The 72,089-nt window shown below is 45.6% G+C and overlaps 1 protein-coding gene across 1 annotated transcript; it reads right to left on the bottom strand.

The window, feature by feature from the left end:
- Nucleotides 1–43,660: 43,660 nt before the first annotated feature.
- Nucleotides 43,661–69,735, bottom strand: LOC120843039. Its single transcript, XM_040214247.1, has 4 exons — nt 69,647–69,735; nt 62,002–62,120; nt 47,574–47,684; nt 43,661–43,768 (listed from the first exon to the last, which is right to left on the bottom strand). The coding sequence occupies exons 1-4, from the start codon at nt 69,699–69,701 to the stop codon at nt 43,661–43,663; spliced, it is 393 nt and encodes a 130-aa protein (XP_040070181.1). The 5' UTR covers nt 69,702–69,735.
- Between the last annotated feature and the right edge of the window lie 2,354 nt (nt 69,736–72,089).

Genomic DNA, 72,089 nt, shown 5'->3' with positions numbered 1-72,089 from the left:
GAGTGGACTGCCCGGGGTCTGTGTGTACCTCGACGATATTATCGTCAGTGGCACCACGGAACCGGAGCACAGAGAGCGACTGACAAGGGCGCTACAACGCCTTTTTCAAGCAAACTTGCGACTGAACAAGACAAAGTGTCGTTTCAGCGTACCCGAGGTACAGTTTCTGGGCCACCGGATTGATGCCAAGGGAGTACACAAAACAGAAGACAAGGTACGAGCCATCGTGGAAGCACCAGCGCCCACAAGCGAGAAAGTAACGACTCGAAGTCATCTGTTGAAGAACCTGTGCTGAGCAAATCGACAAGGACGAAACATCCGCCTGCCAGGTACAGGAACTCAACATAGGGGGAAGAGGTGTCGTGTCCGCTCGTGTGTACCAGCACCAGGGACGAAACGAGAAGAACGACGACGACACGGGCACGCGGATTCCTAGGACGATCGGGCGCCATCCACCTCGAACGTTTTTATGCGTGACGTATTTCTCGATGTAACCGATGTAAATGAGCATGTACAGTCCTTATTTCAACTAGTAAACAAATTTAATCGAACACGTTTTGGAGTAATTTCATGATCATTCTTCTACGAGGAAATATATATCGCAAGAATAATTTGATAAGTTTCAGAAATACGAAAATTACTCGAAACTGTTACCATTTTTCCATCTCCTTTTTAATGGCTGCTTTTGCTTGTACAAGTTTTCTATCGAGGAAAACTAACACCAAGTCTCCGACCGGAGGTTTTTTTTATCGAAACTCGTAGATGAAGATAAGTCGTTTACTATTCGGCCATTCTAACGCAATATTGAACGGTACAAAAAAATCTCACCGTTTTCAAATAGGCAAACAAAACTGTCTTTTTCTCTTTTTTTTTTTAAATCTCAAAGTAATCGGAAAGGGAGCACCTACTTTTCAAGTAATGGTTAACTACTCTTCTTCTCAATTAATCAATTAATCTAACATAGTACTTTTTCATCCCGGAGTAACTGTAATTGTAATCGGTAACTTTTGTCGAGTAACGCGTACAAGGCTGGTTGGATGGGGGTGCTGAGTCAGCGTTTGGCTCAAACTCGAGCTTAATCACCTTGTCAGTGGACGTTCGCGCCTCGGATTGGGTCTCAGCCGACAACAGCCAAGTAGAATGCCGTAGCGCATAATTTTCTGCGTCACCTAGTACTGAATTTGAGCATCAGTTGCAGATTGAACACGATCGCTGTGTCTGCATTCGGCTGAGATTCGTATCCCGAAGAGCTGAACCCGCGTTCAAACGAGCCGGATCGTCACTTGGCACTCCTGTCCGGGGGAGCCCGCGCGGGCCCTCGGTATGTGGACGAGTGAGATTCGGTACTATACGGATATCTTTCTCGGTGGCGTCGACTTAGTTCCAACGAAGGAGGGAGAAGGTCTTCTTTAACCGGCGGTCTTGACTCTACGCTAAATAACAACGGCGCCTCGAACGCGTCTCCGAGTATTTGCAGCGTCCAAAAGAGGGGTACCTATGCGGAGCGAAAGTTCGTCTGCATTTTCCGCAGGGGTTGCTATGACGTCAAAAGGTCGAGCTTCGATTGGCTCTGATTGAAAGGATAGTGGGTAGACCTCATGGCAGCTATCTTTGAGGATTACCTACTATTTCCAAACCAGAGTCAATCAGAACTCAGCGTCCTGACGTCTCCTCAATCCTCGCGCAAGAAGCAGACGAAACTTGCGCTCTGCATAGATTTCCGCCTGATGACGTCGTCAAAGTGTCATGGCGTCGCCGGCTATACGATCCTGGTTGTTTCACGGGAGAGGGGTTTTTGGGTCTGGCAGACGCCTGCTCTGCTACTGGTCGTTCACCAGCTTGACTGTTCAGCGGTGCTTCTGCGGCCGGGAGGCAGGAACGCCGCGACGACAGCGACACTCTCGTTCGCTCCTGTTTTTATTTCCAGAACATCTACAACCAACCGCCAGGATCGCTACATGACACTCTTTTGTGGCTTCATTTGTTGCCACTTCGATGTTCCCTTTGGAGTAGAGGCGGGATGGGACGCTAAACACACCAGTTGGAGACCAGTTCTCGGCACTCTACTCTGACCAAATATGACGGGCATCATACCCCTCAGCATTCACAGTTTCCAGAGCTCATAACCTGAATTTAAAAAATGCCGCCATCAAATGTTCGAGCAATTTTAGTATATGAAAAAGCTCTAGCCATCAGATTTCGAAAGATGTTCGACGAAAATATTTTTTTTCTCAAAGATTGTTTAAGATAAGACATACTAGTGATTTCATATGGGAAAATGATTGCGACAGCAGACTGTCATAGAAATTTTGCTAGGTTTCACCGGACACTATTTTATGCTTAAAATTAGAAAAAAATTAAAACATTCGTATTAAAATAAATGTATAAGGAAGAACCTAAATTAACCCAATAACTTTCAGTCCCATGTCCACAGTGCTCAATCACACGAATCTCGGTGAAGCGCCACGGACGAGCGTAACTTGAATGTCATGCTCGTTGCAGCATGACCACTAGAAACAAGAAAAACACGTTTCGTGCATTGCTCCTGCACAATGTGAAATCAAAACAGCTTTTACATTAATTTGTTGTCAAACAAAAAACATAACTCTGTATGTTTTGATAAAATCACCAAAAAATGATCTTAAAAGCACACACAACCATATTGCCTCCATCGGAAAGCCATCCACCGGCTGGCGTGCTATGGTTGTGCTCACTCCCAGGTGGACTGCTTTCGATAAACTACATTTGTATCTAAATTTTGTTTGTTGTTCTCGGTCTCTTCGGCTATGTTTCAGTCAAGCAGCACTTTTAGTGCTCGTGGTCCCCAGACATTTTCCACCAGATTTCACAAAATTTTTTCTGGTGTAGTGTCTTCCTTACCAAGACACAGAGGCCCAAGATTTCACCACGCTTGCAAACTCTGGTGGCAAATCTTATCATGTGACAACACTGAGCTGTATTTCATACAAAAAACGAGCCATCGTAATTCTCAATGTGTGTCTTTGTATCTCGCCGCTTCCCTTTGCGTAGGCTTTCAGGAAGATTCAAATGCTACACGAACAAATATTCAAGGAAGCAGCTGGAGAACCGGTGTTAGCCTTGGGCATAGCGTTCGTCGGCGAAAGGCAGTCGGAATTATTTCCGAGTATCGCAAGTGTGGTTCGGTGAGCGGTTAGAACAAATACAATTCACTGAGTGATCACATATCCTCAGGAATCGTACGCATTAAAAAGGAAAAATATTTATATTTTTTTAACAAATCGATTTTATAAAAATTACAAATTCAACAATCAGTGAAGAACGGCAAAAATTATTAACAAGGGCACTTTTGATCAACTTGTGGTCGGCTATAGTAACAAATATTCAACCCTAGGACACGGTTTAATGATTTCATGTGTTGCGCTTGCTCCGGCGTTATAATAAATCGAAAATATTTTCAAACCTTTATGTAAAAAAGTCAGCCATTAAAAAGAGCACTACACTATTTGTGGGACTAATTTTACTCGAAATATGCCTCCGATAGTGCACAAGGACAGATTTCACTCTGTTGATATGCGACGCAATCAAATTTGCTTTAATAACTTTATATAAAAACTTGATAAAAAAAAAAACTTCAAATACGTGAAGATAAACGTTTATGTAGTTCTTTTTCAATACAAATATTTAATATATAATGAGTTTCTGCGTCTGAGTTTATGACTATGATATTTCAAGATAATTGAGGATCCTGTAATCAGCTTAATTTATTATTTATTAATAATAATGAATGTCAGTATGACTTCAAAAGAATCGTAACAACATAAAAACACGAACATCTGTATACTTAACCAGCATTTCTTTATAAATTGGCATCTCGTTAAACACTGTAAGCATTTCAAAGACAGCTTTGAACCAGTCTCGCGTGATGTCTACCAGCGGACTCGACAAAAACGACTTTCCTATGGCAAATCAAGTACTTAAACACCGTGCTTCGTCACTTCCCTTTTGCCTCAGTGAGACAGCAACGAATATCGTGGTCCTCCGGACTCACCATTCTTACCTGGATCGGAAAAGGGGTGTCAAAGAGTGCGTCATTTCAGCCCCGACGGTCTGGACCGGAGCCCCCAAGTACCAACCGGCCATCGTGAGCATCTTTTTCCGGCACACTCACTTATATAAGTGCGAAAAACAAAATGTCTCGAATACTAATGAATAGCGCTAACATTCGAATCTAGCGCTGTAAAACAAGCCGGGAAAGCTGGCGCATGCACTTAAAAAACGTTCAGGTGTTGAATTTTATCTGCCGAAATTTCGAGGCGTTGTCCTTTTCTTGTGAAAAATAAGACAAGTAATATTTTCAGGGTCAACGGCGGTCGTGCTCGCAGACGGCAGAGATAACAATGATTGCAACATGTGGCGCCATCTATTGCAAGGCGCAGCAAGCAGACCACAGGGTCAGTCGTTTGCTTGCTGCGTCTATTCGTAAGACGCAGCGTCACATGTTACAACCATCGTTATCTCGATCGCCTGCGAGCACATCCGCCATTAGCTTTGGCAATGTCTCACTGTTCACATGAAGAGACCTACGCATTAAAATTTTGCCAAAAAGAAATGCACCACCTAAATCTTAAAAGTGAAGGGAAGTTTGAGTTTTCTATGGTTAAAGGGGAACTCCGCCGATTTTTCGGTAGACTTCGATTTGTCTGGAAATTTGCAGACCGCGTCAACAACCCTTTCTCAAATGATAACCAAAATATTTTAACAAAAGAAAAAATTTCCGTGAAGTTATAGAATTTTAAAGTTAGGCCGGCCGCGAGGGTTCCAGGAGGCGACTCTCTACTGGCAACAATGAGAAATCCCTACTTTTCCCTACCCGCGTACGTCACGCATGTGCAGGCAGACGAGCGACTCGGGCAGCCGCGGCCCGCGAAGTGGCTTTCCGGACGCCAGCGATCGAGATAATTTTTCCGCTGCTTCAAGGTTGAAAGTTCCTTTGCAATGGGTAGCAATATGTGCTCCGCGATAGATTGTAGAAACAGTTCCGGGAAAAAGCTTCTTTTTTTTTTTTTAGCTCTTGTTTTCGTAGGAGAAAACAAAATGCGTTCCCCGGCAGCAATGGCGGCCAGCCGCGTCAAGGTGCTATTGCGCGAGCTGTGTGCCGAGAAAACTAGTGTCACGTGAAACATTTTCACTTTTGCTCGGAATACTTTATAGCCGCGTGCCGCGAGTTGAGTTTCCTTCAGCAGCTGGAACAGCTTCAAGAACGGCAAGTGCAAACTCAAGCCGGTTGTGATCATTACGACACCCGTCTAAAAAAGGGCGCTATTAATATTGAGAAATATAGTACACGAGCTAGCACTATAGTCGACATTTTGCACAGTCACATTTGTTATTCACAATTGGTTCAGTGACTTTTTATTTTTTAATTTGTTTTTTATAAACACTATATTTGTTTCGGACGTCGAATCTAGCTCGGGCTACTCTCGGAGTTCCACCCACGCGGCCGATATGTTGAAGACGAGAAGTGAAACGTCTAAACAAAGTTCAAGACAGAATTTAAACATGACTTTCGACATATTGCTATTCCCGTCTGCTATTACAGAGGTTTATGGAGCAGGTGTTGAGCTCCATTAAAATAGGATTGAGCCTTGCCTGGTTTGTTAAATGGTTGGCGTGCAATATTCTTTGCAGAAAAAGTGGTGAAAACGTCTTTAACTTATTCTATTGCGAAGAAATTTTATATAGGGCTGAAAAGTTTTTTTTTTTAACCATGAAAATATTAATGTTGTTGAGGGGAGGCATTCAGATTTGCAGCTGATGAAAGCTGTGCTAAACCAAGTTAATTTAAAAAAAAAAATCTTATACAGAATTACCCTTTTCCCAAGGGCTCTCGTGGATGGGTGTTTACGCGTTGCATTCTACTCAAAAAGTAAAGAGAAAAAATACGGGTACATATTTTTTAGCAACTTTTGTTAACTTATTTTTAATTAAAAGATTTATGATGTCTTTCTGTACCTCACGCACTACTGTATCTTCAAGCAAATATTCTTTATTTTGAGATGAACAGTGTATTTGTGTATTTTATACGCATTCCAAACCAGTCCCATGACCCGTATTCAACACTTCTACAAGACCCTCAGGGGAGCAAATATTGATGTTTTTAACCCGAATTTCGTAGCTTTCCAGACTGTTGTAACCAATCTGTGAACATTTTGTTGTGCATCATTACCAATGCGTCAAGCTGTTCATGAGCACAGAAAATAAACAAATGAATGAATGAATGAATACCATTGCACCTAGATGTTTGGCTTGGTGGTTGCGAATTCTTTTAATCGTCATTTTAACACGATCTTCATGACCAGTAACCTGCCATCTGCTCTACACGAATAAAGTTCATTCTATTCTATACATTTCATTGTTTACTAGAATCACAGTCTACATGTCTTAGGCCCCAGCCCAGCATGAACATGTTAATCGCTTTGGAAGGTGAGCAATGTACGCGCCTCACGCACGAACGCTGAAAATGGCATCGACCAGAAGCGCTTTTGGGAAATGGTCTACAGATCCTTTGCTAAATTACTTAAGCACAAAGGAGCATATTCATGCCACATGAGTAGTTACACGTGCGGACGCCTCCAACAGCAACTTTTCAAAAGGAGATCTAAAACAAATGGCAGGTTCCCTCAGGTCATACGAGCACGTGGGGCATCTGCACCCACATTCCGAGCATTTTCCGCGGTGCTTTGGTAATTCGTCAAAAAATGTATTGCGTGATTTTTTCGCCAGCCATCTTCTAATAAAAGGAGAACGGGTTTACTGGCGATATTACGAAACTAGCGAGTCACGGCTTGAGCGAAGCGAGTTGCAAAAACGGTTTTATGAAAATTTCAATTGCTTTCGTTTTTCTTTTATTTATTTTTTTACTTTCCTCTAGTTAGGCACGTAGGCCAAGGCCATACTTTGTGCCAATATAGATAATTATCACTTTCAAACAGCAAGAACGGCCAGGTTCTTTGGCTGAGACGCGAGAAAGGCGGGCGCGAGCATACCCGATTGCCGGCCGCGCGCCTCGCTGCACGCAAGTGACGTCACGTTTGGGCGGCGGGAAAAACTGGGGAAAAACTAGGGAACGATGTTTCGGTTTCGGCAGCAAACAAAATATCACTTTTTTAATTAACTAGAGTGAATCTGAGAGAACGACATAGCATATCGGAATCAGGAAGCCGCATTCAGATTATGCCTTTGGGTTAGGTAGCTCAATATGTCGGCGGAGTTCCCCTTTAAGCTCCGGTTTTGTTTTAGGGATACTGAAGTTCGTTTAAATTCAGTCACACCGCTGTTGTTTTCGCGGCCTAGTCCCAGTACTGGAGACATTCGCGACAAAGAGCGTCACTGTGGTTGGCCTTCTAAAACTCACTAGAACGTCTTGAGTAGGATTACAATTTTGCTTTCAGCGACAGAAATAAGAGCCATGTCAGACTGCCAGCTGTGGTGGTGCTGGTAAAGAAGAGCGCGATGGCCCCAAACTTTCACTGCACGTTTTACACTTACCACTGAACTCGCCGTTCGCAAAGATACATCTAGTCATGACGTCATGAGTTCGAATCACAACATCCCTATTCAGTATCCCTAAATCCTCACCAGAGAGTCTCGTCGCCGAGGGCGTTACAAACTTGCCTGCTAAGTTCTAACAAAATCCGGAGGTATTTTCCAAGCAACTGACACAACCCACCATTATGGAGTTATTTTTGTTGTTATCCTGTTTTCAGGCGGATGTCTTACAGTTTATGCAAGAGCGGCAGTCCCACCTTTCGCCAAGTACCTTGATGATCTCGTTTGGACTGTTCGTCCAAGCGTACGGCGCTTTAGGGAACAGGGACGGCCCCAATGACGTTCGATTCGGAAGCCCGTGCAACGCCGAGAGATCCTGGCTGTATCCCTACATCACCGTAAGTGCGAGGTTGTCCGAAAAGTTTACGCGGGACGTATTAAAGTGTTGCGTCAGGGTCCGACCGTACCTCGTTTCATACAAAGTCAGAGCGCAGCCGGTGCTGCGCACTGGTCAATAAAGGAGCGTCGAAAGTGTAACGACGGGCATTGTCACCTTGCTAGGCGCGTGAGTTATTGGCTAAAACTGTCAAGCTCTGTTAATCTATCGTGAGCGAGTGGTTTTATTCTGTGTGTTTGTGTGCCTTCTAGCCCTTAACGGCGATCTTATTTCTGGTAAGTGGAGTGCATAGCTTCTAATTTCTTTGGTAATATGAACCCACCTAGACTCAACATAATCTTTTAGTCAAAATCGCAGCGCAGTCATGCCAATTACGAAGGAGGTTTTTTGACACTCGAGAAAGCATTACTCAACATCGTGATACTATCATTCCAGCGTTTGAACTTGAGTTTCTTCCGCAAGGAGCTATAAACCTTTGCGTAATATTCTCACGATATTTTCAGTCCTTTGTGAAGGTAATTTATTAACGAAACAATCTCAAAATATTAAATCAGCACTAAAGTCGTCTAATTTAAACTAGAATGTGCATGTCAAATACGTATCTAGTAAAGCGCTCGTTAAAATATTTTTTTAAAAGAACGTTAAAACAATAGTCATGAAACCAAGTTATTCGCATACACAACACACGTTCACCTGGTATTAAAATATCCACACCTTAACTGGTTCCCTCATATACCAACTAATATGAACATACTCGAAAGTGTTCAAAGGAAAACGAAAAGATTTGTTCACCACAAGTATGGTCGCTTTGATTTTCCTACAGCATTGCTGAAAATGTCCAGCCTACTGACCATTGCTGATCGCATAAAATTAGGAAGACTCACGTTTTTGTATCTCCTTTTAAACGACGCCTTTGAAATAGACAAGGGTACGTACGTGAATTTTTCCCAATCAAGAACAACAAGAAATAAACACTGCAATACATTGACCGAATACCCTTTCAATAATAATACTTTTAGGTTTTAACTACACGTGTGAATGCGTTCATTCAAGCTCTTGATAAATACCTTAGTAAATTCATGAGTTAGTTATTTCTGTTATGTCCGGTTTTGTCGTTTCAATAGTAAAGAAATTGTTGATTTCTAAAAAATGACTGTTTTTCGCGCGTCTTAAAGCTTTCGGGTGTTGTTTTTATTTGTACCATACCTGCTAAAAAAAACCTAATGGGGATTGGCAGAATTTTGAAAATAAATAAATAAATAAATCAAGCAGTTTCAGGAGTAGTCCATTTACGGTCATACCTCATTCATGGGCTCAAAGCATCTTTAAAAAAAAATTACGATGCAATCTTTAGGATGATTAGAGCCAGTAGATTGAGTTATTACCATAAAAAGACTATCGCGGAAAGGGGTAAAGTACTGTCCCTTCAAGAAGTAGGGACTTCGGGGAAGGATCACAGAAATTACATAATTTGCTCAATGCTTCCCGAGTAGTCAAAAAATAATGTCATGATCTAAAAGTGCTCTTCATGTTGCCCTTGCCATACAACATGCGAAGTTAGGGAAGCGAAGCAGCTGGAACGCAGCCAAATTCCGAAGAGTGATGGACTGTCAACGTGACGTTTAAGAAAGAACGTGGTCGTGTCATTCGCAGATATGCAACGACGACGCCATCCAAGCCAGTGCCAGCCTTGACTTCAAGAGACAGGCCTGGCGCGCCTACCATACAAGCTGGAAGGAGGTTGTCGCGTACGACAGCGAGGACACGATTCTGCAAAAGGTCTCTCAGATGGTCATTGTCACCGCCACGTTTTGTCTCTCGTTTGCGCGCTGCAAGCGGCACTCTGAGTGTATATGTGCTGAACCGTATTAAAAAAAATTGTGAAGTCAGTTCACAGGCCGATATCGGCACAGGGAAGACAACGTGCCGCGAGGCTTCGGTAAACAGGCTGGAGTGATTCGCGCGCTAGCTTTTAGCCGGCTCGCAGATTTGCTTACCCGATAAGCGTAACAAAATATGAGAGTCATCTAAAGGCCAGCACGCAAATCGCTGAGCCGTGATTACCTAACTGCTTACCCTATTTTCTTTTTACAGAAAGAGAGCTACGTTTTGTAATTTTACGAGATAAAACCTACCTATGAAATACACCTTTGACGAAAAGTTTAGATTGCTGCTTGCAGGCATACATTTTTACGGTCCATTTTAGTCGAGCCTCCTGACTTCGGACACCCATATATATGATGATGATTGGGGTTTAATGGCGCAAGAGCGACTGTGGCCATATTGCGCCAAGAAAGTTAATTTAAAAAGCCTATCATGCAGTTATGTCTAAACTTACTTGTCTACTTATATCAGATGCAAAAAGCCAATTGCATGTAGGAAACTTAAAACGCGAGCAAATGGTACCAAAGGTCTATCTCCAAGCAAAAAATAAGGATGAAATGGAAGCTGGTTTCTGAAAAGTTCAGGAAAATATCTTCGACGTTGATGATCAAGAAATCTACAATTCCAAAGGATGTGAAGGACGGTTAACACTTTCCCACACTTTTCACAGAGCTTTACATCTTCACCGCAGAGCAAGTGCAGGTGCGTCAATCGAAAATGACCGATTCTCAAGCTGCACAAAAGGACTTCCGAACGGCGGTCCTTATGGGAGGAACTCTCCCATACTTCTAAGTTGGGCTTAATAATGTAAAGTTTGTTATCGATCTGTGTGTCCCAGTCCAGCTGCCATAACTTAATAATTGACTTGTTTAAGGCTGGCTTGAGGTCTTGGTGTGGCAGGCCAAAAGACGTTTCCGTGTAGTTTTTTGCACTAAGTGCAAGGTGGTCTGCATTCTCGTTACCAGGAATGGTAACGAGAATGCAGAAAGAACTGCTTTGTTAATGTTATTTTTTAGAGTATATTCAACAGCTATCAGGATACCATACAATTCAGCAGTAAAAATAGTTGCTAGAGGGTTGAGTTGCCTGACTTCACTGAAAGCGACAGAACAAACAGCACAACCTACGCAAGTCAATGTTTTCGAGCCATCAGTGTAAAAGTGGAGATAGTCACTATATTTCTGCTCTAGCTCTGCGAACTCCCGCAAAAGAACGCAAGGAGGAACAACCTTTTTGCTGTACCTTGAAAGGGACCAATCACAAGAGATTGGCACCAAGTCCCAAGGAGCAACCCTATAGGCCTGTCTCAACAAAGGAGGCTCATCAAAAGAAAGGTGCAGCGACTTTGCCATGCTCTCAGCCCGAAAGCTCAAGGGCCGAACAATACTGGGCTTATTCTCAAAAAGGCGCAGTGATGCAGAGGTCTGCAGAGCGGAGAACGAAGGGTGGTGCGGATCACTATAAACTTTGTAGACACAACCGAGACTAAGATATTGTCTGCGTCGCTCAAGCGACATCTGATGCGTTTCAGCATACAGACTCAGCACGGGCGACGTGCGAAAAGCACCTGTGGCTAGACGCAGCCCCAAGTGATGGATTGGGTCTAACATCTTCAAAGCAGATGGTCGTGCCGACGCATACTGGTGCACCGTAATCCAACCGGGACCGCACTAGAGAGTTATAAATTCGCAGCAGACATCGTCTGTCAGACCCCCAAGTTGTGTGTGACAGCACTTTAAGAATATTGGAAGATTGTAGGCATTTCTGTTTTAGTTCTTCCAAGTGGGGTATGAATGTGAGCTTTTTGTCAAATACCACACCTAGGAACTTATGCGCCTCCTTTACAGTAATGGCATGATTATTCAGATGCAAGGTAGGATCTGGTGATAACCCTCGACGCAGTGAAAAAAGAACACATACGGTTTTGTCAGGGGAAAAACGAAACCCATTTTCGGCTGCCCACTTGCTCATCCTGTTGATTGTCACTTGCAGTTGACGTTCGCAACTACGCAGATTGCAAGAAGAAACCGAAATTTGCACATCATCCACATACAGAGAATAAGATACTGTCGGTGGTATCACCTTAGCCAGGCTATTGATTTTAACAGCAAAAATTGTGACACTCAGCACCCCTCCCTGAGGGACACCACATTCTTGAGAAAACACGTCCGATAAGGTGGAGCCCAGACGCACGTGGAAGGTACGTCCCATTAAGAAGTTTTGTATACATCGCAACATGCGCCGTAAGCATAGAGATCCCGTAGGATCCCATAGCGCCAGGTCGTGTCGTACGCCTTTTGCAGATCAAAGAACACAGAGAGACAGAACTGGCGGTGTACAAATGCCTCCCGAATAGAGGTTTCAAGGCGGACTAAGTGGTCAAGGGTGGAACGTCCAGCCCGAAAACCAGATTGATTATTGTCAAGCACATGCTCGGTCTCCAGGAAATGAACGAGACGTCAATTAATCATTCTTTCGTAGGTTTTTCCCAAGCAGCTTGTGAGTGCAATGGGGCGATAGCTAGTTGGTTGAGAAGAATCCTTACCAGGCTTCAGAAGAGCGATTACATGTGCTCTTTTCCAAATCTCGGGGAATGCAGAGCAGTGCCATAATGAGTTATAAAAGGTCAGCAAACTGCCTAGAGAATCAGGTGACAGGTGCCTTAGCATCTCATAATGAATATTGTCTGGTCCAGGAGCAGACTGTTTCTTTACACTGAGAGCCACTTCGAGCTCGGAGAGTGTAAAAGGCCTGTGGTACGGAGCGTCACGAGCACCAGACAGAATGATCGGCTGTTTCTCGGCTGTCGAACTCAACTTTTTAAATGCTTCACTGCAGTTGCGTAAACTAGAAACGTCTTGGAAATGTTCCCCAAGAACATTCGCTTGATATTGCAGGGACGTTGAAGATGATGCAGGGAAAAGGGGAATTCTGAAGGGTAAGTAGTCACCCCTAACCTTTCTAAGCCGATCCCACGCTTCTTTTGCAGGTACAAAACTACTCAAGGACGTCAAATACTTCCTCCAGGAGCTTCCCTTCGCCTGGCGTCTTGTCCAGCGAGCTTTAGCTCTTCTTTTCTTAAACTCAAGTAGGTTCCTAAAAGTTGGATATCTACGAAAGATGCACCAAGCTTTGTTCTGGGACTTTCGTGTTGTTTTACAGTCATCATTCCACCAAGGCTTCCATCTTTTAGGAAGACGACCAGACGTTTGAGGAATACTCCGTGTGGCAGCGCTTATTATAACTAGGGTGTGCATTTTCCGGTTTTAACCGAAAAACACCGATAAACATCCGTCGGTGACGAAAATATAAAATCGGTTAAAACCGAAAAACACCGGTGGTTGGATATTTTCGCCCTGGTTAAAACCGAAAAACACCGGTCGTTGCTAGTTTCCGACCTAGCGAAACCCTTTCCCCGTAGAGGTTCGTCAAACGTGTTATCTCGTGGATCCTGCATTCTTCCAGTGTTTATACATGGCTTGCAGGTGGCGTCAGTCCGCCCTCCTTTCTGGGGGTCAAAAGCGTCTGGTGAACGCAGTGGAAGCTAAGCTCTCATACGCCTTTCCCCTGTGTCTCCCATGGCGCCCTTTTGTGGAAAAATTAACACAGTGGAGGGTAGGCTCTCACGTGCCTTTTCCACATTGTGTCTGGCCAAGTGATGTCGGTGCAAACCATGTATTCAGAGGTTGCTGTGGTTCCTGGAAGACACTGCCAACGTCCGTGTCGTACAGGAGCGTGCGTTTTCTTAATTGCGGGTTGCGAACCGCAAGGAACGCGCTGCCATGACGGCAGCACGTTCCTTGCGTCTAGATGCAAGCATGAAAGTATGCTTGCATCTACTATAATAACCAAGTGTGAGAAATAGTTGCTTCCTAGAGAAGAAGTGTATGAACTATGTGAATAAATTTGGAACTCTCTGTCTGTGATCAATCGCTTTTTTTTTTCACCGATAATCACCGTTTTTAGCCTCGTCGTGAGACGTTCCACCGAAATACACCGGTGTTTTGAAAATAAATAAACACCGAAAAACATCCGCCGATTTTTCTCACAAATAAACACCGGAAAGTACACACCCTAATTATAACCTCTGTGACATACAGTGTTGCTTCCTCTGGGTTCATGTTCGAGATTATAGAAGAATCGATTAGTGCCTCCAATTGAAAGATGGACCAATTTGCCTTGTCTACCTTCCAACTGGGCATTCGCGTTAAAAGAGTCGGAAGAGAGACAGTACTCTCTAAAACAATAGGGAAGTGATCGCTCCCAAAAGGATTATTAAAAACCTTCCATGAAAAGCATGGAAGTAATGAAGGTGAAGTAATAGGAAGGTCAATAGATGTAAATGAATTGTGAGCAGAACTGAAAAAAGTAGGTTCTCTCCCGTTAAAAATACACAAGTTAGATGATAGTAAAAACCGCTCGATTACTCGGCCTCGAGAATCGAAGCCAGTACTGCCCCACATAGGGTGATGGGCATTAAAATCTCCTAAAATTAAGAAGGGTTGAGGGAGTTGCCCTACAAGCCCTTGGAGTTTGTGAAGTTGCAATGGAACGTTTGGTGGCAAATAAATGGACACAATTGTTATGAGGCGGTCTAAAAGAAGGCGTACCGCTACAGCTTCGAGCGGTGTGCAAAGAGGAACCTCCGAGCAGGCAACCCCACTCTGCACGACCACTGCTACACCGCCAGAACTGAGTTCGAACGGTCTTTGCGGAACACTTGATGATGTCACAAAATTTGTGTGTGATGTGTTTGAAGATGAGTTTCTTGTAAAGAGAGGGCAATAGGCCGAAGCTCATCCATAAAATAATTAACATCATCGATGTTGGGTAAGAGACCTCGACAGTTCCATTGCATAAAATGCAAGTTTCTCATTTAGGTAAAAAAGTATACGAATAAATTAATAAAAAGGGAGAGAGAAAAAGAAAATTAATACTCGCGATTAAAGAGGTAAATTGGTATAATCTATTTGGGAGCAGTCACAGGTTTCTCCCCTTTCGATTTACGGTTTGAGGTTTGCCACTCCATGTCTTCATGGTCGGACGCAGGAGTAGCCGGATCAGTAGCCTCGTCCATCGCCTCTACCTCCTCGGACGAGACTTTTCCTAGAGTTTTGGGTAGGTCCGCAGCACGGGGTGGAAAACCCCGTCCACGACCACCTCCCACTGAAGAGGCAGGGGAGATACTGGGCGTGATATTGCCCGAGTCTCTCTGTTCCTGCCCCTGAGATCCTGAAGGGGCAGCCCGATGCTGCCCTTTGGATGAGGAGGACCTCTCCAGTGAGTTTTGGCGAGAGTGCTGCTCCTCACCAGAGGAAGTCCTCCAACCACGGACAGGCATTGCCTACCCATTCTGACTCCGAGCTGGTGTGCTTCCCCCCGAAGCTGGAGTTTTCTTGGGTGAGGAAGTCCACTTCTGAGAGGAGGAGCGAGGGGATCGCTCGCTCTCTTTCGAGGACGACCTGCGAGGTGTAGGCAATGGAGTCACCTCCATTGCCTCAATGGCACCCGAGTCTTTGGAATGACCGGGTGCCTCGGCTGCCTTGGCAGCAGAGAGGGAATGCCCAGGAAGAGAAAGCTTCAACCTGGGCGTAGAGGACTGGAGTGGTTTCCCAGGGTTCCCAAGGGACACCTGGGTGGCCACCGATATCTCGGACGGTGCAGGTCCCCTGCTGGACACCGCCTCGGCAAAAGAGCCCCTCTGGAAAGCGGAAAGGCGACGCTTTGCATCCTGGTAGGTTATGTTCTCTTTAACCTTAAGTGCAAGGATTTCTTTTTCTTTTTTGAAGTGCTCACATGATCTGGAGTAGGCAGGATGGTTGCAACGGCAATTGGCACATTTGTTTTCAGCTTTGCAGCCATCAGCGGTATGGTCCCTGCCGCCACACCTGGCGCATGTCTCACGACCGCGGCAAGTGCGCGATCCGTGACCGTACCGCTGGCACCGAAAGCAGCGGAGTGGATTCGGGACGTAAGGTCGCACCTTGCAATTGATGTAGCCTGCCTTAATAGACGGAGGCAAAGTGTGCCTCTCGAAGGTCAAAACGACATTTTTAGTGGGTCGTTCCTCACCATTTCGACGGATTGTGATGCGCTTTGCAGCAACAACTCCTTGGGATTGCAGGCCTTCTACAATTTCTTCCTCGGTACTGTCTATCAAATCGTCTTCCGAGATCACACCGCGGATGGTGTTCAGTGTTCGATGTGCTGACACTGTCACTTTGAGATCGTGGATTGCTTGGAGATTCATTAAAGCCGTAGCTTGGTATTTCTCGTAAACCTCCACAAGAAGGTCACCTGAGAAGAGCTTTTTGGCGTTATACTTCGCTCCTAGCGTGCCTTGAAGAACTTTGGCAACAAAGAACAGAGATATTTTTGAAAGTGGTTTAGATGCATCGTCAGAGTGGAGAACAAAAAATCTTATAAAATGGTCATTTACATTGTCAGTGGAGAGAAATGTTGGCAGTGCCTCGGTGCGGGTCCGCCCACCACGGAGCCCAACAAGGGGGTAGGTAATGTGCCATAACAAGAAAGGCTTGGCTGACACAATTACTCTACCAGCGCTGCCCGGGCACTATAACCTAGTGTGGATGCAGGGACAGAACCTGTTTCCACTCAAGGTTAGCCCTTGCCGCCTAAGAAGGTGAAAAAGGAAGGAAGAGAGTGCAGAAGAAAAGAGAAAGAGGTGGGAGGAAAAGTGAAAGAAGGAAGAAGAGGGTAGAAGAGGCGACTGACTGAATCATCCTGGTCGGGCCAAGCCAGGACACCCGTCTACGAGAAGCAGGGGTCGAAGCAGTGTATTGCCTCGCCCGGGGGGCCCCGAAGGGTCCAAACATACCCCGGCCTCAGCTCAACCACCAGGGTCCCCTTTTCCCCGGACACGGGTACGCCACGCACAACCAGATGTGGGTGGGCGAAACCCACATGGCTCGGGGTTCGTAGTGACGCCACTCACCAAGCACCTACAAAAGTAGGTGCCTCCTGCGTGCGGGTATGGTGGCCTATGTGGCTGGGGTCCGTAGTGACGCTACTCACCAAACACCTAGCACCTAAGGTGCAGGTGCCCCCTGCGGGGCTCGGGGTCCGTGAAGACGCCACTCTCACCCATATATACGAGAACGTTCGTTGTCCAAATAAACTAGAAGCTGTGTTTAAAACTCGTCGTTGTTTTGCCATTCTTTTTTTCTCTTTTTTTTATCGTTGCATGTTTCCGGTTATTAAGGAAGTTCTTCACCAGCTCGCCTGTGTTGTTACCCTTTCTTCGTTAAGTGACGGGGCCAAGTCTTAGACACCTTAATCTCGCTCCGCGACCAACGGGATTGCGGCGTTAGCTGATATCTTTAATAAAGAAGTACGAGGCAAGAGGAGTGTACCCTGAGCGTAAGAAGCGGTGTCCTCCGTTTTTTAGGCTGTCGGGGAATCTAAGATTTGTGTTAAAGCGACGTCGCCTGGGTGCCATCCTGTTTTTGCAGATCTGCTGGAGCCTTCAGGTGCAGACGGTGCTCGGCGGCATAGCCTTGTTCATGCTAGAGGACGAGGTGTCCACCGTCGGCCATTGCCAGGCGTCGTGGACCAGGCAAGGGAACTTCAGCGGAGTGCGCGCGGTGCGCAGACTCATCGACGACGTCAAAGGAAGGAGCCCGGACTTTCCCTTCGTCAACTGCTGGTTCTGAACGGCGACTCGGACGACACGGGTTCCTTGTGGTCGGTGCAGTTCGCGACTGCTGGACAGATCCAGAGTCTTCGAGATAGACACAAAAATAACTCATCCTCCGCTGCAACGTGTATGATAGAATGGACGCCACTCTCAGGAATTTGTTTAGCAATATCATATTGAATTAGTTTAGTTTTTCCTCTATTATATCTTTACATAATTAATATTTATCAAAGTGTACATATATATATACACACTCTGGTATGCGGCCCGTAGCAGACGATTGCAGTGACGGACGCTATGATTCAGGAGGGACGTGGCGCTTGTTGTTTCGGGCATACCACTACACCAGGTTTACCTGCGGTGCACCTCCTCGGTCGTAGGACATCTCTTCTGTTTCACTTTTTTTTTTACATTTTACGTTACAAATTATGCAGCTTATATTTGTTTGGCAAAGTATGTTGCGTTTTTTGGCAAAGATTTTCGCGTTCAAAAGATGGCGTGTGTATCCCAGTCGCGTGGCGTGTTTCAGGTGAAAACCTGCGTTTTGTTGGCACAATTTTTGACTGGACTCTAAGAAATCGGGCAGTTTTTCAGCCAAACTAGTTTAAAAAAGTTGTCATATCCGGATTGTCGGAAAAAAAAAAAGAGCAAAACTTGCCGGGCAGTTCGATATTCTAGCCCCATATTCCAGGTAACGCTACGAACTCCGGCTAGCCAGAAAGAAATGGCCGCCTTCTTCGCCCACGATGTGCGAACGAGCGCACCTCGGGATCCTCGCGTTGCCGTCTGCACGCGACAGCAATCGACGCTGCCTTTAAGCGTTAACATTTCGAGAAGGGTTCAGGAGTTCAACGGGCGTGAAGATGCATACATCTGGCTTTGGAGCAGCGTTTTGCCTTACTTCGACAACTGTTTCTAACTTGTGTTCGAAAACCTACCTGTGAATTACCATGTGACATTCAAACATATTTCGAGTATAGCCATTGCTGGTAATGCATAAAAGCAGCCGCTGATTTATTTATTTTTTATTGGTAGTAATCATTGATTTTTGATAGCAGCTCCCCAGAACAGCTGGACGATCCAGAACTTCGCGACCGATATGCATGCAGCAAAGCCATTTACGTGCGAGACAGCTTCAATATTTTTCCGAAGGGTTAACACATCCACACAGAATCGATTCTTGGTCCGTATACAATCATGCAAACGCACAAAAATTCAGCACTTCGGCGTGCCAAAGTATGTCTTTTGGTCTCGCCGCCTGACCGCTAGACTTTTGTTCGACGAAGTTGTGCCTTGTTCCTGCGGTGATGGGCTTTCATAAAAATTTCTATGAATTCTCTAATGCACACAATGTGTTTTTTTTTTCTTTTTTCCAAAACTTATTTACCGAGTGACGACGAATGAGCAGAAAGCGTGTCTTTCAGCGCGTAGCCGCCTAGCCTCTGCAACGCTTCACCCGGCTGACTTTTACAAAGGCTCAAAATGGCCAATTTGGGACTTCCGGTGGCCGCACTGGCGCTGCAACGATCAAGCGGACACGCCCGGTCCAACGAATTATCAGAAAAATCAGTGAATCTAACAAAAATTAATGAATTCTTGGAAAGTAGCGTTAAGCTCCCACTAGGGTCGCCATTTCGATTCATGGAATGAGCTGTTTCTCTGTGGGACCTCTTCATTTTTGGTTAGCCTATTCAAATTCCCCGTAAAAGGTTGCTTTATAAAGGCATTTCTTGTATACCGAAATTTCTCTATCTATCCACCCACGAAACAAGCGAACACCTTCGTATCACAACAACATGCAGCGTCGGTGCTTGGATGCGTTGGAGAAAAACTTTCCCTCTTGGAATACGCAAGAAGAACAATATTATTATATGATATTTGTGGCTATAAGCATAATTGATAAGTTGATTGGATACACAGTGCTGAAGTCGCCTTTATTGGCGAGGAATGCTTTCAGTACGATGAAGCTCCGTAGCTATCTTGTCGCGACTTGTTCAGAACGACCCTTTCGAAGTTCCGAAGATGAGAAAGGACCGAAATGGCGATTGTTAATGCAACAGAAACCGATCAGCCAATCCCCTCGTGAGGTTCCGGTTGTCTGTATGTTAGTGTATGCTTGTGTCCACCTAGCAGGCAAGAAAGGAAATGGCGCTACTTTCCCATGATCCTTGGACAATACCCTCTCTGGGTGAGTGTAAAAAAACGTTTCGAAAGAAGAACAAGAACAATCACAACTAAATATTTATAGACGAAACTGACACGAAAATGCAAGCAAAGTTACTTGTAGAGCAATTAAATTATAAACACAAACAGACTTGCCAACCAAGCACGACGCCATCACCGAGGTGAAAGCCCGACGCAAAGGAGTTCGCAACCCTCACGGCGTATAGGGGGCGCACCAGTGCCTATCAAAGTGGCTGTCATCCGGATGAACTTCGGAGAACAGCAGGGGGGGAAGGAGGGAAAGGGAACGCGGCGCAAAGCGGAGGCTGCCATATTAAAACCGCTAACGTTGCCAGCATAGGTTTTGCAGCGGAGAAGTTGCTGCCATATACGGCGGACTGAGTTTTACTTTCTTTTTCGTTTTGGAAAAAGAATGTATTGTTGTGTTACATAAGTCCTCCTGCATACAGACAACGAAGTTTAATTATATTTGTCTTGTTTACTTAGTCTGAAACCCTAAAAACGGGTTTTTGACGAGTTATTGCTTCCATCATTTTGGAGTGCGCAAGGCAGTTATCTCGCTGTTCTGGTTTCAGTTACAAGAGCAAGGCAAAACGCTCATAGCTCCCGCCCTCAGTACACGTTGGACACCTTCCACACTTTGAAACCGGATAACTGGATGAACAACAAGGATTTAGATTTACTTCAGAGGTCACTTTCGCCGCTTCCTCACCGTCGAGCAGCCGGACCAGCTGGCGGCAAGCCGCGGATGAAAGGCTTGAGCAACAACAGCCTAGAGCAGGGGTCTCAAACACTCGGCCCGCGGGCCGCATGTTTGATACCCAGAAAAAACTTTCGGGGGGGGGGGGGGGGGGGTTTCGGGGACAACGGCGGCCATTTTGAGAATGTCTATTGTCTTATTTTCGCCTATGAATCATGTGCATGGGTGGCATATAATGGAGAGTTATAGCAAACCGGAGAACCGGTCCCGGCTTGGTAACCGGTAGCCGACCGGCGCCACTGCGCGTGCGCAGAGGTGGAGATTAAAATCGGCCGGCTGCAAGTGCACCGACCAGGGCCGCACCCATAAAAAAATTTTGGGGGGGGGGGGGGGGGGTCAGAACCCCCTAACCCCCCCCCCCCCCCCTGGTTACGGCCCTGCCTGCTAGTAGGTATGTCTACTGAAACTGCAACTTGAAACTAAGGGCAGTGCCAGAGAGAAAAGAGACAAAGTTGGGAAAGCTTGTTCGCTCTCTCCAACTTCTAAACTCTCAAGTGATTGTACCATAATAAATTCACCAACACTTCTCAAAATAAAGAATCACTGTTCACTACGTAAAAAATGGTCTCAGTTCATGCCTCCGTTCTGTATGCAGGTAGGAAATGTTGCCCTAATTTATTCACACCGCATGATGAGCGCGAGAAACTCACACGAGATTTACAGGAGAATATCGTTGGTGAATTAAGTTTCCTTGAAATTATGTATAACCGGTCCTTTGCAGGACCGAATCATCTACTCGAGCGGTGTGCGTCGCAGTGCAAACGCAGTAAAACACGAAGCATAAAAACGGCAGATTTAGAACAAGAATCCGTAGTCTATTGTTCAATTAAAACGACGTAATTTTGCTGAAAACGCCCGCAGCTCTTTACTCACGGTATGCGTCGAGAATCTTCCACATTTTGAAACGGAACGAAGGAAGATTTACTTTTAAAAACGTTCGCTGCGTCCTCCCGGACCAGCTGGACCGGATCAGCTGACGACGACGGGACTAACCCGTTGAACCTCAACCCCACAATAACCAATTTGCGCTTCGTCTCCAAGCACCGCAACCACGGACCACGAACGTTTCAACTCCTCGTCGCATCGCCGTGTTGCACCAAACAGAACGAGATCGCCGAAGTCAACGCAGGGCTGTCGTGAACCTTGGCTTGTGGTTGCGCACTCGAGGACTCTGTGGCTCTCTTCGCTTTCAAAGCAGACACGACGATTACGAATGATACTTTCCGTCGTCCGGGAACATCACAGGGGCACTTCTCCGGTCACGTCTTCGCTACATGTGCTCGCAAACCGCGGAGCTTCTCGCGTCCCGTCAAACCAAAGCAATACCGGCGCCATGTTGAACGTGCGTTGTTGCCAGATTTTCTCCGACCAAACAAAAACAACGAAAGCAAACCGGCTCTAGCTTCCAGCGTACATCGGCGTTGCGCCGTGGCCAGATTTTCTCCGTCAGCTCTAGCTTAAAGATGACCTACAGTTGCAGCAACACTGGTATCAAGTTTTAACATGGCGGCCCCCACGGAGCGCCGTAAATTCTGAGGAGGGTGCATTTAAAGCGGCGGCACCTTCCCCCCCCCCCCCCCCCCCCCCCCCGGAGAACAGCAGTAGGAGTTTGGGTCTCCGACGCGTGAGTAATTATGATGTTGTGAAATAGGATCACTATATCAGCTTATTCTTCCACGTCACGAAGGTGTAAGCAAGCACTTCCGGCACATTGATACTTTAAGATTAGATCAGTGTTGTAGCGAAAAATAATATATCTTCAAACTCCGGTCTAAAAACATGCTTTTCGTGGAAGGCTCGTCTAATTATGAGGCGCTGGAGAAAAACAGCCTTTTGTGTTAAGCCCTTATTTTTAACTCTCTTTGTTTCGCGTTCCGCCCATTGAAAAACATGCGGGAAGGGCCTGAGAACGCACCTGGTATCGCTGCGCCGCAGCGTTCTTCCGCAACATAAAGTCCGTCTGCTTCCACCGCCGTCAACATGGCAACGAACGCCGAATGAATGGAAGCACGTGCGGTACCGCAGCGTGAAGCCAGCAACAGCTGACGCCATTTTAGGAACGCCGTCTGCTATACTCCATTTCACCTTATGTTGTACCGCAGCGAAGGCTACACTGTTAGCAAGTCCCGTGTATTTGGCGAATATTTGGGGTGAAAAACACGCCATTTACACAAATTACCATAAATTGACACGATGAGTAACGGATAATTCGTTCAGAAATCATGCGAGGTTGTAAAAAACGTGTTTTGGTTCGGTCATACACCCATAACCGTGTAGCCGACCCAGTGGGGTGAAGCTCCCGGCTACTTCCGTCCCGCCGCGTATACTTATGACGTTTGTCCGGTCCGGCGAACTGCTTCCGATTGCCGCGCTCCCAGCGGCTGTTGGCACTTGTTATTTAATTTTAAATAAAATTGATTCATATATATAATGATGCGAACTAAATGTGAAGTTGTTTTGAAGGTGTGAATGGCTTTGAAGCTTGTTATTGTAACTTTGTCTTTCACTCTTTCAACGTGTCTGGGCGCGCTTTCTCTCTCTCCGAACCCGCGCCTCTCGCCTCGAGATGCGCTGGCCGCTGGCGCCGGGAAGTCGGTGGACCGTTAGAACGCGCGAGGGACGCGAGCCGGCGAGTTGTTTCGCTTCTGGGAGTGCGTCGCGGCGCGAGATTCGTCCCGCGTTCGTGCGGCTATCTTTTCTTTTTCGTGGGAACTTGTTGTTGGTGTAATGTCGTCAAGCATGGATTTTCGTCATCAACACACCACCTGATGTGCCAAGTGGGGAAACAATGACTGCCGAAAGCCGGGATATCAATGGTTTCGAGTTCGAATGGACGTGCGGTACGCTGTTTTGGTCTTCTCTTGCTTAAGTTTCTGATTAGATGTTTGCAACAAAACCTAACTGTCGCAGTGGTAGTGAGTATTAATTGTTTGATTTTAGCAATAGCTACAATGGTTTCCAATCACAAAACCAAATCCTATCATTGTTCAGGATTGCTCTTCACTCGCCGCGAGAAATATGTCATTGTCAAATTACTGGAGACTTCTGTGTAGACTTTTTCATACCAAGATCGAGCACATATGCTCACTTTAAAAGATGGCAAACTTTTTGCTGTGAGCTGTTTATTTGGCACTGTTGTCAGCGATTAACGCGTCTGTTCGCGAGGAGTGAAAATATGAGCCTAAATATTTTTCGATTAACTGAGAATGAGCGATAGAGCGATCCGCTCTGGTTTCCCGTTTCGTTTAGCAGTGACTCACTCCTAAATTTAAGTGATAATATTAAAAACGAATGGGCATGTTCTCGATGAAGACTCAATACCAAAGAGCTGAGCTGTTTTTCTTGATATTCATTGCTTAGTTTCCTTTAGTTGCAATTAAGACACCGTCGTCGGTTTTTACTTATATGCTTACTTATATAATCAAATTTGCAAGGACGCATATCATCACCTTCGTCGCACGTAACCTTAACGTTTTATCCTGTTTTGTTGTTCATTTCTTTGTTTCTCGTGTGCAAAACAGTGAGAAATTTCGTCTGTATTTTCTACTGTCTGTTGAATAAAAATGAACGCAAAAGGACAAGCATTGCATATTTTTTGTGTATGTGTCACTTTCGTTGCTTTGCTAGGTTTCTGCTGCTTTGCTGCTGGTCTCGCTTTTCAGTGCTGGCTTGTGTGCGTTTCAACGCACATTAACCAGCATTGAAATGCGAAAACCAGCCGCAAAGCAGCAGAAGCCTAGCAAAGCAACGCGCAAACCGAGCAAAAAAAAAAAAAAAACAAAAAAAAAGCTACAATATATATATTTTTAACTCTAGGTGGCGCAAGCTACCGCCCATCCATCCAAACACAATGGCGCTGCCGTGCAGTTTCGGTTTTGGTTTCGCTGTGCCGCCATCTTGATTTTGGTACAGCCACCAGATACCAGGGGATTCGAATGGCGCTGCGGCCTCCCAGGGTTTTCCAATTTGCGTTCCATGGGCGGTATAGGAAGTTGCACTCCTCTGGCCGACCTCGAAAACACGCATCGCCCCCGGCGACGACCGCGGCATTGCCGGCTATCGAAGCACCGGAATGCTTGGGGACACACTTAGAAAGGACCGTCGAGACAAATGCCGCGGAAAGAAATATGTCTCGGAGACAGATATGCACCAAAAGCAATTGCGCCATGTCGCAGGACGTTGGCGAAACCCACGCTTACCGGGCTCGCCGCCATCTTCTGGTCGATGGCAATGCGGCTCGCTTCATGTCGCCCATGTTTGTATTTAGTTTAGGGGTCCTGATAACAGTTTCTTAGACACCACAAATAAAGTTATGGGTCTAATTATTCATTCCAAACATTTAAAATGGATATAAAAAGCGTGTCCTCGATGTGAACACGTGACATTGCAGCTGGTTTCGTTTTTGCTTCAACCTTCAACTGCAAGCGATCTGGCGATCTGGCCACGGCGCAAGCGCAACGCCGATGTACGCTGGAAGCAAGCGCCGGTTGGTTTTCGTTGTTTTTGTTTGACCGGAGAAAATCTGGCAAGTACGCATGGCGTCGCTACTGTTTTGGTTTGACGGGACGCGAGAAGCTTCGCATAGAGCTTCGGAGTTTGCGAGCACATAGTGAAGACGTGACCGGAGAAGTGCCCCTGTGATGTTCCTGGAAGACGGAAAGTAGCATTCGTAATCGTCGTGTGTGCTTTGAAAGCGAAGGGAGTCACAGGGTCCACGAGTTCGCAACCACAAGCCAAGGTTCACGACAGCGCGGCGTTGACTTCGGCGATCTCGTTCTGTTTGGTGCAACCCGGCGATGCGAAAAAGAGCTGAAACATTCGTCGTGTGTGGTGCGGTGCTTTGTATTCCGGGTCTGTTTGAACCACGCTTTTAACACGGAGCGCAAATTGTTTGTTGCGTGGTGGAGGTTCAACGGGTACAGTCCCGTCGTCGTCAGCTGATCCGGTCCAGCTGGTCCGGGAGGACGCAGCGAGCGTTTTTAAAAGTAAATCTTCTCTCGTTCCGTTTCGAACTGTGGAAGTATCCCAACACATACCGTGAGTAAGAAGCAGCGGGCATTTTCAACAAAGTTACGTTGTTTTAATTGAATAATGGACTCCGAATTGTTGTCTTAAATCTGCCGTTTTTTATGCTTCGTGTTGGACTGCGTTTGCATAGCGACGCACACCGCTCGAGTATGATTCGGTCCTGCAACGAGTTTGTTGCGGCAATCATGCGGCGTGAATAAATAAGGGCAAGGTTTCCTACCTGCCCACAGATGCATGTACTGAGGCCATTTTTTATGTTGTGAACGTAGTGCTCTTTCATTATTTTGGAAGACGCGTTGGTGCATTTATTATGGTACAATCACTTGAGAGTTGAGAAATTAGAGAGCGAGCCAGCTTTCTCAACTTTGTCTCTTTCTCTCTGGCACTGCCCTGTTTCAGGTTCAGTAGGCATATCTACTAGCAGGTACAAACTGCTCTAAAGCAGGTAAAAAACGGGAAGCTTAGGACGGTGCGGACTCCGTGTTTCGCGCTTTTCGCAAGGTGACAGGGTAAATGCTTTTGTGAGATATGCGGAATATGCAAGCGATTTTGTTACGCCCGTCGTTTGCGTCTCTCCAACAAAACGAATAAGATGATCTACTACAAAGGCGCAATCACAAGCCAAGATTTAAGAGAGCAGTCGTTTGCTTCGGTGATCCGTGTAGCTGTATTTTACCCTGCTCTCTGCAACACCGTGTCATGACGAAGAGCTGGAATGGTCACGGTTTGTGCTGGCCTCCCGGTTGACAGAAACCCGCGTCGCCCGCATCGGCACCGAGTGCGCTTGGGCTGTTGATGCTCCAGCCTTTCATCAGCGGCTTGTCGCCAGCTCGTTCTGCTGCTCAACGGTGAGGAAGCGGCGAGAGTAACCTCGGAAGTGAATGTAAATCCTCGTTCATTCAGTTATCCGGTGTCAAAGTGTGGAAGATGTCCAACGTGTACTGAGGGCGGGAACTACGAGCGTTTTGCCTTGCTTTATAACCGAAACCAGAACAACGAGATAACTGCCTTGCGTCCTCTAAAATGACGGAAGCAATAAGTTTCAACAGGTCGAGTACGTCACCGGGGATGTAGGCGAGACGGTGCACACTGTTTAAACGCTTGCAGTATCCACGAGTGGTACCAGGAAAGCGACGTCAACAGAGAAGGAGCTCGCGATTCAGCATAATACACTGCTACGGGCCCACGTATCTTCAAAGTTCGGGGTGGTGGCAGTATAAAAAAAAGACGCATCAGCGCCCCACACCAGTGTTCACGAATAACACCGGTCACAAACTCCCAAGCCCCACCGCTATTCTCGACACCGACACGACATACGACAACAAACTGCATCAAAACGCCCCAAAAGTGAAGGCGTCTGCTCCCGTACTGCAACTGCTGCAACTAGCGGAAGTGAAGTGTTGGGCGGATGTCCGGATGTCCTTCACAAAAATATATAAAAAATGCTTTGCGCAAGGATCATTTTCATTTATTATTGTATACGTAATGACAAAATCCCAATAATTTGTTTTTCTATCTGATTCATGCTAGTCGGACTGCTCATAACACTGGTCAAGCAAGAAAATAACAAAAATTTGAACTTTTTCATGACCGGTTTAAGATTTATTGTTAACATATCATTATTTATTGCAACGGACTAGCATTATAGATTTTGCCTCCATACTTTTTAAATGCAAACAGTTCTAATACACGGCTGTCCATTGCGCCGTGTTTTGTGTATTCTTCTATAAATCTGTAATGGTCAGTGACCAAGGAGCTCACCCGCACATGTCAAGCTTATATGCGCTAGAGCACTATATAGCTCCTACGGAGCAGAGTAACGCAATCCTTTGAACCCCGTGTTTTGCCGACAACATGGCCGACAGAGCGGCTCGGCGCGAGTCACGTGGTACTCAGGGTTCCAGGAGGCGGCCCGCCCTATGGGAGAATACATGGAGATCGACACAACACGGCTGATTAAAAAATGAACGGCGAGTTAACACTTTTCAAAACTAGTCTGTCGTGAAGTTAGTAAAGCACTAAACACTTTATCAAAGTTTTAACAATATCGGATGCGTGTGCAAATTTTGAGAAGGCAATTTCCAAGGCAATGGCGTTTGAAGCAGACGATTTTTGCTCGCAGCGGAGATCGGCTTTTCGGGTTGGCCGGAGCGGGTCACGTGAATGGTGTGACGTCGCCGTGTCGTCTGCTGCATGATGCCGCTCAGGCAATTTTTAAAAAAAAGTCAGGTCCTTGCGGGGCACAAAACTTAGCGGAAATTATTCTAAAGTGTTCCATTATTATGTCAAAAATGATTGCGATTCCGTACATTCCCACAATACTGAAGAAACAACGATTTTCTCACGTTCTCCATGCATTTCTGACCGCAGTTGGAACCTCCGGGCGTTCGCCGCTAGTCGCCGAGAGGCGGCGTTCTAGATTGCGCTACTCTGCTCCGAAGGAGCTATATAGTGCTCTAATATGCGCCGCGGGGAGAAATGGATATCGAGTAGGAAGTGTCGGGCGTTGTGTCGGTTGTTGTGTTTGTGTATATGTCGGTGCCGTGTAGCTGTGTGCTGTGTTGCCTGCTTTGTATGTAGGGTTGCTGTGTGGCCGTGGTCGTTCCCAGTGTCAACAGACTCGTCTTTTTTTTAAGAACAGGCTGCTAGAAATCTCGATAGGTGGCGCAAGTTACCGCCCGATTCTAAATAGTTTGCTCAAGTTATTTATCCATGTGAGTTCGGCATTCGTTTTTTTCTTTTTTTGTCTAGCGGCTCGTTGAAGCTATTGACGCCGCCGACCGCCGACAACACACGTACGTACCTTTGCAAGTAGCTACGTCCGCCGCTTGGAGACCTTACTGTGTATAAAAGACATCGAACGAAAACTAACGCGCCCTGTGTGCTTTCAATTCGGCTGAAAGGCGCGCGGCTCGCTGGGCTCGTCTCTCGCCTGTTCTCGGCCGCTGGCCGCCATGCTTCATAAGGAACACGCTCGAAACGGTTGCGGAAGGCAGACACGGTGTAGCGTGTTAAGTTTACACAGCAACTCATGTGTAGACGAAAAACACAGATGGCCTCGTGTAAAACGAACACGTTTCGACGTGTCCGCTATGGGACAACGGTTTACACGTCTGGGCGTGTTATTTTTGCTAACAGTGTAGAACCGCGAGCTCACAGCGTTGGCAGCTGCCCTTAGTGCACGAGAGCTTGTGCCACCAAGACGTGCACAAGAGCAAGGAGCTCGCGCTTGTAGCCTTTCCTGCGGTACAACACAAGGTGAAACAGAGTATATACTTCGTTTCAGCTTCGGTCCAGACGCAGCCAAAGCTACAAGCGCGAGCTCCGGGCTTTCAGCATCCCTGCCAAACACGCGCGCTCGTGCAGTGCAAGGACTGTTCTAGGCCACATGCTCGCGCTTGTAGCATCGGCTGCGTCTGGAACGAAGCTGAAACGAAGTATAGTCAAAGCCGAAAGCGGTGTGTCAGATCGGCCGCGTTCGCCGGTGCGCCGCTGGCGAAGACGGCAAAGCTGAGAGCCTGAGACACGCCGACGGCGATTGTTCAAGCGAGAGCACAGCGGGACGACTGCAGCGGGGGCATTTATTGGGATCAAAGGCGCGAAATAAGCAAGAGAAAGTTTTATTTGAATTATAGCGTGCGATATCCTCATTCGGGACCACATACCTTTGCTGGGTCTTTTCTGTGAACTTTTTACGGAGACACGGGGGGCCGCATTCAGAAAGTAGCTCCGTTTGCAAAATATGGGGGTACCAAAAAGGGTCTTTTAGACCACTACCAGAACCTAATACCCGTGCCACACAGACATGGCAAATGCCATTCAGGGCGAATCTCATTCGGGCGCCGAATGACATTACATTTCAAGTCCGTGCTACACGTGCATTTCGAATGTCATTTTGCGCCATGATGATGATAGCGCCTGCTCTCTGAAGAAAGCTAAATGTAAAGTGTTTTTGTAAGCTAAATACGTTTGTTCGAAGTTCTTATCTCTAAAAAGTGTCTATACGTAGTTTTGAATCAATTTTGCATTCAATTACTTTATGTATTTTTCGATTCCGCTGTAATTCATTCGTTGGTGACGCTCTAGTTGCTCTAGCCGCAATAAGCCAAAGCCAAAGACAGAAGCTGACCAAAGCGAAAGGAAATGGCGCCTGTACAGTCGCGAATGTCGGTCCTTGCACCGGAGGACGGTAAACGGGTGCGACGGTTAATGAGCGCCCTCATTTATTTTCGCGCCAAGCACCGTACCGAGCAGCACAGGCTCGAAGCCGAAGCTGAGGACGCTCACTCCCGCGTTCGTGAAATCGAAGAGCAGCTGCTCTCGAAGTCCGTGGCTCTGGCTGCTGCTTTCGCTGTGCACCGCCCAGTGCACCGATCGCGTTGGCGGTACCCAAGAAACCAGAGGTGGTTTCTGGCGGCGCTTGCGGCGCTTGCGGCTCCATCGGAAGAAACTTCGAAGTCCGAACAAAACGTAACAAAACCGAGAAGAAACGCCAAAAAGATGGAGACGAAGGCGTAGTGGCTGTGTCTACTGGTTGAAAGAGTGGCCGCTTGATGATGTGACAAGCTGCGCTTCAAATCTAGTGCAAAAGAATGCATACATAAAAAACAAACACAAATAAATAACTTTTAGTTCGGGTATACTTTGATTAACGTAACCACATTGGTGTTTTTTTACTTGAGGTCTGCGGTAGAGGCTGCATATTTGGCCCGTGACCGAATGCGAATGAGTTCCACCGAAACCCTTCAGTGGCAAATGACATTTACAGCGAATGCCATTCGTGCAGGCCGTGTAGCACCAGTCGAATGACATTTGGGGCTAATATTATTCGTTGTAAACGGCATTCGAGTTGCCCGTGTGGCACGGGTATTACTGACGTAACGAGCACTTGACAAGCGGTTGGCGGATAAGTCGTCTTTATGCACGCAGGCGGACGACTGGCTTAGCGCAGCGGATCACTCGAAGTCACCGGGGCCATCAGAATCCTCGTCCTTCGCACTATACGAAAGGTCTCTGTCTGCATCGGGGCTGTAGATTTTGGTGGCCGCGGTGACAATCGACTAGAATCTCTCAGTGTTTCCGCGCGCCTTCTCTCTCCTCTAAAACATGAACTCTGCAAGGTGACCAGTGAAGTGGTGACTCTCGCGCCGTCCAGTCTGAAGAGAGTTTTTGACGTGGGCCCAGGTGCCCTCCACCGTATTGGTGTGCGGACCAGCGTTCGGGTCGACAAAGCGCAGCTTGTGGTTGACAGTGAGGTGCGTGAAGCGAGGAGCGTCATCTGCAAGCTTGCGATAGCCAACCCAACAGTCAGTGATTATTCTTGTTTCAGGACGAACCCACTCGGCTATTAGCCCTTGCAGTGGTTTAGCGTCACGGGTCTTTACGGGTGCAAGAAAGCAGCCCCCGCTGCCAAGCTTCACACCGCTAAAAACCCACTGGCCAGGCCTTAAGGCCACGGTCCCACTGAATGTGGCAGTTTAGGTACTTTTTGGCAGGTTATTACTCATCTCCTTTTGATTAATGTTTTGTGGGATTGATGCCATTCGAAAGGCAATGCAATCCTCTTTCATTTAATATTATGTGTGTGTTGGTTTATACTGTTCAAGCGCATTTGCAGCCTTGCGAATATGACGGCGCGGACCCTCACTTGCTTCGCTAGTTCATGTTTTATGAACGATCCATTGAAGATAACACGGTTCCAATATAGCAGTTTTGTTAAGATGATGTCGGAGCAGAATGTAACGATACACTTTTTTGGTATTTGCACTACTTTGTTTTTTTCATCCCTCCAAATATTGCCCTAAAATTTACATTTTTCAGCACAAATATGTTTTTAATGACAAGAACTAGGACAATGAAATTAGCTACAGATGTAGTCCTTATAATTGGTAATATGCAGAAAAAAATTTAATGTTGTGTAAAATTTTTTTGTTTAAATATTTTTTGTATCAAACGTAGCACTTTTTCGTGCTTCGAGTCATGGTACTTCAAATGCCGCTGAGGAAATAATTAAACTGTGATAAAATATTTTATAACATTTAGAACTACAATGGTTGCCCAAGAGGTGGACGATGGCTTTTTTTCATTTTCAAAGTCGTAACGCTCCAGGAGCCCTTCAAACTTGCGTGTTTTTTTTACGCATATCCTTTTTGGACATCAAACAGATTTATTGGCATTTAATAACATTTATTGTTTGGCATAGATATACATTGCTATGTATTAAATTATAACAATGATCTTGCTTTGGTTTTATAATAGGTGTAGAGCTTGGCTAATTTTAAAAACAATTAAAAACTGTTCGGGTGTATTGTTGCGCTACCTGGCGGATGGCAGACAAACTGCTGATTTCTAATGTTCAAAAAGTTCCGAGGGCGGCGTTGGCGTCTGTATCATCATCAATCTCCGTGTCTTTTGACCTTCACAATTAAATAATATATTGGAAAATTTACTATCGATAAATGAATGGTTTACCGTATTTACTCGCACAATGAACGCACTCGCTTGATGAACGCACCCCCCAAGTCTGCTCTCAAAATTTCGACTTTTTTTTTCACTCGCGTAATAAACGCACCCCCAACTCGGACGTCAAAAGTATGACCCTGTCCCCCCACGCGCGCGAAATGGACACACTTTTCTATCCTGGTGCAGCGAGGTCGCGAATGCATGGGCAGCGTGGGCGAACAAAACGCCTTGCAAAAGGCGTTAAAAAAATTCGCAAAGATCCAACGGAAGCAAGAAAAAAAAACATGGAGAGGAGCTTCTCTTTTTTTTTTGCACAGCGCAGTCTGGACTTTGGGTTCGCGCGCCGCCGCCCGCAAGGAGGTAAGAAAGAGAAGCGCTCTAATACAGTGTACTAGAATACTTGGGTAGTGTTGGGACCGAAGGGGCTCGGCTGAAGCGCGTGGTATTGATCGCGACAGGTGTCGCGTCCGGCGCCTTATCCGGAAGGTGTGCGCGTGCGCGGCTGTACGCGCGAAAATATGAATCTTTGGTGCTGCTTTGGTGGAGTGCACGTAGGATTTCTGATACAGCTACGACCTGCCAGTGGTCGTACCGCGGCATCAATTACGCTGCGGTACGATCGTTAGCAACATGATGCTTCAATGTATTGGACGGTACAAGCTACATTCCCTTTCTTTTACATAAAAACAATTGCGATTTTAAAGAAGCGGTTTCGGTTTGTCGGATGGTGAGCATTTTAAATGAAATGCCCATTTCCTTGGTCGCAAATGACGAACATTAGATATTTGAAAGGGATATCTAAAACTCGGAAGCGGTTTTTTTTTTCCTATCTTATTTTATAACGGAACGAAACGGCACATACTAAAGTTCGAGATTGTTTTAGTATGTTTTTAATACCCAAGGTTAACTTCTCTGTCTTCTTTTCTGCCCGTCTTCTTTTTCTTGACCTTAATCAGCTCGCTTCTCTTGTCACTCATTCTTGTGTCCATTTATGCGACGAACCACCCAAGCGACGGTCGCAAAGGGGTGAGAATCTTCTATTTCTTCGTGGCTGCCACGACCATCCGATAATCACTCGACGTTTACTTGTAAGAAATGGCTTATAAGCCGTGACAATTTTTATCATGCGTTTTAACATTTAACTTAAGTCCAAAAACTGAGACAATGTGGGCTGAACAAGTAATGCTTTATAAGATTCAAAGAAAATAAGAAACTATTTCACATCATTTTGAGCAGAAAATATGAGCACACGTAGATCAGGCAAGGAAAAAGTTGTAATAGTTTACAGCACGGCATTGAAATAATGGCTACAATGTGCAGCGCATACATGGTTACAATATGCAGCGCATTATCCTCTTGAGAGTAAACCATCTGAAACCTACACGCTCACAACAATACATTTAACCGACAGCTGCTTTCTGACAACCAGGTAAGTCTCGCCTGAGCTGGGTATTCGAAGGGAAACACCCATGGTTCCACAGGGGGCGTATCTGGTTCACGCAGACGTTCAGGGTGTTTTTGTTTTATTCTTTACAGAACTTTACATATTTTACAAAAAAAGGACGTGGCAGATATGTGGATGCTGTCTTTCGTTATATCTGTAGGGTTCGGTAGACAATGAATGGGTGAATAACCGTTGCAATGTTTAATACTGAACCAAGATCTGTTAGTTAACTTGTTTATTAACGGCTTAATTGGCCATGGTGCAATTGCAGTTTTAAAAGGAGTCATTATTAAAGGCAAATAGAATTTCGACAATTCGCGAAAAGGCAACGAGGTTCGCAAAATTAATCGTAAAAGTTCGCCTTTCTTCATTTGATTCAGAAACTGCGTTATGAAAATAATACGTAGAATAGTAACTTAGTCGTCTTGATGTGTGGCGCCGGCGAGTCCACCGAAGAAACGCTGTCGAGTTAGTGACGAGGGGACAGAAACAACCTGCGTCATTCTTCTACGCATCAATATCAGCACAACCTCATTCGCGCTTTCAGCGCGCAGTCTTTTTAATTAAGTGAAGAAAGGCAAAATTTGAGCGATGAATATCTCAGGACAGAACGAGCGGGTTGGTAGAGATAAATAATTGTTTGAGGAAGAAACGAAAATGGACGGACAAACACAACAAAAACGAACGCCTTGTTACTTTCGCTCAAAGCTCGTTGTTTGTTCGCGAACTTTTTAAATTAAGTTGGCCTTTAATGATGGCTCCCTTTAAAGCTGCAATTGCAACATGGCCCATCAAACATTTCATTAACCCTTTGCCTACCGCAAAAATTAAAAAAAAAAAAAAAAGATTTGAAAATACTAATTTTTTTTACGTGCCCTATACTCTGTTTCCCCTTGTGTTGTACCGCAGGAAAGGCTACAAGCGCGAGCTCCTTGCTCTAGGGCACATCTCGGCGGCACGAGCTCCCGTGCACCAAGGGCAGCTGCCAACGCTATGAGCTCGCGCTCCTAGCTTTCGCTACATGCACCGCTCAAAGGGAAAAAAGAAAAAAAAGAAAAAACACGTAACTAAGAGAAAACAAAAACAAAGAAGTTTTTTTTTTTCTTTTTTTGCACAGCGCAGCTCGGTCGGTTTGGTTACGGGGGATCACGCGGCCGCGCGCAAGGAGGTAAGAAAGAGGAGGGGAGAAGCCCTCTAAGTAAACGAAACAGCTTGCGAAAGGCGGCAAAAAGAAAAAAAAGAAAACAACTCACGGAACTGACAAAAAACAAAAGAAAAAGAAGAGCTTCTTTTTCTCTTTTTTTTTGGCACAGCGCAGTTTGGTTACGGGGGTCGCGCGTCGCGCGCCGCGCGCAAGGAGATAAGAAAGATAAGCGGAGTGCCCTCGCCTTAGCAACGCCTAAGCAATTAAAAGTTCAAAACAGCTTGCGAAAGGCGGCAAAAAGAAACAAAAAAAAAAAAACAAAGGAGCTTTTTTTTTTTTTTGCACAGTTTAGTTTGGTTACGAAATCGGGCGCCGGGCGCCGCGCGCAAAGATATTCGCGACTCCAGCAAAACGGACGCCACCAAGCGGGAAAACCGGGAACCAGCCGGTCCAGGTCGCTCCGCGCTCCTCCGCGTCTCTCCAGTGGTGGCTTTCGCGGAGACCTGTAGTCGGCGCGGTGGCGGGCAATGTAATTTGACGAAGGTCCGATTATTTCTTAAGTTTGCCTGAGTGATCATTAGTGTGGTGAAGCCTCAGTAGATTGTTTTCTTTGAAAGCCCGTTTACTCCACAGCACACGGTCGCGTGCTTTCGATTTCTTGGATGGGGAGCAATCACGAAAAAACGTTTTGATTTCTTGTCTGTCTCGGATCACATTCAAAGTGACGACTACTTGGTAACTGATAAGTGGTTTCTTTATAAGGATGTAGAACAGTTGACTGAGGTCGACAGGCGAAGTGTTTCACTGGAGGGAACATCCATGTTGCAGTCAAGTGAATGGGAAGGTTCGATAGTTGCTTTTCTTGAGTTTGGTTGTGCTCGATTAGCTTCAAGTTTGAGCCACCCACGCCGGTCGGTGCGTTGGCTATTCATCTTGGCTGCTTTTCGCCGAAAAAGCCTCTGGACCTCACTGAAGGAGTTGGGCTGATTTCGCAATCACTTGATTCAGGAAAGCCTGCTCGCTGCAAATGATGAATGAGGGAAATTATCTGTTATCAGAAGGTGGGGGACGAGTCTCGCAAAGTTAGAAGCTGCCACGGCATTAGGATCTATCGCGCCTCCAATATTTATATTACGAGGACGTCGAAACCAGCAGCAAAATACGTCTACATTGTGGCCGCTCGGCCACAAAAAATGCTAATTTTCTCCGTTCAGGATTCGAAGCAAAGTTCAATGCTGAGAGGTTCTGCGTAAATGTTCGATGAAGACTCTCTTCAGTTTGTCTCCGTGCTGCCGGCTATAGAACCATTTGGCTAAGTTTAAGTAATACCTCTTTGTCTGTCAAATATACTTTTATTCAGCAGCTCACCTAATAGCTAGTCAACTAAGCTCATATTTTAACCCGAAGAATATACTAATATCGCCTTAGTGGGACATAGTACGTAATATAATACACAACCCGTTCGTCGAAATGACTTCTCGATTGCTACTAAAACCTGAATTAAAATTCGAGTATCAGCTGCTTAGTGGTGCGCCAGCGGGTTAACATGGTCCTTGGCTAAAGAAGCGCTTGCTTAATTTTTGTAATTTTCCTGCAGCCTGTGTTGTTGACCGAGCAGACGACTGGAGCTGTTTCTTAAACGCGGATACGCACAAAAGCTCGATTTCGCGGACAGATAAGTCGCATGGTCGAGGCATGCGAGTTAGCTGAAAAGTTGCTCACTGTGGAACAATTCTGTAGTCATCGCCGCTTTCCTTAGATGATCAAAACTGATTAGTACATTACCGCCTCTCCGGAGCCCATAGTTTCGGTTTTGAACGAAATCTCCGAAACGAAAGTTTGACATGAAAAGAACAAAAACCACCGGCAAGACAAAACTATGCTTTGCAAGTTTATCTGCACCGGCTACACTTAACCGTCTCAGTTCAAATACCTATAAAATTGGGCATTAAACAGAAGAAAATCTGTTAAATTGAACGCGCCACCCGTTCAGGCGGCCCGGCCGAGCCGACGCGACCTGGACTCAGCCGCCATGTTTGTTTGGTGGTGGCGCCCCCTATAGGTCGCTGGAGTCGCGAATAGACCCTTTCAGGCAACATTTCATGGGCGCCGCCATCTTGACGTCACGTGACCCTGCCGCCATAGCCGCCCTTCAGTTTCTCGCCCATCCTTCGCGTTTTGTGCTGCACCGGCCACTACCGGAGCTTTGTTTTCGCGTTATCTTACGTCCGCGTTGAAATCGTGTGTTTTCTTTGCGTCTTTTCAATATTTCGGACTTTCATTTACTCATTTGATATCAATATTTAAACATAACTCTTGTATTTTCTTATTTATGAAATGGAATCGGACAGCGAATGCATCGACGATACAAGATTATGGCTTCAGAGACCATGTAAGTTAATCCCATTCTAACGTTTTTGTCGCTCATAAAGGGCAGTCAACACCATTGCGACATATGCAAGTTTCAACTAACGCAGTAAGGCAATCCAGTCGTGCTTCTCGCTGCATGTGCGCGCTCGTTTCCGTAAAGCCGACCCGCATGTAAGCGATTTAGCGTGCGACAAGAAGAGCGACGGCGACAACGACTAGAGTCAGCGACGAAGATTTCTCACTGTCGCCTGTTGCATCGCTCGGTTTTTTGGGATTTCTAGAAAACGTCGCTCACCGTCTTGGTCGCTTGCTCCCGTCGCTTCCGTGCGGTTTGCCTCATCGCCCGACTGCCCGAGCGACAGCGAAGCGGGTCACCGTCGCTTGTCTCGTTGCTCGCCGAATCGCTTGCATGCGGTTTATAGTTAATATCGAGGCGCCAATGGTTCAATGGTGTGTGCATGAAAATTAGTTGAGTATAAACCGCATGTAAGCTATTTGGCGAGCGACCAGATAAGCGACGGCGACCCGCTTCGCTGTCGCTCAGTCAGTCGCGCGACGAGGCAAACCGCATGGAAGCGACGGAGCAAGCGACCAAGACGGTGAGCGACGTTTTCTAGAAATCCCAAAACCGAGCGATGCGACGGGCGACAGTGAGAAATCTCCGTCGCTCGTCTCGTCCCACGCTAAATCGCTTATATGGCGAGTCGGCTTTACGGAAACGAGCGCGCTCATGCAGCGAGAAGCCTTACTGCGTCAGTTGCAATTTACATATGTCGCAATAGTGTTGACTGCCCTTTATTAGCGACAAAAACGTAAGAATGGAATGAACTTACATGGTCATTGAAGCCTCATAATCTTGTATCGTCGACCCATTGGCTGTCCGATTCCAGTACATAAATAAGAAAATGCAAGAGCTATGTCGAAATATAAAGATGAAATGATTAAATGAAAGTCCTAAATATCGAAAAGACCTAAAGAAAATCCAAGATTTCAACGCGCAACGTAAAAGAACACGAAAACGAAGCTCCGGTAGTGGCCTGTGCAGCACACAACGCGGAGCAACGGCGAGAAATTGAAGGTCGGCTATGGCGGCCGGGAAAGCGCGCGAAGGGCGCGCCGACTGGTGGCAGCTCGAGTAACTGACTCGCTGAAAGCGTCTATAAGTTAGTTCAATTTTTCAGGATAAAAGGTCCGTTCATTATGCGAGTAGATACGGACGCAAAAATTTTACTTCGCGTAATGTACGCCCCCCCCCCCCCCCCCCCCCCCAAATTTGCATCGATTTTTCCGAAAAAAAAGTGCGTTCATTCTGAGAGCAAATACGGTAAGTACTGGGTCAGGTTAATAAATTTAAGACAAATAATTACACAAGTGTAGCGTGATATAACGCGTTCAATATTCGATATGATTGAAATCAATAAACAATAAAGGCGAAGAGGAAAAGAATACACCCGAGTTCACTTCATGCCTAGAGTCACCAAATGAGCTTTAAAGTATCGGCACTCCGTTCCCCAAAATTGTTTTGGGCGCCGCCATTTTGGGTCTTGTTCAGAGCAAACGCAACTGCCGGTCGTCATGATCCAAAAGTACGACTTCCTCAGCATTAGATGCGGTGCTAGGAAGCTGATGCAATATTGCAATGCTCTGTCGCGGGTTGTTTAAACATTTGTGGGGGACGGGAAAGCGTTTCCTGTGATTTTAGATAAAGCTTCATATAACTGGCAACCATGATTTTAAGCCACAATATGGCCAGGTGTCGTTACTCTGAACCGTAGCCAATTTAGTGACACAAGAGGGAACAATGAGGAAGCTTAGGCAGGTGTCAAAAGGTAGTGGCTTGTGGAATCCACGGGGCTTACGTCATGCCCATCCGGGAATTACAAGCCTCTTGAACAAGAGCATAAATAGTGTCATTAAATAAGCTACGCTTCAGAGTAGCGACACTTGACCATATTGGGGCTTAAAATCATGGTTGCCAGTTATTTGAAGCTTTATCTGAAATCACAAGAAACGCTTTTCCGTCCTCCTCTTTAAACCGTTTGCGACAAAGCAAAGCAACATTACTTGAGCTTCCTAATACCGAATCTAATGCTGAGGATGTCGCACCTTTAAATCATGACGATCGGCAGTCGCGCCTGCTCTGCACAAGCACCAAAATGGCGGCGTTCACAACACTGCCGGGGAAGAGAGTGCCGATACTCTAAGCGCACCTCATTTATAGGCTGTAGTTCCCGCGAAACTCATTTTCCCTGACTGAAACTGAAAGTAAATATGAATAATACACCATTATTATAGCTTATTTAGTTATAACCAACTACAAATAATGAGAGGAGGAAGCGGCCGGGTAGGAGAAACGCGAGTTTTATGTGTGACCGTTCTAACCGTCTCAAAAGAGAGAACGCGCGAGCTTTCGCTGGTTTGAAAAGGCATCGAAAGAAAAGAGGCGGCACCCTGTGTTCTTTGTTATTATGCGTCTAATTGCAAATTGTTGTGTGTATGTTTATACAGCCGGAGGTTAGTCTGCCTTAGTGGGTGTCTGGTGTCTCAGGTGTAGATGAGCAATTTAGCCGAGGTACAACCGCAAACCTGGGGTCTTTAACGTGCACCACGCAGTAGTGATACACGACCGCACTCCTCTACGATGCTCTTCCAGATCGAAACGGGCGGGGGCGGGGTTGGTTCTGCAGCGCAAGCTTTTGCTCCAAGTGCTCCGAGCTGGTCTGCGCTAGACCATGCCCTCGGCCCCCGAACCCCCCCCCCCCCCCCCCCTTTTTTTTTGCGTCTAATTTGTATACAGGTATAAGTATTTGAAGATCGACGATGGACGTCGATCGTCTCGAGGTAATGTAACGTAATAACATTATATAAATAATAAATTTGTTGAAGGACTGAACGACTCAGTTTTTCAATTCTTGGATTGTAATATGGCGGTAGCCTATTGTACTTACTGTTGATGAAGAGTAATATGAGGTGACGAGGTAATGATTAAATGATGAGGCTCTATAAGGACGACGACATTAGTGGGTGTCGAACCACAACGTACAGTGCCAGACTTTTTTCAAGTATCGTGTACCCAAATTGCACGCTGTCTCAACAGCATGCGCTGATTTGAAGGGGGCTTGGTGGCAGTGTGTTAGTACACTGCAGCTCCCAATGTGTGGAGCAAAAACTTGCAGTTCTCCCTTGCCCATTCACGTTTTGGCCTAAATGAGCACAGTACCAAAGCATGGCCGTGTATCACTACCACATGATCGATATAAAAAACCTCAGGCGGTCGGTTGTACCGCGCTGGTTACATTTCTAACATAGAGAGCGACAAAGTGTCGCCATGCTCTGGAAGACAAACCTTGTATTATCTTAAGAATTAATGCATAATATTTTGTTGATGGTGTTTAGGCAGTTCAGTAAACAAAAAAAAAAGTAATTTCGTGTGTGACGAAAACCATACAAACTTCTCCATATGCCAAATTTACTGACAGCCGCTTGAAAACATTACAGCTCTTCAAGCGTGCCAGAGGGCTGCCCTGCGTGCAATCCACTACACTTTGCTTTCCGTAAACTTGTAAAAGTATAAATGTTGTGATCCAATGAAAGAGCAGGCCCAAGGAGCCTGCTCTCATCCGCTCGTCAGGAGCTGTCTACTGTGAAATCAGCGCACTTGATAAGGATGTCTGCCTAGGGCAGTAAAGCAGGTCTTGTTTGCCTAAGGGTATCAGGATGTTTCAAAAAGTCATTCATACTCTCAATCGACTTGAAAATCGGCATCAGAAACTGTGTTGTACGAAATATGGTTTTTATCCTACAGGTTTCGATCACCCCTGCTCCAACTACTCGGAAATTATTTCGAACTCGCAATATGTCTGAATGATCCTGAAATACATGGGGGAACGGTGGTCCACTGGGCTAGCACGTCTCAGCTCGAAGCATGTGGAGCGAAAGCTGGTGCTGCAGACCCCAGAGATCCTGGCCTCAACCCCCCTTGCCTGTTTCAATCTGGACGAGAATTATACCGGCACGCGTTCAAGTAATCACTACTGCGTGACGCACGTTAAAAAGCCCAGGCTTGTGGTCGTACTGCACTGGCTAATTGCCTCATCTACTTTTGAAAACTTGGCGCACTTTGAGGCGGGTCGTCCTTTCGCTGTCTAAACATCCTCAGCTAAATTTTGCTTTTTTAGCTAACACACGTATAAACAAAAACGTGCCTATGTCCTTGTAGAGTAATGCATTAAGCTGTGTTTGGGAAAGCTTGTGATACAGAAACAGGCAGAAAGCAAGAAGGAGAGCGTGCATGTTCACAATGAAGCAGTCAATGCACCACAGCAGACTCCTTGGCCTGAGTTTTCTTGGCTCATGGAAGAGCAGGGCGGCGAATGTCCATCTAACATCCTTTTTTTTTAATTTGAAGTAAATGTATCATCAAAATAGGTAATACCAATTTATTTGCATATGGTGACAGAAATAAATTGAGATTAATAGCATTTTAAAGTAAAGTCTCGTTCGGAGGGCTTTTTGGCGCAGATGGAACAGTCTGCCGTGATGGTGAGGAAATTCTATAGCCTTGTCCTTTTGTCAAGTTATGGCGAAACACAGTATATATCAATCCACTTGGAGAGGAAACGCTCCCTTGTACCAGATAGCTCAGTTGGGACTTTTCCTCTGAGCGTTGTCTGCTTTTGGGAACGAGCTGTACCAAACATCCATTAGCATGCAAAACAGTTTTGAATCTCACATTTTGGCTATTTCAAGCGCCAATGTGCGAATTTACAAGAGCTAATTGCGTGCAGTGTCATACTCAATGACGATATTAACAGGGCACAAGTGCGCAACCATCTCCTGTGAAAAGAAACAGAAGACTGGAAACAGGTACATAAACAATGTGCATGGTCGAGCTGGTCTGCGAAATAAATATATATATATATTTTACGGCAATTCAGATTGGTGCCCATGTAAACCCCCAGCAACTAACACTTTTTAATGAAAAAAAAATAAAGGAAATATCTGCAAACAAGCAACGATCATGCGTATTCGAGGCATTTCAACGACAAAAAACGATTCCGCAGGAACCTGGTGCTTGCTACGCCTTCGAGATGAGAGCCGAGGGTGCTTAAATTATTGTTGATATTTGAGGCAGTGTTACGTGTAACAACAATGTCACTTTCCTCACCCTTACGTGTGGAACATGGAACAAAACGCTTGATCAGCAACTTTAAATGGCTACTGAAACGGGCAGAAATAAGTTAGATACGATCAATAATCTTCGTAGATAACAATCTCACGTTTATAATTCAAGTGGATTGCCATATTTTTAGTTCCAAACAACCCACCCTCACAGGGGTTTGTCGTGCCTTCGACGGAGGGGAGCTCACTCGTAACACGTCACTTGCCTCATATCCCACAGAGCACACGCAAGGCTACTCTGAGGCTGGCACGACTATCGGCTTTGCCACTCGGCGGCACCAGCACGTCACAATTTGGCTGTTTCAGACGCTCGATTACATGGCGTATGTTACGTAATTTAGATAAGGAAGGCAGACTCGAGCTCTTCGACAAACTCTACACAGAGTGGATGTCGCGCGACCTCACTGCGAAATGGAAGCACTCGGTGGTCCATTCGATCTCGAAACGTTCTAAAAAGCCCGAACCCATACGGAACCTCAGACCCATTTCTATCACTTCGACAGCCTGCGCACAACTTGAAAGAATGGCCGTCATCCGACTGACTTGCCTCCTTGACAAGATTGGAAACAAGCCATATTACGATGATGTTCAAACCGGGTTCCCGCCCGGGCTGTGCCCGCGCGATAGCTGATACCTCCAGCGAGACCTGGTCAGCCTTAGGAGTCAAGATTCCTAGCGTACTAACAGCAGTCATCCTTAAAAAGGCCATAGACACATTCACGCACGCAGCGCTGATTGGGGCAATCGAAGAGTGCGGAGCTGGCACCCGCATAGGCAATGGAATCAAGTGCTTCTTAAAAGACAGAACCTAAGAGATAAGATCAAAAATCTGCAATTCGTGCGTATTCACCAACGCAGTAGGTGTCCTGCAAGAAGCAACCCTTTCGCTGGCGCTTTTAAATCTTGTCATGAGAAAGCCTTCGCACCCTCCCGCACCACCACTACACGTAGAAGGACGTGTTGTGCATGTGGTGAAGCCCATGTCTGTGCGAAGCAGCAGAGAACACCTCGAAATCCAGCGGTCGGACCTCACTCACACCCTTTCCACTCAGACGACAAAATCATCTAAATTAAAATATAAAAAAAATTATATTCACACAATAATTCAATATGGGACGAATAAACAATTTCGCGAGAAATAGAAGTTGTTTAGCCCTGCTGCATTGGTCAGCTCCACACCGCTGACCAATCGCTGCAGCCAATGATGCCCCGCTCCCTTGGTCCCACTTGGTCCCGACGTTTAGATTTTTCCCCCTGGGGTCTACAGCGTGCATCACGCATTAGCGATACACAAACTCACGCCAGTACGACGATGGTGAAGACGAGAGTGATCCATGAAATCTTCATAGGCTTTCTCATTAAACTGTAGCTTTCCAAAATATAGGGAGAATAAGATTGGCACGAGTATATTTCCTTCTTCGTTACAAACCTGTATGAAACTCAAACACAAATATTAGCCACCACCTCTGACTTAGTTTAAATTTACTTGTTGAAGGACTGTGTATCCTGCAACCTTACTAATAAGAAATATTGAGATGAGAAAGATTTTTTTTTTTAATTTTTAATACAACTTTTGTTTTACGGCATCAGTAGCGGGGTTTCTTCTAGTAGAACAGCAGTCATTTGGCATCTGTCTTCTTTTGACTGATTTCTTCATCACTTCTCTGTCTTGGTGTTCTGAAAAACTGTACGTCGCAGGGACCGGAGCAGAATCCGCCTTTGCATTTCTATTCAAGAGAAGAAGAAAAAACAAAACAAAAAAGAACAGATGACACATTTTGCAAACGCGAGAATATATATCTGAATATTCAAGTTTAAGAGATTCAAGGTGTGAACCTGCAATGCACCTCTGCTCGTGCAATTGTGTAGTAAATATATTACCCCAGTTCAGTTAGGTACTTGTAGGTGTGCTAACTTGTGGCACACTCCACATAGGATCATATTTCTACATTAAACTAGAATACGGGGCAGTGTTCGGAGCGGCACTATTCGGCAATCAGAACTCGCGAGGCCGCGCGTGTAGACTACGTATGGCGCTGTGGTCGATATAACTGTTGAAAGACGTTGCAGCCGGCCAGGCTCAGCTAAGTGTGCGCCAGGCGCCACCCACCAGAACGCTGTGGTTTTTGCGGTGTTTGTTTTGAGCCTCGGTTGCGTCTGAGAGCAGACCAAAATTTCCTAGTTTCGTATTTTATAGCGCACCTCTTGGGCGCCCTTTCGTGCATATTGCGGTGTCAGCGTCGCGTTGTCGTCAGCGTCGGCGTCGCGTTCGGCATTACCGCTTAACGCGGGAACGGGAACCTAAGAGTCCCATATTGCAGCACAGCGCGCGCTGTATTATGGGACGTCACAGCCGACGGTTTCACGCCTCTTGTCTGCCCTCTCGGCGTAACCAACGCCGAGAGGGTAGGTGAGGGCTCCCAAACAGGGCCCCCACCGTACACTATTCATCCTGTCTCGCCTAACTCCAATGGAAATAAAATAAAATTAAGATATCAATAGATATTTTATTCATTTGCTCTCAATTAATTCTTTACCACAATAATTCGGGAAAAAAAAAAAAAAAACATCAAGAGCTGCACTCTAAGTTCGCATTACAGTGCTTCGTGAAAGTTTTTCGTCTTTTTGATCGAAGAGGAATAATAAAAACATCATACTTTATTTAAATACCAAATTACAAAGACAATAGTGCTGGCCTACAAAAGCAGCGCCCTTTTTGTGCGTACAGCCAGGCGACCAGCAAAAATACATGTATCTACAAATCAGCTCGATGTAAAAGACTAAATACAACTAATGCATGCTCGATGCAAGCAAACGAATACAACGAATGTATGCTCGATATACTAAAAGAAATTACAACGAATTAAAAAAAAAAGAAATTATACAACCTGAGAAAATAAAAATAATTAAAAAAAATACGGATCAAGCAGGCACTCGGGCACATAGCCCACTACGCCAAAAATAATTAGTCAAGAACAAAGATACACAAAACTTAAAATTTGCAATAAATTCCTGTAACTATCTTAAGGAACATAGAAGTAGCACAATGCTTTGTGTTTTTTCAGCATATATAAGAAGCATAGGTACATTAAAGACTCTGGTAGTTTATTGAATAGTGAAGGAATATTATCATTTCTACGTTCTACATCTTTTTCCGTATTCCGCGTACACTCTAGCGATCTCAAACCTCTCCGTGCGCCGTGTTTTTCCTTGTGAACCTCAAGTTTAAAAGGGGAATGCTAGTCCTAAAGCTTAAGGCGCAGTAGCCTACCTCAGAAGTAGGAGTAGAAGCGATGGGTCGACATTTTTTATCATGTCTAAGTCCAGCGTAGACCCATTGAAGGCTCTCATTCTGCCAAGATTACAACGAGTTTTTGTAGTCAGCTTATAAATAATCATAAGCGCAGTTTTTCTTTGGACAGAATCAAACGCCGCATTGTATTAGATGAAAGGCTCAACGACAAGATGGGAACCCTTCGTGGCCAACCGAGTAAGATAAATTCAGCAAATAGCCGACCCTTCAGAATGGAGACACTACCCTGGCTGTGAAAAACCCGTGAGTTATTAGAGTAGATATCGTACTTTTTCTTCACTTGTGTCAGCCGCGAGATGGTCGACAGGTCCTGAGAGGTTAATGAAGCCACAAAATGAATTCCCACACTCGATAGACCACGAAAAAACGGACGAGGCTCTATGTTCAGCAGAAAAAAAAACAGCGTACAACTTGCGTTGATCTTCCACTCGTTGAACCACCAATCACTCTGGGACTCCACAACAAGTTTAATTGTCTACTTCAAGAAACAACCTGGGTTCTGTGCTTTTTACATAACTGCAAACAATTACAAAGAAGAAGTTTGCCGGTTGCAGAACTTAACAGTGCCGAAACTACTTTAATATGACAAACGCAAGGAGAAGTGTACGGCCAAGAACGTATCACTCTCAAAAACTTTAATGGCACCATCTAAGTTGGAGGAAGGCTACAAAAGAAAACTAGAGGACAAAAAATGTCGGTGCACAGTATTTGAGCCGGATGTAAGAGGGAAATCGTAGTGCTCATAATAATGACGCAGTAAAACGGCAGTCTTTAGCTTTTGTATGTTTGGTGTGTTTCGTCAGAAAATGATTTCTGGGCGTAAACACCCGTGTTATCAGTCTTTAGGTCATGTTTTGTTTGTGTTCTTGTATTTGTTTTTCTTTTTGTCGGGAGACAGATAATGTAAAGGGGCAATGATTCAAGTGATTGAGGCGAAGTATAGCTGAGATACGCACGCGAGTGTTGTGATGATGAATAGGGTGACATAAGTGCGGTGTAAATAGTTTGTTCGGAATGCACGCGCATCGGAAGCCGAACTGTACAAATGAAGATTATGATCGTACCATTCTCATGCTCGTGCTATGTAGACGTCGTCAGAGGAACTATATGTCTCCCATGCAAAACGCAAGAATGCACGAAGTTAGAAGTTTAACAATAAATTTCTCAAAGTTGGAGGGCTGTACTGGTGGCGAAAACTCGGGTAGAACAAGAAAAAAAAAAGTAGACTTTGGCGGCAAAAAGAAAGCGAAGGAGGGACCGAAAGAACGAAAAGAATTGGCGCATCTTCGGCTGAGCTCCGAAGCAACATCTCCTGCTTCCGGTGACGCTCCCACCCGGGAAGATTACGGACCTCCAGGCATCTTCGGCCAAGCATCCAGGAGGAAGACAAACGTCTCACCAAAGCTTGTGGCCCAAGCCAAGGTCATGAGTGGCAGCTCAGCGGGGACTGGTTTGGGAGGACTTGGCCGTATATAACATCTCGCCTACGTTTACCTTTTACTCTGGAAAGCGTGCCGGGTTCTGTGGGCACTGTATTGCACTGTTTTGCGCTTGTGTGTGTGTGTGTTTTTGTTTGTAGTGTTAATGATTTCTCTGCTTTATTTTTTTACTATTGTGGTTGATGTAAGTGGAGGGGTTCGTGCCCCTTCTTCTGCCACTCTAACTTGTTTTATTTTTGTCTCTTTCGTTTGGTTGATACTGTGCTAGTGTATATTCACCTGTGAGCTTATGTTTTTGCATATTTGTACATTGTGTACGCAAGTAGCATGTCATCTTGTACGAAATTGTACTACCCCCTCCCCTGCTATAATGTGTCGGGGCTGCAGGGTAAACTAAAATAAATAAATAGAAGCTCGTCTAGGAGGACTTGGCAGACCTGTCTGATTAACACCTCTAGCCTTTATTCGAGTGGTCTTAAACAATCGATCTCTTCTCGCTTTTTTTTTTAAATAAATATGTATACATCTCCGCTTTCACGCTCTCTTGTATTTCCTCCACTAAATTCGCGCTTCGTTCCAGAAGAATGTGACAATCTGCACACCATTTTTGTGCAAAAAAAGAAAAAAAAAACGTGGTCGAAGTAATTTGTAACCCACATATTTGATTTAGCTGTCTGATGGTTTTGCACCTGCAGAAGTTCTTCATTTTTTCTAGCACAAAGTTGTAGAAGTCTGCTGAATTCAACACTATGTCTCCCCAGCCGTTTTTATATAACTTACCTCGCCATATTGTCCGCAAGGCAGGTCATCATTTAGAAACACGTACTGTGATTTTACTTGGCTGTTCTTCTTTTCCTGACATTCAATGTTGCAAACATTGAACTCTGTGAACTGAAAGAGAGACATTTGGTAAAATATCTGTCAAACGTATTGCGCAGACTCAATAGCATAATACCTTATATTAATGTCGCTGTATGACGGCGCTTGGCCGGATATAATTTACCCCGACAGACTTGTTTCTCTTAAAATTTGTAATGGCGTCTCTAACGCGCGTCTTTTATTTTTGGTTGTTTGCGCAAAACCAAAGGAAATTTTTGATTTTTGTTAAAGGTATTTTGGGCAGCGGTAACTTGTTGAAAACGTAAGATATAAAAACGTGATATAAAAACCAGAAACAAAGTTAAAATCGTAAAATTCAGTGACAGTCACCATAGGAATCAGCAGCGCAAATCAACTAGGACACAAAGGGAGTCACATAAAAAGGGGGTGCTGACTAACCACTCTGGTGCAGACGACACCAGTGGAATCGTCACATCAATAATCACCGACTCGCTAAGCCTTTGTGTGAACGGCATCGATCCACATCTTCAACCTTCAGTATATTGTAAATCGCACGATATCCAGAGATATATGAAAAACAATTCTGCCGGATGTTAACAACCAATTATAGTGGATAACGAAAGAGGAGAAAACGCGGAACGTGTACAGCACACAAAAATAGCTGTACACAAGTGACGTCATACTGCAACGCGTTTCTTAGAGTTGCATCTGCAACCGCTAACCGTCGCCGGCTGAGAAGCTGGTGACTCTATTTTCTACAACGGTTTCAGTAGGGATTGCGATTCCCCTTTTACTTAATAGTTTGGTTATCGTAATATTGTTCTCTACCAAAGCAATATCAGGCATTCGGTTAAGTTCGACTTTTGAGCTGAGTTAACTTAAGCACAGACATATCGCTGTGGCACACGCACAAAAACAACCTGCAGTGTTTGTTACCATATGTAAGGTATAACCTGCATATTATTCCGTGAAGGATAGCCTGTCGTATAGTAAGTTAGAGTCTGTTTGAGAAATGGCATAGTTACCAGTTTCTGTGAAACATAACACTACGTTTCTACGAACCATTTTGAAACCCCGATGGTTCTTCAAAGTTCCATTAACTTTTTGATACCTGTCTGCAGGTATCAAAAGTTTTTAGATCGATTCCTATACCAATACCGATTAAGGTTGGAAACAAGAATAATTCAAAATTCAACGTTAGAAGATCGTAGCGCGACCGGTTTCGCCGATCCGCACGTCGCTGATTATGGAGTCGTCGTAGACCAAGTTTCCCCCTGCGCTAAGCCCTCTGCAACGAAGAAGCTGCTACTGCGCCTGCGCGCTGATTGCCTTGGCTCTAGAGTTTCGGGTATCGTAGCGGGTTGTGGAGAGCATTGCGGGACGGCGAAAGCGATCTACGAAAACTTCCTACTATGTGCCTACCGGAACTCCCTGAGTTTTAACACAAAAATATCAAAACAGAAACTCACGCTTGCAATGTCCATAATATTTCCGGAGAAAAAAAAATCGGGTTCTTTTAAAAAGAATCGCTGAAAAGCCTCCATACAATAACACCGATTGCAGACACGTATGTTAGCTAAATTTAGGCACTCAGCCAAGTCAGAATAATCCATAGCTACAACGTATTTATTAAAGAAAGTAAAAAAACGCAGGCCCGAGCTGGTGAATCATATATATAATAACCCTGAGACATAGGAGAAAAAAAAAAAAAAAAAGAGGACAGAGCAACGAAGTCTCTAACACAGCTTGAAATTTATTTAACAACCATCGTCTTATATACATGTCACAGACCTCCATCACAATTCAAAAGACCTCCTCGCCCACTTCACACTGTACCCTCGCCTTCAACCTATACCGACAACCGCACACAAAAGTTCGTAATTGTTGTTGGGTACAGTCTGATCTTGGGCCAAGCGTGGAAGTTCTTAGATTCCCTTTTCGAGTTAGTGTCCATTTGTGTTTCGGGCGTGTTTGCTTTTGTGTGCGTTTGTATGGGACGCGGCAACCGTGCTTGCAATCTTGTAATCCTCACTAATTCTAGGCAGGTCCTTACTGTCCCTGGAGGTCCATGCTTCAACGGAGGCTATCACTATCATGTATGGGTGAAATGAAAGCGAGTGCTCATTTTATTTTCATCCGGAGCCGATACGCACTACTTCGTCAATGGGGCAATCAAAGTTAAAACCACGCCACTCCTCTCCCTAACAGAAGAGTTCCCATAGTGCAACGCGCGCAGTGTTGCCTGCAGGGATTGTTTTTGTATATAAAGTAGTCTATTAGCTCATCAGTACATGCTTGACTCGGAAGACCAGTGTGCTCGACACAGTCGCTCGCATCAACATGTTGCTTTCTCTCCCGGTGATATTGTTCCGCACCGGACACCACCACGCCATGTGGGCTTGGCGACAAGCTTCTGCATCATACCGAATCTATCATAAGTCCAGTGACGTAACATATGTTCTAAAATTTTGGAACACGAGCATGCTGATAGACGGCGGAAACTACGAGACACAGGGAAGGTGTTTCGTCTGAAACGATGACTTCCCTGTCGACCTGATAACATAACGACGAGACGCTGTTTTCTTCACGACGCCGAAGTAATATTACGTAGACGGTGACGGACTAAGAAAGATATGGAACGGAAAAATGGGAAGACAACCCTATCTCTGAAGTTCAGCTAATCAACTTTTTTATCTTAAAAAATTCACTATTCATCCCCGAATAAGCCATCTTTACATAGTAACCATATAGTTAAAACAAGTAAAGAATGCAACAGAAGCTCATCCAATGCCCTCACTACCGCGCAACAGCGTTCCTATAAATTGTGCAAAAAGTACGGTACCGAGACACAGGTCACGCTGACGTCAGTGAGGCTTATGGCCAGTTCGAATGCTCGTTTTGGAGCGCGCCAGGAGCGACTTTTCTGGGGCGCGCCTATTTTATAGGGCGGTCGGGATCGAGACTGCCGTGTTCCACTCGTCGTTTTGGATGAGCTCCCCTCTCCAGATCTCGATCCGGATCTGTGAAAAGTCGCTCCGCCGATTTCAGCGGATTTGACCGGAAGAAAGCCTGGCCAGCCCTCGGCGCGCACACGTGACTTCTTTTCTCGCCGGGTATCTCTCCTCGCAAGAATTCGTAATGGCCACTCTCGAAGTATCGCCCGCTTTACCGCTCGTCGTCACGTTGCTCGAGCACCTCCTCCAGCAGCAGCGGCTCGAGCAGCAGCGGCAACGAGGATTGCTTGCTTGGCCAGGAGAAATTTGACTGCCTTTTCGACCGTTCGCAGAAGAGGCCGAAAATCGCGACGTTCTTGGACACCGCGCACGAGTATATGGATGGAAAGGCAAGTCGGCTACGCTGATGCAGAGCCGTGTATGCAAAGAGTTTGGTCAATGGGAGGTGCGGGCAGAACCGGGGCGTGCACCAGAAGCAGAAAGAGGGTTCAACATGCTCTTTCGGCCAACCAGAAACCTAAAAGAATCCCCTAGCGGTGGTAGTGAGAAACAGTTTTAATAATAAACATTTAGTTTTAATAAGCGTGTAAGAGTTAATTGTAGTAATCCTTCATGGTTGAAAATAGGGTACACGTGATGTTTCGGTCATGATCATGCAGAAACATGTAAGAAATGAATGTGCCGCTCAAAATCTGTTTTGCTCGGACAGGGTACGACCGCTCGGACGACAGATTCCAGGTCCTCGGCGCCTGGCGTACGGATTACGTCGATTGTTCCGCTAGTCGAGCTCTTCCACAGTGATTTTGCATAACCGTGATTGAAACATCACGTGCACCATATTTTCAGTCACCGAGAGTTACTCCGACGCAAGTTTGTTTCTCGCGAACACCGCCAGAGTAGTATTACCGGCTTCTGGTTAGCCACATTCGAATTTTCGAAGACGCCCTGGAACACGCCAAACACACTTTCGGCCAAGGGCGTCTCCTCATTTGCGTCCTATACTTCCCAATGAATGGCCAAACTCTCTGCATATACGGCTGTGTGCTGATTTAGTACATCGATTGTCGACACGTATTTTCACGTCATTATTGCGTTGAGCACGTGTTCTTAGCGCCGCGATTGCGAAAACATGTGCTTCGAGATCCAGGATCGCGGGAAGGGGATTTCCGGGAACGTGAATGACGGGAAAGCATCCGCCGGTCCCGGAGGAGTGGTCATGTTCCATGGGGTGTTCCGGAGGTAGAGAGAATCCGTTCGGATCGCGCGCTCCATCGCGGATCTGGTTTATTGATCCTTGTGCGCTTCGAAACTGCCAGTGGAATTCGCCATTAGTCAATGACTTTAGGAAGACGCCACCAACCTCAGACCCGGCATGACTTCATGCTCAGTGACGCCGGAATCAGATCTCAATCCCAAATTGCCTGCGCACCAGTGATGTAGTACTGTCACCGTCTGCTCGCGCCTCGGTCGGCTCGGTCGGCTACGTTAGACCTACGATATGTCTACTCCGTGCTCTTTCTCTTTGTCACGGCTGGTTTTCTAGACTATCAGCACACCCAAAACCTTTCAATGCCCACGGGCAGTCATAACACGACGGAAGCCAACAAGTGCATGGTCGAAGCGGGCGTCCACGGCATTGTCAACCCGGCATCATTCTCAGTGTCCGTGTATGCGGCGCCTCATATATTGTTTTCACACCGTACATTGATGACTCGCTCTAGACGACACTCCCAGCATGCTGTCAAAAGAGTCCGCAACACGCCGACTTTCTGCTGACCAGGCAAGTGTTAAGATTCGAATCTCACCTGTTCGACAGCGATCAGTAGGACGCCACCATGTAAATATTGGGCAAACAACCACCTTGCCACGACGAAGTCATGGCAACGCGGTTTTTTGCCCTATATTTACTTGGCGGTGGCCATTAACTAGGTTTTCTATTAGTCGAGAAACTTAGGGGACATTTCAGAGCCCCGGCTTTCTCCGTTGCATTTTGCCTCATACATAAGGATACTGATGATACCTCCTGCCCACTATAACCTCCTTCATATTACTGCATATACGGTTCACCCGCAAAAAGGACAAAATGGGCTGGAAAAAAAACACAATTTCATCCCAGCTAGCCAAGCACTCTAGTCGTATGTCGCAATCCTGACGGTGGATGGTAGCAGTTGTGGCAAAAAATATGAGTGGACGGGAATGTCGCTGTTGTCACGGTGTCCCGACTCCTGGCTGCCGGAGCTTCCGTTTACTTTTGAGCCCGACGCGCATCATAACAGGCGTATACCGTGTTTACCTGGGCTGCTGTGCCACCTCCACGATCGCGACAGTCAACAGCATGGAACTTATATGACGTCATTAGATGGAAATCGACATGCAACATTTAAGGGCGCGGTAGGCACGCGTTTTCGGCACCATACTGGTAGCCTCCATATCGCAAAATGATTCTCTTGCGTGGGAAGTATCGTAGCAAAAATCAACTGATAGTACATCGCCTCCGCAATGAGGAATTCGCAATGTCGGAATTTTTTTTATCATAGTGCAGATACGATCTACTGAGCAACTCCATATTATTTCTGTATATTAAAATATTCTGATAAAATTTATTAAAAAATTATGGCCGCCTTTTTTTTTTGTTTTACACGCTGCGCGTTATTGGATTCGTGTCCTGGACGGACGCTGACACAGCACTCGATCGTGTCCGATACATAATCCGAGTACGTGAGAAAACAATGGCGGACAGGCGATAACGCGGATTTTTGTAAAGGCTCCATTCGCTGCGGCAAGTGCACCTAAAGAGTCGCTCCCATCTCCAAACTACCATTTGAGCGCAGAATGAAAAGAGCCTGGGGTTAGACTTTCTGTCAAATGAAATACGAAATACAAGTGCACCTGATGGGATTTTTTCAGAGCGCTGCTCTTGGGCGCCCGTTTCCGGCTGCAGCGGCGTCGCCGTCGGCGTCGGCGTAACCGCGCAGTGCATTATGGGAAACGTCCCATAATGCAACGCGCGGATCTCACTCGTGACCCGCGCGTTGCATTATGGGGCGGGAGGAGGGAGGAGAAGGAGGGCAGAAGAAGGAGATGGAGGAGGAGGAGGAGGGATTGGGAGGAGGAGAAAGGAGGAGGCAAGAGGAGGTGAGGAGATAGGACGAGGAGGGAGGAGGAGGAGAGAGGAAGAGGATGGGAGGAGAAGGAAGGCGGGGGAGGAGGGGAGGGAATCAGGAGGAGGGAGGGGAGGAGAAAGAGGGGTAGGAGACAGTAGCAGGAGGGAGGAGAAGAAAGGGGGAGGAGGGGAGACGCCAGCTACCCATTCTGCAGGCAAGTGATATCAGCATTAAAAAATCACAGAGAGGTACGTATGACAAAGTGGTGTACTCGTTATCCAAGTGGCCATCTACATGGGTACGGGTCTGTGCTGTACCCATCCATCTAAGTGGCACATCAGACGAAGCTGGTAAATTGTGTGCCGTCTAGGTCGACAACGGTTTGCTCGTGGTAGCTCTGTATCTCTCGCCTACGACACTCATTAAAAATTTCGTGCAAGACAAAGAAGAACTTCATATCAGTCATGCAGGAAAGCATTCCATTGACCCCCAGGGACGTGCATTCGCTGTCCTGCTGTGCAATCTCGGGGGAGCACGCTCAAGACTTATGCTGAGGAAATAAGAAAAGCCGAGCAGTCTTTCATAGAACCGACAGCAAGTAGAATGCCATCGAGAGTATCGCGTGCTTGGTCAAAGTATTGCCCTTAACGCTGTCTCGTTCTCCCGCCTTGATCCTGCTGTCCTGTTTTCTGGCACCGGCAGAACTTAGCCAGAGTAGAGCTTCCGAATGTGAGAACTACATTTCCTTTCTCCGGACAAGCGGTGAGCGAGATTATCAGAATATATATATATATAGGACCAGAAGGATGTCTCACACATAAACATATGTACAAGTAATTACAAGCGGAAGGAGACTGTAGTTCGCATCGCCCGATGCCGCCGCCGAGCCGTTCCGTTGGTGTCTCGTGAAATCTCCGCACTTGCCGACCTCTTCGTCGTCTCTGCGGCACAACTGCCACAGATGCCCCCCCTTGGACAAGTGGCCGGTGGCACTTGCGCTGGAGGCACGGAGTGAGCGACAGCTTATTCTTAGAACGTTGTGGGAGATGTGTCTAAAGGAGAAACGAAGGCAGGCTTTAGGCGATCTAGGGAAACTGTTTCCCGAAGACCTTCTAGGAGCACCGTGAAGAACGTCGGTGTTCTATCCACAACAAGGTATGGTCCGTCGTAGAGAGGTTTGAGGGGTTTCTGGGGGGCATCCCGTCGAAAGAATATATGCGTAGACTGGCCGAGGACTGGGTGGGTATAAAGACTTGGCGCGCAGTGGGTTATCGCGCTTGCGTCAGGCGTAACGATGACATTGCCTCCTCAAGTTGCTGAACGTATAATGTTGGGTCTATGGTGGTTGCTGTCACCGAAGGCTCTACTTTGTCGGCTGAGAGACGAAGCGGTGCCCCATAAACAAGCTCAGACACGGTGCAACCTAGGTCTGGCTTCATGTTTGATCTGAGACCCAGGAGCACGACAGGAAGCTTGTCAGCCCACGCGTCAGGGAGAGGTTGTGCTCGCAGAGCGGATTTGAGCTGTAGATAGAGGCGTTCAACTAGACCATTCGCAACAGGGTGCTATGCTGTGGTACGCGTCCGCACACAGCCAAGGAGTGACATGAGTTGCTGGAACAAGGCCGACTCGAACTGGCGTCCTCGGTCTGTGGTGACTGTTGAAGGGACACCAAAAACGGCTGACCCAGTTGAAAACGAATGCTCGAGCTACCGTTTCCGCGGTGATGTTTTCCAGCGGTATTACTTCCGGCCATCGAGTAAATCGGTCCACACAGGTCAGTAGGTAGGTAAAGCCACGTGAAAATGGAAGTGGGCCTACAATGTCCACGTGGACATTCTGAAAGCGAGCCGAAGGCAAAGGGAACTTTCCTAGTGGTGTCTGTGTGTGGCGCTGTATCTCTGATGTTTGGCAGGCAACAGCGCACCCAATCTCAAGTGTTGGCATTGACCTTAGGCCATACGAAACAGGATGTAACTAATTCCTGTGTTGCTCGTATGCCAGGGTGACAAAGAGAGTGATCAGATGTATATACCGCGTGACGTAGTTAACGTGGCATGTACGGCCGGGGTTTGCCGTTTGAAGTGTCCATTAACCAATGTAACATTATTGTCGGGAAAATTGGCCTCCTTGAGCACGAGTGATATCTCAGTCAGCTTCATGGAATGAAGTTTGTCGTCTTCTGCTTGAGCCGCGGCGAGTTCGGCGTAGGTGAAGTGCTCCTTCTCCGTGTTGACCGCATTGAGGTCCAAGCGAGGCAAGGTGTCTGCGACACTGTTGCCTTTTCCCTTTACGTGACGGACCTAGGAAGTAAATTCCGCGATGAAGGAAAGATGTCGCAGCTCTCGTGGTGAATGGCTCTGGCACGACGACTTCATTGCGTAGACCAGTGGCTTGTGGTCAGTAACAATGAAGAACGCACGGCCTTCCAGAAAGTACCTGAAGTTTTTAACAGCTAAGTATGCCGCGAGTAGCTCTCTTCCAAAGGTACTGTACCTCTGCTTGGTGTCTTGCAGTTTTCGCGAGAAGAATGGTATGGGTGTTCAAATATTGTTGATCTTCTGTTGCAAGACACCATCAACTGTGACGTTCGAGCCGTCGACCATGAGGCACGTTGATGCATCCGAGGAAGGGTGCGCCAGAAGTGTAGCACTGGCTAGTTCTTTCTTTACTTCTTCAAGGGAGAGCGTCGCTTCCGGAGTCCACGTGAGGGGCGGCTTGTCTCCATTGGTTGCACTCAGCAGTGCCTCTAACGGATGTAGAAGGGTGGCACAATGTGGGAGGAAACGCCTGTAGAAATTAATTAGTCGAAGGAAGCGTCGGAGAGCGCGCCTCGCTGTAAAACAAGGTGAATCAAGGATGACCTTGACTTTGGCCTGTAATGATCGGATACCGCGCGAGTCGACGTGATGACCAAGGAAGGCTAGCTTTGGCACTCCGAACTGACACTTGTCAATGTTGATCGCGATGCCATTTTCTTGCAGTCGTTTGAAGAGCTCGATTAGGTGGTTCTTGTGGTCTTCTGGGTTATTACTCGCGACGAGGAGGTCGTCGAGGTATGCGAAGCGGAATGGTAAGCCGCGAATGACCTGATCAATGAATCGTTGAAACGTTTGGGCTGCATTACGAAGCCCAAACGGCATCGTGACAAATTCAACTTGGCCAAACGGAGTGGTGATTGCCGTTTTGGGTACGTCGACAGCCTCCACAGGGATCTGGTGGTATGCCCTTACGAGATCAATCTTCGAGTAGATGATCGTGCTGCTCAGGAATGCTGTGCAGTCCTGAACATCCGGGATGGGGTAACAATCTGGCACCGTTGCCGCGTTAAGAGCGCGGTAGTCTCCACACGGGCGGCAGTCGCCTGTCTTCTTGGGCACCATATGAAAGGCGGAAGACCAGGGACTTGAAGATGGACGCACAATTCAATTTACGTATATATACATACATAACATTGAAACGTCACTTCTCTAGGTAAAACTTACGCAGAGGATGTGCGCCCCCCCCCCCCTCCCCCTCAAGCGCTCCTCACCAGAATAAAGGGGCCGTGGAACGATGTTGGGCTACATTGAATTTTACTCTACAATATTTCACTGGAACTACTGTTACACAATTATACTGGCAAGCAATGTCACTGACCGTTAATCTTTGTTGTGGTGATAGAGATTCCGAAAAAAACAAATCTGACCCTTTTTTTCAGTCTTTCCTTTACAATCTTGTCTTATGGATTGAACTGTTGACGTTGTCGCGGGAATCAAGCCAATTGTGGCGATAGTCGAAAGCGACGTGTACAGTGGACAAGAGCACGACGTGGGCACCCAATTTCGTCTTGTGACAACGCCTTCACAAGCATTCGGGTGGCAGATTTGAACTGCAATTCCTTCATTCATTCATTCGTTCACGTTATGTCCCCATGAACAACTGAGGCCTTAGTAATAATACACATCAGGTAGATTAAGTAGTGATAAATAACGACTTAAACGCGACAAAACATGGGTTAAAATATCAAACTTTGCTACAGTAAGCTTCTTCCAAAAACGCTGATGAAAGCCATGGGGCTAGTTTGGATAACTTAATGCACATCAAACTTCGGAGAAGTTCGCGAAGCTCGTTTCGGAACGTAGATGTAGATAGATAGCGACAGATCAGAAGAGTCAATTATATCATAAAGGTATGTATACAAAAAAAATCTTCTTCATAGCATCTAGAGGTCAAAGCAGTGTGGCTTGTGACATGAGGGGCAATCAACAGTGCAGTCAACATCAGGGAGTTGGAGCAGCCAACATTGAGCCACAACGTCAGAGTCATGTCTACATCATTCTCAGTTTTTTTTTGTTTTTGTTTTTGTTTTTACTTCCCAGAGCGAAACTGAATGGTTACGTCATGAGTTTCTCCTCCCGGTGTTGGCTCAATGGTGTTCACGTGATCACCGTGACACGGATGCGCAAGTTTGCGCTGCCCCTCGCGCTTCTTGGAGCTGAGAGCTGGGAGCTGGGAGCAATCTGTTTCGTCTCGTCGCTGTCGTAGTTTCAGAGCGACGTTTTGTTTACGATACGAACTCGGGCCGCATCTCCGATGCCTAGCTGCGATTCATGGCGAAAGTTCCATAGCCTCACGATGCTGTGTTGGTGCCTGCTCGGACTACCAGTTGACCAGGCCGGGAGTACTCTTTCACAAGTTTCCTCACGACAGTGCGCATCTGAAAGTTTCTACGGATATCCCGTGCCGGTGGAACTCCGGGAAGCCGTTGTCGCCAAATCGCAAAACAATGATCTGTTTCAATTGCTTGCGCTCATGACACTAATTTGCTGTTACCAGCTAAATATAAAAACGTGCGTTAAAATATCACTTGCGCTGTGAAACAAAATGAATATGCACTGGAACATACTTACTACGGCATTCATAATTTCCGCTGACACTATATTTTTTATTGACTACAAACGTGTAGTCTGCCGTACAGCTTCGTAAAGGTACACAATTCAGTCTACTAAAGCATTTTCTAAGGCGAGGCTTTGCTAAAAAGATTGAAAAATAAAAATGCCTCAATCGGTACAGCCTCGAGGGCACACCCGATTTAAACCCAATTCAAATAAAAATGAATTGGATCGTATGATCAAGTAAGAATTTTCAGGAAAAGCAAATTGGAGTTAAGTGGGGATAAATGAAACCAACTATTGTAACAGCCAGTGGAACGGCCTGGGAAAACCAACCGGTACTGAAAGTACCCACGTGGTCGACTCACTGTTCAGCTCCGCTACTAAGACACGAGTGCGTCTTACAGCGGGTCCGACGGTCACTGAATGGCAACCATGAACCACACAGCCCCGTCGCAGTGATCACTTTTATATCCCTCGGCTCCCCTGGAGACCACCCCCGCAATCCTGCGGGGAGACCAAGCCCGCCATCCTGCGGGGGCGCCTCCCTACTTGGGAAGATACGAGAGGCACCACCTTTATGAGAGCCTTCCCCTTGTATGGATGCCTCGTCTCGGATCACCACGCAGCGTCACACGTACCGCGTCACACGTCCCGACTCACGTCACCCACTCCAGGTCCTACTCCCCAGATGTCAACATGCTTCACGTCACACTTCCATCCCTTTTCAGTAAGGTACTAAAGCAGGAAACATATGCTCGCTCAAATGACCACCGCGTCGGTCGTACTATGCGCCGGGCGCTTCCCATTGTACGAGTATATACGTCTCGCGCCTGTAAAAACAAAGCGCGAAAACTCAGCTATTTACGGTAAAATAAATGATAACTTGGAGCTTTATGTGCCAGAACTACGAAGGGCATCTGGCGCGCCTAAGCGGAGGCCTGATGATTATTATAGACCGCCTGAGGATCTTGTGACGTGTAACCGAGATCTCGGTTACACGGCGCTTTCGCAGAAATAAGCCCGCGCCAAATTGCGGGCACCTTCGTCGAGATTCCAACCCGAAGCGCGAGCCGGGGCCACAGTGGTGCAGACGTCGTTGGATGTTGTAGCAAACTACATTGGCGAACTCTGCAGAGCAGACTATACTTGCGCTTTGCTCTATGTTCGCCCGCCGTCGCGTAGGGAATCACGTGGCCTTTCGGACCACGTGGTTTTACGTGACGTAGACATGACTCCGACGACACCAGATCAATGTTGCCTGTCGCAACCAAAGTTTCGGTTTCGGTATCTGCTGATGTTTAAACTCAGGGTTGGGCAGAAATACTTAAAAAAGTATTTGGAAATACAAATACTGGGATACATTAAAATAGTAGCTAAAATAGTGATACTAAGATACATCTGCAAAAATGTATCGCGATACGTATCGGAAATACATTTTAAAAAGAGGCAAAAGTATTTGGAAATACAAACACAGGAATACATTTTAGAGAGGGCAGAAATACAAATACAGAAATACTGATAGTGCAATACATTTTCCAAATTTTTTGAGACGCCAACTGAGATAAATCTTGAAGTTTGAAGTGGATGTTTTCGATCCCGAAATTACTTTCCTGTGGGCTTGGCACTTTGCCTTGAAGGTAGTGGTTTCGGACGACAAGGGAAAAACGTTCCATCAAGGGCTGACCGCGGTCCCTTCCATGACATCCTGTCTGTCTGACGAGGGAATCCTGTCAACCTTGATCACAAGATGTCACTGAGGAATGAACTAGTATTCTTTATCTGTACGTGTGGCCATGAACATGAAACTACCACGCTGCTGTATGAAAGGACAATACGTACTTTTGTTTTAGGTTACCTAGTTTAAGATCGTGCATGCAGCGTCATTTGGATTTTTTTAGAATAGTGGACCACCTGAAGCATCTTGGAATATACATGTCTTATCTTCTGTTATGGTTGAAAAAAACGATACGGTACACACCCCTGTTCTGAAGGTCCTTACTACCGACCCTCTGCCACCGACGCACGGATTGCAGTCCTCAAGTTATTCCTAGCATTATCCAAGCAGAGACTTCGTGGATAGCAAGCTGATATTGCCGGCACAGGTGCGAGCTGTCCGAGAAACGGCGTTCTGGAGACGAGCCGCGGGAACGTAGTCTGGGATGGCACAGCGAGGTCACTTCTGGCCTCCTGTGTTTCGGATCACCAGAGCAGCGGGTCACGTTCACGTCGGCTGATGGCGTACCCTTGAGCCGTGCAATGTTACGAGCGCTGCCCCAGATGCATTCGAATATGTGTTGAACTTCACAGCGTGAGTCTTCCTGCTATTTCAAGTCAACCACCGCCAGGCTCGTGCTGCAACGGAATGCGACTCAGCTTTGCCGGCTGGGTGTACTCTGTATGCTAAGGCAAGAGAGACGGTTAGCAGCGGGCATTGGACGCCAGCAAACAATGACTCAAGAAATCCCTACCTAACGACCTGCGGCAGAAGATGCTCTGACTCCACTTCTAGCACGCCACCTGGTTCGAGTTTCCGACTACGCAACACTTCTCAAAAGAGAGAAGAGGACACATAGAAAAATAGTTTGCAGAATCAAAAGGAATCTTGATCAGCATAGTAAAAATGCCCCAGCGTTTCCTTGACTTTGGTGCCCTCAGAAGTAAAAAAAATAAAAAATGCGTTCACACTTGTTTTCTTTTTTTTTTTTTCGGGGGGGGGGGGGGGGGGGGCGGTATTTCTCAAGAAATGTAACGAAATACATTTCATCCTGATTGTATCGCGATACAAAGAAACATTCCAAATGTATTTCGATACCGGAATACAGATACTGGTGCAAAAAATGTATCGTGATACAGAAATACAGATACAAAATGTATTTCTGAAATACTATCGCGATACATTTGTATCGCGATACTGCCCAACCCTGTTTAAACTAAGATTACAGAAACAATTATTAACATTTAGCAAATCTGAAGACGCTAAATTAGTACTTTGGAAAGTTAAACCCTAAATAAGACTTTTTTCTTTGGGGGGGGGGGGGGGAGGGGGGGGGGGATTGAGTGGAGGTTCTCTTTAAGTTGCGAAGGCCAAGAAAATTGCACGTCGCATTCACCTAAAATACTACAATCGTTGCACCGCCCCGTTAAAATGTCTACCTATTCTTAAAAGAAACAGCTTTGTGTTTTTATTTTGGTCTCTTATATTTCTACTGCTTTCTGGTCATATATATTTTCATTTCCGTTTGTTAAGACCTAGACTTTTCGGCCAGCTGTGAAAGTGCGGTTGAGGAAACACACTGCGGTCTTCAAAAGTTCCACTTCAATCAGTTGGTGATTAATGTCCAAGGAAAAGGGGAGGGGGCGAGTAAAGTCGTAGTAGAAGTTTGACAACTGAGTGTGTCTAGCAACGCCAATTCCAGCCATGTGAGCTTTTTACCTTGCCACCAATCCTCTTGCACTCTGAGACAAATTGACTTTGAAGCTTTGTTTTACATTCCTCTCGCATGTGGCTCAAATCTTTATCCAGATACCAGTTCCCACATGTTGATTCCACACCTGAAAACACGTCAATTTTATGGTTTATTAGAAGGAACATTCAAACATAAAACCTCGAGAAGTTGTATATATATATACAGGGTGTCTTTTTCTTTTTTTTCAAGCTTAACAGATTTGTTTAAAAAAGCCGTGAAAGTTACACATATGCCGCTTATGGAGGTGAGTTATACGGTCAGGGGGACATATGATAAGGGGCTAATCGCAACAATCAGTCGACTAATTAACTAAAATTCGTTAATTAACTTTTGAATTAATGAAAATAGAAATATGGTTCCAATTGGAAACTTGCTCAGCGTCATCGCAAACCACTATATCAGTAATTTTCACAAAGACTTTGAGCGCGTGAGAAGCGTAGTAGTGGACTAAAGTTACTACTCGTGGAGCAGGTACAAAGCTAGCGGTTGCGAAAGGGCGGCCGCGCGATTTTTCCGTCTGTTATCTAGCCCCAGCCTTGTACCTGCTCCCTAGCGGTAACTTTAGTACAGTACTGCGCTTCTCACGCGCCGAAAGTCTTTCTGAAAATGATTGATTTAGTGGTTTTCGATGACGCTGAGCAAGTTTCTAACTAGAACCATATGTCTATTTTTATTAGTTAAAAAGTTAATTAACAAATTTTCATTGATTAGACGAGTGATCGTTACGATTAGCCCCCTATAATATGTCCCCCTGGCCGTATAACTCACCTCCACAAGCGGCATAAGTGTAACTTTCACGGCTTTAAAAAAAAAAAAAATCTGTTCATCTTAAAAAAAAACCTATATATATATATATATATATTTCGGAGTGCGAGCTACCGACGGATCAAGGCAGCAGTAGGAATAGATTACAAATAACACAATCATAACACACCGACAGTCATTAGACATCGAATTCCCGCATGCTTTTTCCACAAATAAATATGCTGTCGAGCAATTGATAATACTATCAGGCAAGCTATTACAATTATCTATATATCTTACAAAAATTGTAAAACGTCCGAAGAGCACCTGTAAAAGTCCATATTCTGGTAGTGCTTATTTCTAACTTTAACGGAGTTCGAGCGTTAAATATTTTTTTCTAACTTTCCAGCATCTGCAATAAGTGAAATTGCCATGTTGATACGAATTATTTCCAATTGCGTTTATGTATTGTAAAAACCGGCTCCATGACACAATTCAGTCACTGATGCAGTTTATCTATAATCATTCTCCAGACTGTCGCCCCAAAGTGACTATTTTTTTTCACTTCTTTTTTTTTTTCAGCGCAAAAAAAAAAAGAAAAAAAAAATACGCATCGCCGAACGCTTATTTTTTTGTCCATGATGTAGCGCCAGCTATTCGGATCATATTCCTAAAGTTTCAAAACGAACGGCTACCTTATTCAAAGGTTTTAAAGCTATTTTCTGAAATTTCTAATGAAAAAATTGCTCTCGATTACATGGAATTGAATTGCACCAGTCGCCGAATACGGACGAAAATGGTGCCACTTTCCCATTTGTATTTTGAAACAATTACTTATATTTATATATTGTGAGCATGATAATGGTTACTTCTGAAACACCGGTATCTATTTCGAACCCCTTGACCTACATTTGGGCGGAGAATGAGCGTACGGCGATGTGGGGTTTATTTTTGCAATAAAAGATAAGCACTAAATTATGTTGGGGACAGGCTATAGATACGCGCAATACATTGCGTGTAACTCTTTGCACTTTTTGAGATATTTTGTTGCGTGTAGGTTTCCCATACTATGCTGGCATGCTCCGCAACTGGTCGAGTTAAACTTTTAAACACTGTTTCGTTTTTCACTTGGAGTGATGCGTATCTCAAGGTTATCCGCAACCTTGAAAAGCGTTCCATGATTGTTGTTTTCTTTTTGTGATTGACATGAAGATTTTACGATGGATTCTGGCAAACGATTCTCGTCAGTAGTTATATGTTGTCACTTCTGTAGTCGGATCCTCCCTATTTAATCAAAACACAGAGGGGTAAACTTTTTCGTCTTGGTCATGAAACTTATTAGTAACTATAATTTGCCATTAATATCAATAATATTTTTCAATTATTTTTTTGCAAATGCGTGTTTAATTTGTTTTGATCAGATCTACTTGAGTTTTCGCTAAACAATACTCGGTCGTCAGGAAAGTGGTTATTGCGGAGAGTTTCTTCATAATCTTTACATATTTCACGATTAATTTTGGAGAAGTCGGTTTCAGTCCTTTCGGGATACGATATGCCGGATGTTATACATGATGTGCCACAATATGGGCCACACACCGCAGTCAAAGCGCATGGCCAGATTATTAGAAAAGTGAACACACGGAACAAGTATGCCTGCCGGGACACCAACGATGCGGCCACGTACGAATACCTTCATGCGTCCACTGCAGCTTTACAAAACTCTCTTATTGATCTAGATACTTCTGTGATCTTCGTTGCATTCTAGAGCTGTCGGACCCAGACGTCTGCTGTCAATTTTTAGCTGGATGTTAGAAAAAGTTTTGTTCTTTTTATGGCGACAGCTGTTATTTTCAATGTTTCGTGGTGGATCCCGTGTATGTTTCCTGTAGTCGTGTATACCTTCCTCCAAAAGTGTTCTCGATCAAAAATACAATGAATCTTGCTTAAACATATTCAATTAGATTACCTGATCACTTGAGAGTTAAGGTAATTGTTTGTTACTTGAGAAGTTAACCGTCAATTCTCTGACTACTTCATATTTTTCAAAGCGACAGTTTTCGCCCGGTTTGAAAACGTGTCTTTTGTGTCATGAATAAAATAGCGCAAACCAAGAAGGAAGGACGAGTTAGACAGGAAGGCCTTAGCATATTCCAGTCTACCTCGTCCTTCCTTCCTTGTTGTTTTGCGCTATTCTATTCATGATGGTAACCAAATAGCCCGCCAGCTCATTTTATTGCCGTGTCTTTCGTACCCTCCATTATTGGATATGAATCACCGTATCATGAACTACTCATATTGTCAAGAAATAAAAAATGATGAGGCGACGAAAAATGAAAGAAACTAAAAGTTTAATGAAGCGAACTTGTGCCCAAACTAAAAAAGAAACCGATTAGATATAGAGCGTCGCGGGCTTCCATAGCGGCGTAAGAGCAGGATCGAGCGCTGGGCGAGACTGACTCCGCTCATCATGCGGAGTCGCTTACGTACCCTCATAGGTTTCTGGAACGTTCGGTGTAGAGCTTTCGGTCCGTAAAACATTCGGAACTCGATCAGACGAAAATGTTCTCGAACTTACGAGAGCGACAAGCTAAAAGAATAAATGAAAGGACAGTCTGCTGACTGGAATGGAACCTACACATCCCGGGCGACGGTCAAGCGCGGTGACCACTCGGCCACGCATAAGCTCGCTGTTTTTTTTTTCATTACACGGGAATACAGGATGAGAGGACACATCATAGGTTAGCTATGGCGAACATTATGATCTAGAACTTTTTGATATTTACTAAGGTAGAGAGGAGGGGCAACCAGTCGAGCAAAATTTCGCTATACTCGTATATACATTTGATTTGGGCTACACACTGACTAAAATAAATAAAAGGACAGTCTGCTGACTGGAATCGAACCTCAACATTTCGGGCGTGTGGGCAAGGTGACAGCAGCGCTGGAACGATGCTCAATCCCGGTCTGTTTTTCACGCAGTTCCTCGCATGCCTTGCCGGTTCTGTGTTCGACAACGCTTCGGGCCGTCGCTTCCATGTCACGTCGGTCATCCCTGCCCCGTCGGCTTTCAGTCAATACGTGATCGACCCGGCTTGCATGCGCATGGACTGCACTATCTTCAAACTGGATGATGGCCATAATGGCTTGTCCGACTTCATGCTTCCCGGCATTCCACAAATTATTCTTTTTAGTGACATCACCCAGGATCGACCAATCTTCGACAGAGCAAGCACCGTGACGTCAGTCAACAACGATATAAAATGTCATCCGGCTGGGTTTGCCTTCAGTGGGCAAGGTGACAGCAGCGCTGGAACGATGCTCAATCCCTGTCTGTTTTCTCGCAGGTATGTTATCTTGAAAACGCTTATTGTGTCCTTTCTGATAACCGTCTCTTGCAGCTGTTTTCTGGCCCACATGGTTACGGTCACCTTTTTTTATTTTGTTGACGTTTGCTCTGATTTAGTACATTGCTTGAGTAGCCTTATCTTGGGCGGGGATGTCGAGTCCAGCCCAGGACCAAAAACGAACAAGACTAGCCAAGCTGACTCGGGCCCAACACCCCATTTAGACGCAATTCGACCACCGAGCACTCGACGGCCGCAGATGGTAATGATGGCGGCTATGCAGATGTTGGCGACCAGCTGACTGTTGCAAACATGTCTTCCCAATTGCTCGAAGGTCACAGAAAACTGGCTCAAGGTATTGCCGATATCAAGTTATTTCACCTATCAGTGAACTCCCAATTTGATGCTCTCGAGTCACGTGTGGCTGCTCTTGAGTCTTTGCCTAGTACGTTGGGTGACTCTGGTGCAGCAGGTGCTAATTTGCTCACTGAGTTGGAATGACTCACTGATGTGGAAGATTGGCTCGTTTCGAGAAATGACGACTTAGAAAACCGCTCCCGCAGACACAATCTTATCTTGCGCGGACTCCCAGAGCAAGTTAGCGAAAGTATTCGAAGTGGGGATGTCAAATGTCTGAAAGTTTTTGTCGGATAAACTGGCAATGGATTTTCCGCAAATTGAAAGATGTCATAGACTTGGCAGAAGTCAAGTCGGTCGCGCCCCGTCATTATGAAATTGTTAAAACCGTGAAAGGCTTCGTGCCCTAAACAACTGTGTTATGCTTAAAGGCTGGGAGCTTCGTGCATCGGAAAATTTCTGCCCTCACGTGGCGTTCAATTCCGAAACAAATACGCGACGCATCCGCTTATTTTCGGAAGAATGGCTCTAGTGTCCGCTTTCGTTTTGACCACATATTTATTGATAACGTTGGATATAATTGGGATGACGCCACCAACGCATTAGTGAAGCGTACTAAACGCACTCCTGAGGCTACCGTTGCAGCTTCTTCTACCAGTCCTTTCCTCCGGCGTGGTTGCCAAGACCTTCGTGTTATGAATATCAACGCTAGAAGCTTCATTAACAAATTTCCCTACTTTCTTACATTAATTTCCTCCCACTCCGTTCACGTTACTGGCGTCACGGAAACATGGCTACATGACGGCATATACGATACCGAAGTAACACCACAGGGTTAGAAGTCGCGGTAGAGGCGGTGGTGCTGCTCTTTTCTTACGGTCGGACATAAAGTTCTCTGTGATTCAAGGCCCTTCCGAAAGTGAATCCGTATGGCGCAAGCTTTAACAATAGAGCGTCGCGGGCGTCGATAGCGGCGTAACAGCAGGATCAAACGCTGAGGCGAACTGACTCCCCTCGCCATGCGGAGTCCTTTATGTGCTTTCGTGGATTTCCGGAACATTCGGCGTAGAACTTTCGGTGCGTAGAACATTTCGAACTGGATCAGACGAGAATGTTCTCGAACTTGCGAGAAGGCAAAGTTGAAGAATAAATAAAAAGACAATCCGCTGACTGGAATCGAACCTACACCTTCCGCGCGACAGTCGAGCGCGGTAACGATTCGGCCATGCACGCGCTCGCTCGCCGACTCGCGTTGCAATATTCTTAATTCACCAAACCTTGTAAACCATCGTCTTGTCGAAGACTTGGTTCGAATATCGCTTGGTAGGAAACTTGTACGAACAAAGTGCGATATTGAAGACGGCAGTAGGGAAAACGTTACGATTACAAGTACTTTTAGTATTTCCAAAAGTAATCAGAATACTTTTTTTTATTATTATGTAACAAATGTAAACAAATAAATACAAATTTACCCCAAATATAGTAATCGATTACAAGTAATTTGCTCGCCTCTGTTGAGTACCATTCAGGTCTAGTTTCCTGTACTTACTTCATGGTCCACTAAATAGAGCCGGAAGGATTTTACGCTATATCTAGCGTGAAATGACAATGTCGTTAAATTGTGAAGTCACAGTGATACGTGACTTTACTTCATAAGACGCAACACTTTTCCTAAAATTTAGCGGCACATTTTTTTTTTTTTTTTTTTTAATTTAGAGAGAAAATGTTTTGCTATATCTAGAAGAAAAAACTAGTTTTCCGGTCATTTTGCTACGTTTAGCTTGGAGGTTCTTTCACTGAATTTACCTTAAGTTTAATTTAACTTGACGTCTTGGCGTCATGTAACATCACAATTTCCCATGAGCACTATCCGCTGAATTTGGCGGGATGTAAGTAAATTTATTTTTAAAACGACAGTATGGCTGTGAGCAACCATGTCCAGCGCCTCGGCTGTCGCTGCCCTCCATTTGCAGAGCAATGCAAGGAACCGGGAGTTTTTTTTACTTTGTTTAGAGGGTGTTTGAGTTAAATCCTGACCCTACAGCTACCTTTTGTCTTTTACGACGATCCAAACAATCATTAACAACAAGCCTAAAATTTTAAATTTTGTTTCATGTTTTCGTGACAAGTGCTGAATCTGTGATAAATTTTTATACCACTCCTGTAACAATCTGGAAGTAATTGGCAGTATTTAAGAAAAATTGAAGACAAAACATAAACGAAAGAAACAGAGGAAGAAATATAGATAAAAGGAAAGAAAGGCTAAACCACCCGATGCTAGTACGGATGAGAGAGGTGATCCAATCAAGCAAATAATTAGGATATATTCTTTACCTTCTCGGAAAATTTAATATTCGAAGTCAATATTGTGAGTTTAAAAAGTCGGGTCATCATGTTAGTATTAAAGGCTGAAAAGTTAGAAAATCTTATTCGATATAATAAGAAAATTAGCTCTGTAATTCACGAAAAAGCCAATGAGACAGTTTCTTCAACACAAAATCTGCAATTACAGTACTTTCAAATTATAAATGGCCTTACTAAAGATACCCGGTGTTCATTGAATGTAAAAGATTAGATAAATTTAAATCCTCACAAATCACGTCCAGAGGTTGTTATTTTCGGTTTTAAAACAAAAAAAAATTAACTTATAAAATACTGCCGAGCTCAAAGGTAGAATGTCTGTAAATTGCTCAGTTCTAGTCCAGGCGCTAAGAATATCAGCTATGGCATACATTTAAGAATATTCAAATACATGAGGGCATCACTTTTTTTTCTTGTGGTACATTAAGCTGATCATAAACGGAGAGATAAGTCTGAGTAAAAACAAAAAAACGGCAATATTAAGCTTTCTACGACCGGACAAGATTAGCCGCACTGGCATTTGAATTATGCTTCGCGCCAGGTTAACGGAAAGCTGAGGTGTTTACTTTTACAGCTTCCAAACGAAACACATTTTCGAAATACAGAGACTTTAAGCTTCCCGGCAGCTATTTATTAGACCTCAATTCAGAATATAGAGCGACAGTGCCTCAATCTAGAGGCAACTGACGTTGCCTCTAGATTGAGGCACTCGCGCTGTATATATATATATATATATATATATATATATATGCTGCCACAGGCGGCAGAGAAACCGGACGGTAGAGAACTCTAAATTTTTGTTTACCATGAAAGGATGTTGCAAGAGCCATCATAATCACGAAAATAGACATCTGAATCATTGTTACGTTAATACGTGAAGATCTTCACTGGATTCGTCTTTCTGAAAACAAAACGTACAGAATGTAACGACTGAAGAAACAGGGTACTTCCCATCTTGTAGTATGTGTCCACATAGAATACAAAACCTCCTATTTCAAAATTGTAAAATAATGCCCATCACGTACCTTTCAATATCTAAATAGCAATTGATATTAGTCTACTTCAAAATTTTTTTCATATCTTCCTCATCTGTTTCCAATAGAAATAGGTGTTCTAGGTGTTCTAAAAAAATTATGAAGTCGCAAGGCGTTTTTACGGTACTAAAAGCTAACACTGGTACTTTCTTCTCGATTTTAGTTATACGCCGGTTTTTAGTGAAGGGTGTCCATGAATTACGAAGTGACCGATTGTTTTTTTATTCGATGCATTGTCTGGTTATGTCAATATCATACACTCCCAAGAAAAAAGGGTGTAAAAAGATGTATCGTTACACCCTTTGTCCTATATAATACACCCCAAAACTTCAATTCGACGTACAGCGCCCTATAGTCGAACAGACGGCCCAAAATTTTACGAGGGGCTTGTTAACGATGCGATATAACTTATTAAATAGCTAAAGTAGGTATCAAAGACCACAGAAAGGAAACACCGAGTTTTTACAGTAGTGCCAAAACCCCGATTATTTTTTGTTGTTGTCACTAAAACGTACATTAGCTATTTCAATAAGTTGTACCACACGGCTATCAAGCCCCTCGTAAAATTTGGGGCGCTGTACGTCGAATTGAAGTTTGGGGGTGTATTATATGGGACAAGGGGTGTAACGATACACCCTTTTACACCTTTTTTTCTTGATAGTGTAACTCGAAGTTTTGTTTCGGGGGTCCACGGCGCAACCGAAACTACCGGCTCGAGCGGCATGTGATCAGCTGCATGGCCATCGTGGGACGCGAAGCTCTTTTTGCTGCTTCGCAAAAAGTACGCCATGCCTAGTCGCAAGAGCAGTTCCAATCAGTCAGGAAAAATGCGACGGCTGTTGTGCTTGCTTTGCAGATATCAACCATCTGTAGTAAATATTAATTTACATTCATAAAGTTTTTGGCCGAAATTTGCCATGATAAACGCGGGCTTTGAACGAGCCTCCACTTGTATTGCGAGAACTACAATATTGATGGTGTGCAATGCAGGTTGCAGCAGTGTTGTGGACAGAGGTCAGCATTTTAGGTCCCCCTCACTCACTCTCACCGTCATAGTCATACTCACCTAAGGCCCCCGCTCACACTCACCCTCACAGCTACACTCACCCTCAGCCCCTCACTAACCGTCATCCTCATAGTCACACTCACCTTCAGCCCTTCACTCACCCTCACGCCCCTCACGCACTCATGGCCCTCACGCCCCTTACTGCCCTCATGCCCCTATCGCGCTTATAGCCCTCACGCACTCACCGTGCTCTCGGCCCTTACGCACTCATGGCCCTCACGCCCCTCACGCACTCATTTCCCTCCACCCCTCATGCACTCACCACCCCCACGACCCTAACGCACTCGTGGCCCTCACGACCCTCACGCCTCTCACACACTCACCGCCCTCACGCACTCACCACCCTCACGCCCCTCAGACACTCACCGCCCTAATGTTCGTCGCGCACTCATGGCCCTCACGCCCCTCACGCACTCATGGCCCTCCGACCATCGCACACTCACCGCCCTCACGGCCCTCACGAACTCATGCCACTCACGCCCCTTACGCGCTCACCACTCTCACGCCCTTCATACACTAACCGCCCTAACGTTCCTCACGCACTCATGGCCCTCACGTCCCTCACACACTCAGGGCCCTCCGCCCCTCACGCACTCACCCCCCTCACGCCCATCACCCCCTCACGCTCTCACCGCCCTCACGGTACTCACACACTCATACCCCTCACGCACTCATGGTCCTCACAGCCACTACAGATCTAACGGCCCTCACGTTCCTCACGACCTCACGGTCCGAACTCACCATCACACTCATGAATTTTCTTTGTTCAGAAACTCACTCACCTTCACCTCACATGTGAAGAGGAGGTGGGTGAGGGTGGGTAAGGGCTCTCATGAGTGAGGTTTGCCGAGGTATAATTGTGGAAGCTAGAGTCACTAAATGAGCTACGCTCAGCGTAACGGGACTCTGTTTCTTGATATATAAAGTTTTAGAATAGGGCGCCGCAAAGCTTGGGTGCTTCAAAGAAATAGGGGCTCAGAACTGCTCGTGCGCAGAACACAAACTCCGTTTGGCGTTTTGGGTTGGCGCTCGCCCCCAAAGGAGAATTCGAGAGATAGCGTAGGGCCCCCAATGGACCTTTTCCACATACCGACGCCACCAGGCGGTGGCTGCATGAACTAAAAATCGAGGAAGGACCTACCTGCGCT

Source organism: Ixodes scapularis, unplaced genomic scaffold (assembly GCF_016920785.2).
Source record: "Ixodes scapularis isolate PalLabHiFi unplaced genomic scaffold, ASM1692078v2 PGA_scaffold8__174_contigs__length_109621045, whole genome shotgun sequence".
Lineage (NCBI taxonomy): Eukaryota > Metazoa > Arthropoda > Arachnida > Ixodida > Ixodidae > Ixodes > Ixodes scapularis.
Note: the sequence above shows the minus strand (reverse complement) of the source record. Positions and strands in the feature narration are given on the sequence as shown.

Excerpts from the sequence above, each read along its gene's own strand:
- LOC120843039 (XM_040214247.1), bottom strand. The coding sequence starts at position 69,701 with ATGATTCAGATGTCTATTTTCGTGATTATGATGGCTCTTGCAACATCC. Across the intron at positions 62,121-69,646 it reads TCTTGCAACATCCTTTCATG|GTGTGGAATCAACATGTGGG; the intron begins GTAAACAAAAAT and ends ACGTGTTTTCAG. Across the intron at positions 47,685-62,001 it reads GCAAGAGGATTGGTGGCAAG|TTCACAGAGTTCAATGTTTG; the intron begins GTAAAAAGCTCA and ends TCTCTCTTTCAG.